General features: G+C 28.8%; 2 protein-coding genes across 2 annotated transcripts; both read right to left on the reverse strand.

Annotated features, from left to right (window-relative positions):
• Positions 1 to 10,119: 10,119 nt before the first annotated feature.
• On the reverse strand, positions 10,120 to 14,629 carry LOC124935747 (very-long-chain aldehyde decarbonylase CER3-like). Its single transcript, XM_047476167.1, has 11 exons — positions 14,477 to 14,629; positions 14,153 to 14,382; positions 13,825 to 14,066; positions 12,826 to 13,045; positions 12,575 to 12,702; positions 12,236 to 12,492; positions 12,018 to 12,125; positions 11,052 to 11,258; positions 10,854 to 10,964; positions 10,577 to 10,750; positions 10,120 to 10,486 (listed from the first exon to the last, which is right to left on the reverse strand). Exons 1-11 carry the CDS (start codon positions 14,510 to 14,512, stop codon positions 10,313 to 10,315), a joined length of 1,887 nt encoding a protein of 628 aa, XP_047332123.1. The 5' UTR covers positions 14,513 to 14,629; the 3' UTR covers positions 10,120 to 10,312.
• A 26,317-nt stretch (positions 14,630 to 40,946) lies between these two features.
• LOC124933489 (tetraspanin-8-like) lies at positions 40,947 to 43,024 on the reverse strand. The gene is made up of 2 exons (XM_047473897.1): positions 42,438 to 43,024; positions 40,947 to 41,429 (listed from the first exon to the last, which is right to left on the reverse strand). The coding sequence occupies exons 1-2, from the start codon at positions 42,942 to 42,944 to the stop codon at positions 41,124 to 41,126; spliced, it is 813 nt and encodes a 270-aa protein (XP_047329853.1). The 5' UTR covers positions 42,945 to 43,024; the 3' UTR covers positions 40,947 to 41,123.
• Positions 43,025 to 52,804: the final 9,780 nt, after the last annotated feature.

Below are 52,804 nucleotides of genomic sequence, written 5' to 3' on the forward strand. Positions count from 1 at the left end.
AATATATTTCTAGTTTCATTCTTGGTTGATCATTGCAATTTGCACCTTTGATCTAAAGAAATTCTCGTGAAAAAATGAATTTGCTTTGAGAGCATTGGGTGTTCAACAAAGAGATGAATATGCTCGCAGTGTTGTTGAAGATGCTTACGGGAAAAGGAGAAGAATTATATAATGACAAAGGCTCATTTGATGTTGATTACAGGTTTTGGAGATAAAATTTCAAGTTGGAATATGTAGTTTTTCACTTCACCAAAGGTTGTAACAAGTGGATTTTGTAGGATTGTAATAAGTCGATTCTTGTTTTCGAAGATCTTTTTATTCCTTTATAATGATAGTCCACCTAATAATAATTGGGATTGAGAGACACTTCTTATTGGTCTTAATGTGCTTACAAAATCCTCAATAACATGGTACACTCCACCTTTAATGTGTCCCATAAAATGTTTCAAATAGAGCCATCGATTTAATAATATTGTTGGAGATGATCATTTGATTCTCGTCCTTGCAACAAAAAGTGCCTACTAACCATATTGATTCCCTTTATGCAAAATCTTCTCTCCATTATGCCAACCAAATAAATACAGATATTTGATGGCGTATTAATATTTTTTGTTATAAAAAATCTAACATGGTTCCAAATTCTCATAGGATGAAAACACTATTTTCTTGAATTAATCACAATTAGCATTGTCTCACTAAATTGTCCTTGTTGTCACCACTATTTATGTTCAACATGCTATCCTAGTCTTGTGGTGTTGGTAATGATGTCAATTAAAATTCTTCCCTCCACTTTCAATTAATTGACCCGTTTGAGACTAGTTTTACCCCCGACTAGTTATACCGGGGTTGATCAGAAATGAGCTGAGAAATGTTTGTGTCTTTGTTCCGAACACTAATAAACACAATAATATATAATATTATTAATATATTTAATTATTTTATATATTTTATATAAATTTTAAGTTTATTTTTATAATAATATAATTTTTCACAAAAGACATTACCAAATTGACTAATATGAAATGGTGAGTTTTTTAAAATGTCAATGAATATTAAAATTAAAAAAAAAAATAGTTTAAGCACAACGACAAAGCATGACATGAAAAAAATATTACTCAATAGGTTATTGAGCTTGTAAGTCCTCAAGAATAACGATTAACTCTTTGAAGATTCTATTGGCTTTCCGGGATGAATCTTAGAAAGTGTTCGAATAATAACATTATGAATGATATATATCGGAAAACCACGCCTTAAAGTTCCTAATGGAAGTATCTTACGCCCTCTAAGAAAGAGTGTAAGATGCTTTCTTACCGAGCAAGTTCGTTTGCTGATGATAATAACCTTGACTTTGAAAAGATTTTCGGCTCATATCAACCGCATCAATTCAAACTTCTCAGCAACTATCCAAAAATTCGGACATCACCTAATGAATCTCAATAATACTCCAAAAAATACTCTAGATATTAATCACCCTTTGACAATGAAAAGTAAGTGAGTTGTCGATTCAACATTCTCGTGACACATACGACTAACCATAATACAAAATGTTTTCATGCACATATCATCTGTTAGAATTTCACCGTGAATAACGTTTCATCCAAAAGTGAGATCTTGAATGGAATCTTTAACTCCCAAAATTTTTCCTAACAAAAATGATATAGAATCATCTTAACAAATAAATTGTAACAATGCCCCAAATAAAAATTATTCATGTCTTGCTAATGCATAACGGCTTGTTCGGACAGATACGCTTGTTTGCATCCTACCAAAAATAAAACTCTATTATAAAACGAGCTCTCCATAATGTTTATTCTCATTATATATTTAATTCGGCTAGCGAAATCACTAGATCGATGATCAAATATATCCTTAACTGTGACATTTTTACATAGAACAATGGAAGCAAGCTCATGATACATCGTATCTAGATATTTGACACTACACCAAATATCATCCCAAAAACTGATCGAAAAATCATCCCCCACAATTAATCGAGATTGCTCACGAAAACTTTTCTACATAAAATAAATTACCCTCCAAATCCTATGCTCTGCTGGATAATAGACATTTTGGTGAACCAATCAGACCAATCATGACCATACTTACATATAATTATTAATGCCCAAATGATAAGTTTTTAACAACGTTATTTTTGGTGATTTAATTATTTGGCTAAAACAAAATTGGAGAACTTTCGACAACTATAGATGATCGATGAGGTACATTCACAATGTCATTATCATTAAGTTGTTTGAGGTGAGATTTGATAAGAATATACACTCGCGGATGATCTTATTTCTCTCTTTTTGTGCTCAGTAATTTTTAATGAATGTATTTTTTTTTTGTTAAATGTCTTGATTCATTCTTTTTTTCTATTTGTTTTTTTATTTTTCTTGTCATGCTATTGTGTTTATGTTTTAACCAAAATATTTTTTTCGTGTACTATTTTAGATAATATAATAATAAAAAAATCAATTTATTATAATATATTATATAAAAACATCATTTTATCATAGAAAAAAAATATTTTTAAAAGAAATATGATATGAAAAGTGGCTCGCGAAAATTTCCCGAAAACTAAACATGATGGGGATGGTAGTAATTTTTTTTTTGAAATAGAACAGGTGAGGTGCACTCACCGCCTCGGGTTTACCCCCATTATCGTCCCTAGTTTCAGTACGTCCTAGTTAAATAAACTGATTGTAAGAGTGTTGTAAAAGTAAGATCGATGTTCGGTTGAGAACACAATCTTACATTTACCTATTTATCTTTAAGTCTCACATTATTAATGTTTTGAGTGTAAGAGAATCCACTTGAAGGTTGTGATGTTCTTTTTAATTATTTTCATCACGCAGACAATGGTGTCTACAAATTAAAGAGTACATGCTGAAAGTTATACATGATCTTGAACTCCATGATCTTTTGACCGTTCAAACTAATCCGGCCCTTTAATGTTACCCATATTTTCTTTTTAGAATTGTTTGATCTTGAGTTTTTAAAGATTTTTATTTGATTTGTTTTACAAAAATATTTGATAAAAAGAAGTAGGTTATTTTATATTTTTTAAGAATAAATTATTAAAAATATATTTTTTAAATTAAATTTAATAGAATAAAATAAAAGTATTTTAATATTTTAAATATAGATATAATTGATTTACTGATTAAAATAATAATAGTATATATATATATATATTTAAAATTAAAAAAAAAAAAAAAAACTGAAAAAGGGAGAAAATGTCATCTTACCTCTCACGTCTTGAATCCTTACTTTGTGACGTAATGATGTACTTTATTTGTTATTTATTCAGTAATATATTGAATATTTCTATTTTAAATTTATTTTAAAATATTAAATATGTTTTAAATAATTAAAAAAGTTAGTTTGATCTTGGATTCCCTGTAAAAGGAAAAAATGATTTGACCCCATAAAATTATTTTATTTGGATAGAATGATTAAAATGTTTTTATTATTTAAATTTTATAAAAAAAATTATTAATCGTTTAATAAATTAATAGATAATTCAATTAATAAAATATATTTCAATGTTTTTATTTTCTAAAATAACTCAAAATTCCAAATAATACAAGATATTGCTGATCTATTTCGTTTTACATATCATTACAAGAAAAGACATTGATGACGATAAAAATGTAGAAAGACAATTTGTGATAGATCTATGGATATACTAATTTTCCACAACTAAAATGTATAAAGACAATCTGCGATAGATTTAGATTTAAGGATATTATAATTTGCTAAGACTTTTTTGTGCTACCTAGCTACATGTAAAAGATTAGCATGTTGAGCTAAATAACTTTGAAAGAACATGAAAATCAACATTTTTGGCCATTTTCATAAGTTATTATAGGATATTTGTCGTTTAATTGCGTGAGTTTAGTTTGTTTTTTGAATTCAATTATATAAAACGAGTAAGTTAGCATAAAATATATTTTGTGGAGATTGAAAGTTATATTGATTGTCATACATCTTTGTGGTGACGGTTGTGGATTACATTTTCATATAGTATTTATGTGTTAGTATTTCTCTTTTTAACATTGTAAAAGAAAACAAATGATTTCAAATTAAAATCATCCATTACAATTCACAAATGATAAAAAAAATGTTTCCTAAGCTTTGTCAATTGAAACATCAAATAGTAATGGAATGCAATTAACATTTTCTTTATTTTTATTTTTTTTTGCATTGTGAGTAAAAAATGAATAAATTTGTCCTGATATCCAACAATTATAAAATATATTTATAGCTTTCCAAATTTGATAGATATAATGGCTAAAAAAATATAAGTAAAATAAGAATTGTTGAATGTGGAGAGTTAAAAGACTTTTTTTAGTGAAGTCAAAATTATTTTAGAATAAAAAAGATGGTGATCCAAACCAGAATACTCTGTAAAATGAGCAATGAATGAAGGTATGGGTTTGTAATTTCTATTTATTTGAAAGAGTACTGATTTATGATTTGTAAATATTATTTTAATAAAAAAAAATAACTCGAGTTCAATTATTAAAATTATTTTCTTATATATAATTTAAATTTTATAAAAAATAAAATAAAAATAATTTAGTATTTTAATTAAAAAATAGTTGAGGATGAAAATTAGATTGTTTTAGATTAAATCAAACAAGGTGTTTGAGATTGTTTTAGATTAAACCAAACAAGCTCAAAATAATTAATTAATGATTGTATGATGATAATAGGGTTTTGATTAGATGATGATTTTGAAAAAGTTAATTTCGTTTATTAATATTTAATAGTAATTTGATTAATTATTTTTTAAAAATATTTAAAAAAGAAGGATATTTTAATGTAGAGTCAAAGCAATGACAGAAGAGAGATTAAAGAGAGTTTTGATTCCATAGTCTGACTCTGACACCATATAGGAATCAGTAAATAGGGTTGGAAGTAGAATAAATAAGGTCTTATTTGTTTTGGGTATTTGAAATAAATAACTTACACAATCTTTTTTAAAAACTTTTGTTTAAAATTATTAATAAAATTAGTTCTAACTTTATTATTTATATACTCCTAAAGTTTGTATTTTATTTTATTTAAATAACTCATTTTTTCATAACTCTAAATAAATATGATTATTTATTAACAAATAACTCATAAACAAACAAGGCCTAAACAGAGGGAATTGGAAAATGGTGCTATCATACGTCTCTCTCACATCTTTTACCTTCTCACTTACGTTAAACATAAAATTAGATATTGTTTTTTTTTATTAAATTTGTAAATATTAATGAAGAATATTTTAATTAATGTTTCAATATAAGGATAACATGAATGGGATACTCGTTTAAGTTTTAAAAATATATATATATATAAAATATATTATAATTAAATACATTTTACATGTAAATTTAATTTTTTTTTCCTATTTTCCTACTTAGCGTTTAATATTATAATTTCAATATTTTTCTTTTTTATTATTTATAAATATTTTTTTTATTATTCTCTTACATTTTTTTCATTTTTTAAATTATTTTACTCACTCTTTTATTTATTTATTTTCTTTTAATTATTTTATTTATTATCTCTCATCATTTCTTACTTTTTTGAGAATTGATACATTATTTGGGAGGAGTACACCAATTTCGAGAATTGATACATCGTTTCTATTTTATTTGTACAAAGTATTTTTTTATTTTTTAATAATATTTGTTTTGATGTAATATTTTTTTTCAGTTTATTGTAATTTTTGTTTATGTAATGATGTTTAATTTGTTTTTTATTATATATAAATTATTAATCTATAATTAATTTTATTATAATTTTTTTTAATTAAATAGAAAAAATGTTGAGATTTAATTTGTAAAATTTATAAATATGTTGATAGTATTGAAGATGTTAAAAAGTTGGTAAGAAAACAAATATTTTGAAAATATTCTTTTAAGTTTGAAAATGAGTTTTTCTGATTAAAGATAAATTATTATTTAATATTACGTTTACTGCATTTTGGATATGAGAATGAGATTAAGGGTCGGAAATAGCCTTAAAAGGGAGAAAATGCTGAAAAATGGATATTGAATTTGCATTGTTTGGTGAGCGATTGGAGCTGAAAACCAATTATTCGTGTTGGAATAGGTTAGTTTTGGAGATGGTCCTTGATAAAAGTAATTGATTCTAGTAATCAATCAGCTATTAATTAGACTAGATTTTAATTATATTTTTTTTATTAATTAGTTTTTAATTAACTATTAGTTAGGAATTCAGTTATCTTTTCATAAGTATAAGTATAAAACTGATGTTTGTAAATCAATAAAACGATCAACAAAATCAATAACAAATCATTCATCTTATAATTCTTCTTTCTATTAATATTAAGAACAATAATCAATTTGTTCTTCATATTTTTCAACTTGGTATTAGAGCAGGGGAAGACTCTAACTGTTACATTAACAATGGAAGGCAACAATCAAGTGCTTTCAAATATTTCAGTAAGTATAAAATTAGATATCAATAATTTTACTTACTGACAATCTCAAGTTATGGCAATCTTAGAGAGTTATGATTTTCTAGATCTGGTGGAAAGAACCCTAAAAGCCCCTCCTAAGTTTGTCAAATCAAAGAAGACTGAATTAGTGATAGTCAAAATCTTCAACACAAACTACAAATCATGGCGGATTAGAGATCAAAGAGAAATCGCTTGGCTCTTCACAACACTATAATGTTCAAGATGCACCTCTTCACAAGAACTCTGGATGAATCTGCAGAACACATACGCGACACAATCTAAAAGTATATTGTTACAATTGCGTAATCAGCTTCACAATGCTCATAAAGGCTCTCGTCCACTACACGACTTTATTCAAAAACTCAAAAATATAGTAGATTCACTAATGGCTATATGACAAGAAATATTAGATCAAGATCTACAACTACAACTCTTGAATGGACTTCCCGAAGAGTATGAATCGATGATATGCACTCACGTCGGTTAAAGATGTATCCTTTAGAATATGAACAGAGCACCTGCATCTAAATACCCGTAAATGATCATACAAAATATTTTTACGAGTCCATACCTTATTTGGAACTTCACCGTCCAAAGCTACTGTAGGACTCAAATTAATAACATGTACTACTGTGAGTAATGTTTCACCTCAAAACGTTTGAGATAACTTTACTTCTGAAAGTGAACATCTAATCCTCTCAACAATTATTTTGTTCATCCTTTCTACAAGGCCATTTAGTTGAGGAGTCTTTGGAGGTGTTTTCTGATGTTTGATCCATTTTTGTCTGTAGTATGTATCAAATGGACCACAATACTCACCATCATCATCACTACGAATGCACTTGATCTTCTTCACGGTCTCTCTTTCAACAAGAGCATGAAACTCTTTGAACTTGTCTAAAACCTAATCTTTACACTTCAAAACATATGCTCAAAACTTCTTAAAATGGACATCAATAAATGTTACAAATAAAGAGCACCACTAATAGTTCGTATCTTTAAAAGATCACAAACATCTAAATGCACCAACTCTAAGACTTTTGACTTTTTGAAAAAAGATTATGCTTGAATGATACTCTAGTTTATTTTTCAGCAACACAATGAGAATATTTCTCCAAATCGGTCTCACTCAAACCAGAAATATCATTTTTTTTAACCAACAAATTCAGGCCCTTTTTACTAATGTGACCAAGTCTTCGGTGCCATAACTTGGAAGCATCTTTACTCCATATAACATTCACACTATCCTTGCATATCGAAGTTTGCATTAAATATAAATTAGAATATTTCTCTCCTCGAGATATAATCAAGTTATCTTTAGAAAGTTTCCATTTCCCAAAACCAAAACAACTCGTGAAACCATCATCATCATCAAGTTTTCCAGTTTATATCAAATTCAACCTAATATCTGGAGCATGTCGAACATCCTTTAAGTAATAATTTTGACCAATTACCACAATCCAAGTAGACATTAGTAATATCAATAACCTTATTTAAGCTGTCATTACCCATCTTCAATACTCCAAAATCACCTGAAGTATAAGACGTAAAATATTATTTCCTTGGCGTAACATGCAAGGAAGCTCCGATGTTAAACACCCAACTCAACTCAACTCAACTCAACTCATTACGTACAAGGTTAATTATATCCTCAGCGTGGACAGCGAATAGATCATTTGAAGTCGCTATTGACACACGATCTTCACCAACATTTTTATTTTGATTAGATCCGCTCATTTCGAGTTTCAGCTTAAAATAATCTTTCTTAATGTGCCCCCTTTTACCGCAATGATAACATTCAACTGACTTGTACTTTGATCTGGACTTACTTCGACTCTTATGTCTCACATAATATTTTCCAGCCCTATTATTCTGTCTCCCCCTATTTTCTGTAACTAACACATTTGAATTTATCAAAGATCCTTGAGATTTTTTTCTCAATTCCTCATTCATGACGCTGCCTTTGGCCATATGTAGTGTTACTGCACAATTAGTAACATAATTACAAAGAGAAACCTTAAACGTTTCCCACTAATCGGGTAGAGTAGTCAATAACCAAAGTTCTTGAACATCATCTTCTAACTTAATTCTCATGTCTAACATTTGATCAAGAACACTCTGAAACTCATTTAAATGATCAACCATAGAAGTGCTATCATTATATATATCTTAAAAGAATTAATTTATAAAGCAAGAATAATTTATTACTTCAAATCTTTGATGCATATAAATTTTCAAGTTTATTCCTTAAAGATTGTGCATTAGTCTCATGTTGGATGTGGTTGTAAACATTCTCTTCAACAAACTGACGAATAAAACCACATGTTAATGTTCAAAATTCCATTCCTCATCAAATTTGAATACAGGTTTCTCATTATCAAAAACGGGTAAGTGTAAAGCCTTAACAAATAACAGATCCTTCATTTTTTCTTTCCAAATTTGATAATTTGAACCATTCAATAATATCATCCTACTTGTGTTTATCTCCATATTTCAATCAAGTCCAAAATAGCTAACCAAGTTATGATACCACTTATTAGGAAAAAAACGTGTATTCGATTACCTACTTGACTAAAAAATATAGGAGCAAATAAAACACAAGTAGAAATGGAAATAAATAACACAATGAACACACGATATTTTACGTGGAAAACTTTTCAAATCAAGGAATAAAAAACCACAGGACTTTACGTCCAACTCAAGCTTCACTATAATCAAAGTTGGGAATACAATCAAGGTATAACAACCTTTAAGTACCACATCTTTTTGGTCCCAAACAAGTCAAATAAAAAACTCAAATTAGGAAGAAACTTTAAGCTCCAAAAAATAAGATTTCGAGACATCCAAATCTTAATCCGACCGTTGAAAATGTAGAGGAATGAGTTACTAACATCTCGACAAAATCTCAGCGCAATCGGACTCCGTTTGAATCTCTGATTGTCAGTTTGATGAACCCTGCGCGGTTGTAAGCAAAAATCTGTTACAAAATTTTCTCTTTCTTCATCTCTATTAAATTTTGACTTCTTTTTCTTAATCACGGCTGCCGTTCTTTAAATACTATAGTTATTAGATATAACATAACTTTTAAAATACTATATTACTCTTAATGAATTAAAATGAACTCCAAATATTATTGGACATTTTTAATAGTTGATAGTTAAGAGCCCAAGCAAATCCCAACATTAAGTGTAAAGAGTTTTTAAGGCTAGGTTCTTAATAAGAAAAAATATGAGTTCAACATGTTACCTTACTCATAATAAGAATTATATCAATTAGCCAAGTTAATTTTATAAATTATAAAAACTAAAATAGTGATTCGACAAGTTAATTCCATAAATTCTAAAAAATATATACCAGTTAAATATTAACATACTCAATTAAAAAAATATCAATTCAACGAAATTTTAGTTTAATTATATTTCTTAATCTTAAATGTTCTACCCAATTTACAAATTACAATTACCCTAATTCTAGTTCCAATTTAAATTGGAACACTGTCAATAGTGTTCAATCTTTAATATCTTTTTGGGTCATCATCCTTTCTCTGTTTCTTTATAGTTAATTAAATCTTAGAAAATTCTTTAAATTATTTGAGACTATTTCTTAAATATTTTCATGTGCTATATAAGTATGTATGTAGATAAAGAAAAAAATATATTGAATTCCATTATGGTTTACTTGTCAAGACACTAACATTTGGAGTTACAAACAAATCAAACATTATATATATATATATATATATATATATATATATATATATATATATATATATTTAAAAAAACATGAGTATATATATTTATATTTATATTAGTCCATCGATCCATGTCACACCCACTAATGTTTCTTCAAACTAGAGACAGGCTTGAGCCCATGTTTCATCGCAGCGTTCCAAACAAGGTCAATACGGTCGACATCAATCGCCCCGACTTCATGGTGTGTCCAACCTTCCAAGAAATGAACCACACCACCAGCATGACAAGCGTGAACTACTCCTCTTTCAAGCTTATACTGCCAAAACAAATTAATACATTTTAATCCACTAAATAAAAGTGCAAATCCTGAGTTAAATTATGGGATATGATTTTGCATGTGAAGTACCTCACAGTAACCAAGTCCTTGTACGTCCTCAGGGAGCCTAATGGCCGCTAGGTCACCGTAAGTGCAGTCTCTTCTAAAGTGTAAGATCGGTGGGACGACAAACTGATGAAAATGAGCTCCAGATGGTGCCCAATTTTGTTCTCGTCGAGTGATCCATTTTCCAACTATCCATGTCTGGTAATAACAAGGGAAAATAAGTCATTTTACAAATTTTAATAATATATGAGTATTTTACATGTTGGGTTATTTTATTTAATACCAATTATATGTTATTTACCTTGCAATGACTTGCTGCTTGGTACTTTGTCACTTGGACTAAGTACTTTTGATATTCTTGGGGTGCCTCTTTTTGAATTTTTTGAAATCTCTCGGTAGATAAAGTCAACATCTGTGATATGTAACCATTCATTCTATCAATATGGAACAACTTTATTTATGGTAAGATGAAAATAGACAAGACAACACCACCACTTACCAGAACCTTGACTTGTCGTCTACATAGGTAAAGGGCTATGGCCCTTCCAAGTTTTGAGGTCGCACCCGTGAGGAACACTTCATCGACATCTTGAGGGAGCTCGTTTAAAATGACAGCCGCAGTTAGAGTGTTTCCATGGACAACTCGAACTTTAAGGTTTGGATATTTGTCCACAAAGAGTGTTCCACCTCCATTTAAAGCTTCATTCTATAAAATAAAATGTAAAAATAAATTAATTAGGGTTTTACTTAATAATATCTCTAAAAGAATTCCCAAGGCAGATCCTGTGTTGTTTACAATTAAGAAGTGATAAAATTTTGTTATTAAAATCGGGTTTGAAACCAAACTTGACACAAAAAATAAATGCTAATTGATTGATTTTTTTGTCATACTTTTTATGGATAAATATTAGAAACTATGGACATCCTTCTTTTTAAGTAATAAATTATCACTAATAATTATTTGAAATTAATAGTTATTTGGATTAAATCATATTGTCACTTCTAAACTTAAATGCCACATGCCATTGTTATATCTAACAATATATATATATGTGGATCCTATGTCAATTAATAAATGAGGCTACCTTAATTGGAGAGTTCAAAACCTACAAAAGCAGATAGGGATATTTTACAAATTGGTCTATTTATGTATATTAATTTCGATGTGAAAAACAGCTCATTGATCAAGTCATCAAGATGCAGATTTAAATATTATGGTGTTTGTTGCTAAGACGTGTTATCTAATGTACCTTTCGGTTCATTAAATGTACATAACAAAATCATATCTATCTTGTTTTTTTCTTCTTCTTCCAATATTGTGTATTCATTGATCACTTTGTCCTTTTGTACTATTTAACACTTAAAACCGATTCATTAATAGTGTAGGGTTTATTCGTAACCACGTTAATTTATTAGTCTAAACTACGGTTAAGCGCATAATATGATTTAATGTTCGAGGTTTCACCTTGTTGAGAGCAGCAAGGCTGATGACTTTGACACCTAATTTGTTGGCCCTAAGAATGGCCATCTCAATTTGTTTATTGATTCCATCTTGGGCAAATGGCAAGAAATACTGAAAAAAATAAAAAAAAAAATCAATTCATGATAGGAGAAGAGAAAATAACAAAACTAAACAAAGCAATTCAAGGATAATTTGTTGTTGACCGGATGATCAATATGTACCTGAAAACCGAAGCGAGGAACCCCCCACATCTGGTGAAGTCGGCCTCTAAGGTTGTAGAAGGTAGCAACGAAGGGCTTCGACTTGGCCCACATTATAAGCATTATTAAAAACCCTAGAGGCATTAAAGGCAACAAGAAGATCCTAAACTTGTATGGAATGGAGGCAAACGATCGGAACACAAAAGGCTGATGCATAGACGTCGATATGTCAACCGCGTGAGCTAAGAACACGAAATCTGGTATTATCAAATTCTCGGCTGCATGCATGCATGAACAAAAATTAATTCACAATATTGATATAGATTAAAATTAAAAGATTAAATTCCTAAAGATACATACCAGCATCCAAGTTAATCTTTTTATGGAGATTCCATGATTTATTGTTCATGGTATTTCCCAATGCATCATAGATGGGCATGAAGAGGCAATAATTGGTGCCCATTTCTGTGTGATGTAGGCTATGGTACCTGTCCCAACATATTAAATCCCATTAATTGAAAATAAACAATAAATATGATTTTTTTTTTCAAAATAAATAAAAAATGTGATCAATATTTAATTATATGTTACAATTTTCTAGGGTTACTCACGTGGGAGTGTAGACGATATATCTCAAGATCGGAAAGGCTTCAAAAAGGCGATGTGACACAATCTCAACGTTGCAATGACCTAAACTCCTTAGAAGGTCGAAAATTACTATATATCCGTATATCATCCCAATCGAGCCATACCCGATCAAACTAGTCCCAATTATAGGGACCCCTATAACTACACTCAAAAACAGGTGCTCCAAAAATGTGGCACTCCCAGCTGCAAATAATTCAATTATTGCATAAATGAGTTAAATTGACAGCACATGGTCATCTTAATTCTTAAGATATGTATTATATATGTGAAAGTTCCTTTACGAGGCCACAGTTGGTATATCACATTTATGCAGTGATATTGCAAGTCAATTTGTTTAAATAAAAGGAAAGGTAGGTGGGTATTTAATTCCCCCCATGATCATGCATGGCCGATAAGCTATCTTTATGACTTTTCATCATGGTCCATTTCGACTCTATTCTACGGTTGGAGATAGTTTAATTTCCTTGAAAAATCTTTGAAAATATCATATATCATGGTTATATGAAACTATAAATTAATCAATTATTATCCTCCTAATGATAATTGTTTGGGATAAGATATGTAACAACTGCTATTCTTTTCATTTTGGATGGAATATTGCAATGGATAGAGAATCTGATCAATTTGGAGCAAATTCTTCAAGTCTTTGCTAGAATTTAAATATCAGTCATAATTTTAGTTATAATTTATTTCTTTAAGAGAGTAATAGTACTATATTTAATTACTAACTTGGTCATAGTGTTAGATTTAGTTCTTAACTAAAAGTATGGTGTCTATGCCTACAAAATTGTTAAAATATGTTCAACTTTTTTTAGGCTAGTATTAATTATATCTTTATATTATTTTTCTTTTACTCTATTTTTTCACTCACTCATGTTAAGATCGTTCACAGATTGTTGTAACCTATTGTTCTCGAATTTGGATAGAAAACATGTTTCAACGAATTTTTCAATAAAAAATACCTGTTACGGGTTGTAACACCGCCGATGAATGATGAAACGAATGGTAAGGAGTGAAAAGATAACTTCCATGAAGAAGAAATCTATGCACACAATAGTACAACGGCTCCGAAACAAACACATGAAGCAACACAACGACGATTAAACCTCTCGTGTTCCACAACGGAAGATCAGTACTAATCACCGACGACAACATCCGACAGGCCATAACCCCAATATAAGCATGAAGAATAATGAAATTATCCCTACAATAAAACAACAACAAAATTGATCACCATACATAAAAAAATCTAAAAAAGAAACAAACTCGATAAATCAATCAATTACTTACCAATCCCATTCCTTGTCAATCTGACTAAATTCCACACCCTTTTGATTAATCCGACGTTTACGCGTGAGGAACAACATATTGCAATAAGAAGTAAAGAGATGGTATATTTCACATCTTAAGATGCATATGATAAGAAGATGAAGACACCAACTGTCCTTCCATATCATCCCTTCTTCTTGAATTCTCCAATTCCGTACAACATTAGCAACAAATGGCCCATACAACAAATACTATTACCAAAACAAAAACAGAACATCAACCTTAGCAAATCACAAGAACAAGATCTTCTACAACTAGTAAGATAAGTTAGAGATAACTTGTTACCTTGTAAGCTCCTAAGTTTTCCAAAACAGACGCCATTTGATTATATTGAAGATAGATTTGAAGAACTTGGTTTGTGTTTAAATGGGTTAGATTGTGATGATTATATAGTGGTGAGAAGTCAAGAAAAGAGAGATAGATAGAGAGAGAGAGAGAGTGAAGTAAGAGAAGTCAAGAGAGTTTCGTAGAAAGTCCAATGGCAGATGAGCCGCCGGTCTGAAATTGTCGGCGTACAGATGAGGAGTTAATTAAATTGTTCATATGCTTTGAACCAGTTTTTGTTAAAGAAAAGTCAGATTATGTGAGTAGAATTAGTATGATATGAACACGGTTTAATTGAATAATGAGTATGAATGTAACAGCTGTGAAGATGGCCTACAATAAGCCATCCAAATTAATGACCCTATAGTTGGGAAGATGGGCAGGTGGTGGTGAGATATAGGCTGAATGGTTAGCCATTTCTCTTGCTTAAGATAGGACCATTTCTTTTTGATATGACATCTTTTTTTATATAGATAATATTAAGAGTTTGCTAAGCTGGCGCAAAATTAATACAAGTTGAAAAAAATGAAAGATATCTAATCTAATCTTTCTTACACACATGTAGGTCATATATGAATATATATAAACTGTTTTTTTTATTTGTCTCTTTCCAAAAGAAGGGTTTACAACCAAATTTGAATTTGTGGTAGGATTTTTTTTGAAATAGTTAATGCAATAATATTATGAAATGTGTTTAAAACACAACAACAACCTAACAATTTTGGATAGAAATCAAAACAAACAAATAAAAATTAATGTGTGTGAAGATAGTACTCCAAAAGCACTACGAGACCTTCGATCGAATTTATCGATTTCTAATCTAGAACCTCATATAATGTAAAGATAATAACATTGTGAAGAATTCACAATAAACGTTTGAGATTGCTGAAAATTTTACGATTTTTCTCCAATCAAATTATCTACTAGAAAATAAGAGGAATATATCATCATTGTCTTATATTCACAAATCTAACCACCTAAATTCAGGTTTCCCAACACACCAATGGTTCCCAGCCTAACTCAATAAATATATACCAGTAGTGCTTCAGATAAGACTCCAAATACCAACAACATCCTAACAATGTAAAAGAATATATATATATATGAGGGAGTGTCTCCACCTCCCTAATACAAACGACATTGACTAGCCAAGATAAGTTTTTTTTTTGCGCATGCATCTACGATCAATTAGAATCCCAACACATAGATTGCACTCCAGCCGAAAAAATAGATTTTAGTGGAAACTCTAAACTTTCATAACTTCTTCTAACAGAACACAATCAGAGAAACTTTATCGAAAAGATAATAACAATGTCACACATTAAACTTATTCATACGAAAATTGAAACGAATTTATGTATATAAAACATTAAACATTGTATGTTGAAACTAGTTAAATTTCAATTAACAAATGCACTTAATTATTTAAGATTTAATTTGTGACTAATCATGTAATAAGGTCAGTGAAAGTAAGCTATAGAATTAGTTACTTTTGCTCATTGTTTTCCACCTTTATTTAGTTTAAGATTATCATTTCATTTTTTGCAGTGAAAACCTTTTTATTCTCTTTGCATTAGACACTTATTGCCTTTGCAGTCTATCATTAGTATCGCTAGGGCATTCCACTAATGCTCAAATTAGTGTTTATCCCTATTTTAATTAGTATGATTTTGGCTCATTTGAAAATTGGTTAATTCTCACATGCAAGTTATTTAATTGAATTTTCAATGAAATGAGCTCATCTAATTACACCATTGTAAAGTACTCCAAGGCACATTTGTCCTTAAATATATTAATGTAGTGAAGGGATAAATATATTGCTAACTCAATATTATAGTTATCTTATCCAAGATACTAAAACAACTTAAGTTCACACTTATTTAAAAATAGATTGCACAAATTTTTACTGATCTGATTAACTTTTTATATATATAAATGAAAAAAGTTCACACTTATTTAAAAATATATATATGAAGATATAGGTAATTATTTATACATGAATATAAATTGTTGATGTTTATGAAAGAAAATTAGACTTTGTTTGCCTAACTTTTTGAATAATTAGGTTTAGGAGAGGATAAATTGAAAAAGTTTATTCATGTATAATGTGATTCACATGGATATCCATTTATGTTTATACTGGATTAAGATTTTATTACATGAAATTATTTAATATTTTTAAATAATTTATATTGGGATATAAAGTTTAATATTTTTGTTACGTTAAAGTTGTTGAAAATAAAATTAATTAAAAAATTGAAGAGTCATAAATAGTAGATTTATTATATTTTTTTAAATAAGTTTCTAAATAAGCATTAATTCAAAAAAAATTAAGAGTTCATGAGTTTTATAAGTTTAAAATTTTTTGTGATATTATAAATATAATAGTTGTACGTGTATAAAGAAGATGAAAATAAAATAAACTTTTTTCCCCTTTTTTAATCTTATTATATATCTTAAGTTTGTAAGAGAATATGTCAATTGTCCACTAATGTTTTCAACAAAGTGGTATCAGAGTAAGGATGTCTTTAATGTTCCAATATCTGCGTCTTACAAATGACAATTATGATAGGTGGTCTATCCAAGTAAAGATGTTACTCGGTTTCAAGGTGCATGAGAAATCGTAAGCGTTGGGATTGTCGAACCTAATGAGGATGTGATATTGACCCTAATTTAAGCATTCGAGAAGAACAAAAAGAATGATCAGTTTGCCCTTTTTATCATCCACCAGTGTCTAGATGACGCTGCTTTGAGAAAGCAGTAATTGCCTCAATGTCGAATGGGGAATGAGAAATTCTAGAAAATTCTCACAAAGGAGTTGTTAAGGTAAAAAAGGCATGGCTTTAGATTTTATGGGGATAATTTGAAGATCTTAATTAGGAAATGTCGGAGTCTATTTCAGACTATTTCACGTGGATCATATCTATTGTCAACCAGATGAAGAAAAATGATAAAAGCATAGAAGTTGTTCAAGTAATCGAGAAAATTTTACACTCTTTACATCAAAGATTTGACCATGTAGTGGTTCCAATGATAGAGAACATAGATTTTGAGAAACTCTCAATCGACGAATTAAATGGATCGTTATGGGTGCACGATAAATGGATGAACAAACACAAGAAGAAGCATATGGAGCAAGTCGTTCTAGTTAAGAATTCGTTTGGCGAAAAGGGGAGTATAGTTCATCGAGCCCGGGGTCGAGGTTCGTCTCATGGTGGAGGTCGAGGATGTGGCATTAATCCTGACGATTAGAGTGAAAATGATGAAAAGCCTCGAGGAAATCCTAAAGGTAGTAGTAGAGAAAGCGAAAGAGGATGCAGACGAGAACAAGAAAGTGACGGATACGAGAAGGGATACAAAAAGTCGCGCATTTAGTGCTACAATTATCATAAATTTGGTCATTATGCTCGTAACTTCTAGTAGGCCGAGGATGCAAAAGTAGAAGTCAATCTAACATAAGAGAGAAACGAATGAGTCGGCGTTATTGTTGGCGCTAAATCAAGAAGTTATTGGAGGAGAAAGACAATAGTATCTTGATAACGGTGTGTGTAACCACATGTGTAGTGACAAGTCGAGATTTGTTGAAATTGAGAATAAGGTAACGCAAATATCACGTTTGAAGATGTTTCACAAATCCATATTGTAGGCAGATGTACCATTTTGATTTAGTTGAAGGATGATACACATAAGTTTATTTTTTATGTGTATTATGTCCCTAAATTAAAGAGTAATATTTTGAGTTTGGGACAACTCATGGAAAGAAGCTACCATATTTTAATGAAGGATCGTAATCTTTGGCTACGAGACAGAAGTGCTAACCTAATTGCGAATGTGACGATATCAAAGAATGTGATTTTTCGCTTCCTATTCAAACCGAATGGCCAATTTTCTTGCAAGTATCTGTGACGAATCCATTATGGTGTTGACACGTGAGGATGAGACATATCAATTTTAGTGGCCTAAAAATGATGTTCGGAAAGAAAATTTTGAAGTGATGCCTTCGATGAATCATCTGGATCAACTTTGTGAAGCGTGTCTTCTAGAAAAACACGCAAGAAAAATCTTTCCGAAGGAAACAACGTCAAGTGCACAAAACCGCTTAAATTAATTCATGCTAATGTTTGTGGACCGATCAAACTATCGTCTTATGGTAAAACTAATTATTTCTAACTTTTTATCGACGATTTTAGTCGGAAGACTCTTGTTAATTTCTTGAAAGAAAATTCTAAGTGTTTTGTTACTTTTAAGAATTTCAAAACTTTGGTGAAAAAAGTGTCTACTTAATGATTTGGGCGTTGAGAACCGATTGAGGATGAGACTTTACTTATGACGCTCTTAACCATTTTTGTGAAGAAAGTGACATTAGATGTTTCCTCACAACTCCAAGATCCCCACAAAAAAAATGGAGTGGCCGAAAGGAAGAACCAATACATCCTCAGCATGGCTCGGAGCATCATGAAACATAAGAATATTGCAAAAGAATTTTGGGCGAAGCAGTGGCTTGTGTAGTGTATCTCCTTAATTATTGTTCGACCAAAAACGTGAAAAAGTTTACATCAATTGAAACTTGGAGCAAAAAGAAGCCATATATATCTCACCTAAAGATTTTGGGAGTATTGCTTACAAGCATGTGCCGGACCAAGAGAGAACCAAACTTGATGATCAAGTTTGATGAAGATGCTCTACAATCCTGTCAACGGAAAGATTGTTGTGAGTTGTGATGTGAAGTTTGATGAAGATGCGTCTTGGAATTGGGAAGTTAATGAAGATTCTATCAACGAATTCTTTCCATTCTGCAATGAGGACGACCAGGAGATGAAACGTGATAGTCTACAGTTCCTACGACAATCTCGAACACATCTTCTAGTGCATCTTCATCAAGTGGAAGCCCTAATGAAGGATCACGAAGAATGAGAACTATCCAAGAATTTTATGAGAATACAAAGTGAATGATGACTATATGTTCTATCATTTGACCGAAACAACGTCTTTGAGTTTTGAAGAAGCTAGTAAGGAAAAGAAATGAAGACAAGCCATGGAAGAGGATATTCGATTCATTGAAAGAAACGATACATGTGAATTCACTTCTATTGGTGTCAAGTGAATATATTCAAAGATAAAATGAATACCAAATGTGTTGTGGAAAATATAAAGCGAGATTAGTCGTTAAAGGGTATGCACAACGACACATATTGTAATATGATGAAGTATTTCTCTTGTTGCTCGTCTAGAAACAATCAAATTTTTTATTTCACTATCAACCAAAAGAAACTGGAAAATGTTACAATTGGACGTGAAGTCAACATTTTTAACGATTTCCTTGAGGAGATTGTTTTTTTGGTGCAACCAAAAAGGCTACGTGATGAAAGAACATGAAGGAAATGTATTAAATTTGAAGAGGGCTTTGTACGGTCTCAAACAAGCACCTCGAACATGGTAAAGTTGGATTGATGCTTATTTTCGTGATAAAAGATTTGAAATATGCTTACATGAGTATGAACTTTATGTGAAAATGGATAAAAATGGAGTTTGTTTGTTTGTTTGCCTCTACGTGGATGATCTTATTTTAACAAGAAATAATCAGAGTCTTTTTACAGATTTCAAGAATGATATGGTCTTATAATTTGAGATGACAAATATTTGTTTAATGTCATTTTACCTCATATTAGAAGTGTATTAATCGGATGATGAAAATTTTGTTGGGCAACAAGCATATGTGAAGGAAGTTCTGGATATATTCAATATGTCAAATAATAAATCGGTGGTTACCCATATGGAGGTTGGAGTTAAATTGAGCAAGAACGAAAAGGGAGAAAATATGGATCCCACATTGTTCAAAAGTCTTGTTAGATGTCTAAGATATTTGACATGTACTCGGTCGAATATTCTTTTTAGTGTGAGAATTATTTATCGATTCATGGAGGTACCCACGACAAAGCACATGAAGACGGAAAAAAGGATTTTGAGATATTTGAAATGTACTATTGATTTTGGACTATTTTATTCATCGTTCAAGGAATTTAACTTGTTGGATATTTTGATAGTGATTTTACTGGAAATATAAATGATCAGAAGAGAACAACTAGATTTGTGTTTTTTATGAGGTCTAATGCAATTTCGTGGAGTTCAAAAAATAAGCGATAATCTCACTATTATCTTGTGAAGCTGAATATGTCTCAATAACAACATGCATTTGTCACGCAATTTGGCTAAGAAGATTGTTGAAGGAGATATGTTTGTTAGAGAATGAAGCGACCACAATATTTGTCAACAACAAGTGTGCTCAAGCTCTAGGAAGGAATCATATTTTTCATGATCGAAGTAAACAAATCGATACGCTCTATCACTTCATCCGAGAAAGTATTACGAAAAAAAGATCATATTTTATTATATATTAAATGTGTTGATGAAGTTGTAAATATTTTTGCGAAGCTTCTTTGAGTGAAGTTTTTTCAGCAGAATAAAGAGAATGTTTGGAATCGCGAAAATTAATTAATTTTACGAGGAGTGTTGAAAATAAAATTAGTTAAGAAATTGAAGAGTCCCTGAAAATTTAAAGGTTTATTTAATAGTAGAGTTATTATATTTATGTTTTATAGGTTTAATAAACATTAATTCTGAAAGTTTAAGACTCAAGAAAATTTTAAAGTTTAAGAGTTTTTGTCATATATAAATAGAATAGTTGTACGTGTAGAAAGAAGATGAGAATGAAATAAAATCTCTATTTCCAATTTTAATATTATTACCTCGAGTTTGTGAGAGAATACGTCGATTGGCCACTAACATTTTTAACAAAAGTATCGTTGGTGTAAAGACCGAACCCGTGACATCGCGCGCCGATCCGTCGACCGAATCGGCCCGCTAGCTGGCCGAAGGCTCGTTTGTCTTTCAAATTTGATAGTTTCTTTATTTTATCATTTAGAATATTTTTAATAATTTTTAAAAAAATAAAGAAAAATATAAAACACCAAAATATAATATTTTCAATAAAAACAAAAACAAAAAAACATTTGAATAATGGCCCATTATGATTTTATTTTATTTATTTTTTAGGCTAATATTATATTCTTTTTTATTTACCATTTTTTAGCATTCCTTCTTACTTAGAGTACTTTGATTTTTATCATTATATTCTAAGATATATGACAATAAGGTAGACACATGTTTTTAGGGACATATTGATATTAACCTAAATACATATTTGTTGGAATTAAGCTAATTCCATTAATGAATGGAAATAAAATTGTAAATAAATAAAATCAAATAAAATTCACACAAATTCAAATGTGAATTAACGGTGAACTTAATCTAAATTATAATTAAATATTAATTTTTTAATTAATATTTAATGCCTAATTAGAAAATTAAAGCATAATGTTAGGATAAACATTTAGCTTTAATTGGCCTATTGGCTAACGTATGGACTCTTCAATTAGCTAGCATTAGTATTGAATGTCTAACATTGCATTTCTGCAAATCAATGTATAGGCTGATTAACAAATGAATGAGCAATATTTATTGCTAATAAATGTTTGGATGGTTTTATTTACAGGTTTAATTCTCAGCAATATATACCCATTCATTATTCATTTTACACATACTTCATTTTCATCTTTCTCACTCTAGAATTCTAAAAGCCTTCTTCTTGTTTTGTGAGTATTCTTCGAGTTCTTCGCTCGATATTTTCCGTTGAAACTCGGTGATAGTTCAGGTACTTTATCAAGCTCGTTGTGTAGTGATTCCGGTGCTGAATCACTACTAGATTCGTTGTACCCTGGGAGACAGCCATCTGTGACAAGCTCTAGCACACGAGGAGACGGTGGAACTGTTTTAAGGGAAATGTGTTTAACACATGCCTCGAATCAACCATCAAATACGGTGATATTGTTCTTCGTATATCTTATTTTATTTTTATTTATTTGTAACATCGTATGTATATATATTTTCTGTTATTTTTCAAGACAATATTTAGGTTTGAATTCACCTTTAGACGAATGTATTAGAACGTAATAAATAAATAAATAAATAAAGTGTAAAACCATCATTTTAAAAATTGCCAAAAGTTTTATATAAAAAAAAACACCTTCGACGGGAACCAAAGACATAACAACGATGCATTTTCTCACATGCAACATAACACTAAACCAACACCAAAATACTTAATAAGAGTTATACACAAAATATTTTTCTTTCCTAATTTCTAGAGAAGTAAATTAGGTTGAGACTCTAAAAAGTCAAAATTAGTTCAAAACGAAACCCTTTATATGAGCTCTAATAATGTCGATCAATTTAGTTTCTCGTCTCATTCGAGACTTGAGAAAAATGTGAGTTATGAGGAGATGATTATCGAGACGAGACATAATCCTCCCAATGGACGAGATTTAAACGGTACAATTGTGAATTGTAGAAATTAAGCATTTGTGCCACCGATTTATGGCCTCTCTTGAAGAGATGAGTAACTCGTCATCCACATGCATACACCAATATCAATTTCAATTTTTAGTGTCGTCACCGATGTTGGTGCAACAAAAGATGTTGTTCAAAATCGTCGCCTGTTTCTGATCCATTCACAATAAGGTCCTCTACAATGGCGAATCAAGTCCAACATCAACCTCATAACCGATATGTCTTTATGAGTAACTTCTTGATACTCATTCTTCCTCGACAATATTTGAGGCATCGACTTCCACCGCACAAACCAATATCATAATGTAGTCAATTTAGCTTATTAAAGACAAATATGCCGCCATATGGGCAAGAAGTTATCATAAATTTCTTATCACTATTTAATCTCATGCATCAAGGAATGCAATAATCAGGGAGAAAACATATATTATAGCATCCATATCCATTTCCTCCACTAAAGATGATATAGTCATGCTTTATATAGGAATAGAAAATCAGATATAGGCATGAAAAAAATTGTTACCAATTCAAACGAAAATAAATCAAACACAGTCCAAAGGAGCACACTAAAAAAAACTCACAACATCGTTAAGATATAAATCATCAAAAGAGGTAAAATAAAAAAGTAACATTAATTCATAAGGTCGATGTTCTCATATGAACCTAGATCAATATAAATCTTAATCCCCTTGTTTTGTTTATGTTTCAAAATATCAAATATATATGTTTTTCCTCTTTTAATTTAGTTTCATGTTTTAGTTTAATGTTATTTATGACGAAGAATTTACATTGTTAACTAGTAGTCAACACCTATTGGACAAAACTCAACATGTAAATTTATTATCACTATTATTATTAATAATATTTTGTGTGTGAGTTGGAATCATATAATCATATATTTGAGCTAACACCAACTATCTAGAAACATCATATATATCATCATTATTGTCTAGCAATAAATATATATTAACAATATTATTAATTGCTTACTGCTTATATAATAACTAGATCGTAAAGGCCCTAATTAATATGATATGATACTTAACATGAAATTAATATTGTTATTTATATTTATAGAAATATTCACAAAATTTATTTGGACTTTTGATATATGTGTTCATTTTTACCTTTATATTTTTAACTTTACGAAAATATTATCTTAATTATTTCATGATAAGATAATACAAATTACTCATCCTGAAATAATGATAATAATGAATCCTCTATGAGAAGATTATGAAAAAAAATCTTCAAAGAAAAAAAAAAATTGTTAAATCTAAGCTTCGGAATAAGGCATAAGATTCACAATCATTTTTTTTTTATTCTGAACAATTTTGTGCCATGCTGATTTGCTTAATGGTTTTCTCTTAATTTGTTTTTGTAATAGTTGTGTGTCGTACTGATTTGTTTAATGGTTAAACTTAAACGACTCTTTATTATTAAACATGAATTGTTAAAGAAATAAAAAAATTCACCATAATATTTTTCTTCATATCAACAACAATGTCACATTTATTTGCTTTTAAAATAATTCTTTTGTTATTTTACTTGACCATTTTTTATTGTCTTACCAAATGGAGGTTAGTATAAAACATCATAATAACCCAGATCCATTCCACATCTATTTCCTAAAATAGAAAAATGCATTCTTACCCACTTTTCATTAGATTTAGATTCATTTTTAAGTGAATTTTTGCATTCCTCACTAAAGATGACATAGCACCAAAAATAAAAAGATCACCTCATCATAAAGGTCTAAAATCATAAAAAAGAGGTCATATGAGAAACATTGATTGATAAGGTCAGATCAATATGAATCTTAATTCCTTCATGTTTCAAACTATTAGCTCTATTATATGTGTTTTTTATTCTTTTGATTTAGTTTCATGTTTCAGTTTAATGTTATTTGTGATGAAGAATTTACATTGTTAACTAGTAGTCAACACCTATTGGACAAAACTCAACATGTATAAAAATTTGTATTAATCTTTTGTGTGTAAGTTGGAATCATGTCATCATATATTAATTTGAGCTAACACCAACTATCTAGAAACATCATATATATATATATATATATATATATATATATATATATATATATATATATATATATATATATATATATATATATATATATATATATATATATATATATCATTATTGCTTGCAGCTACAACTAGAATTTTATTTCAAAGGCCCTACTATGATATGATACTTGACATTATATATATATATATATATATATATATATATATTTTGAAAACGTTTAAAACCATTTCAATAAATTCTAAAAGTGGGAGGGTCAAAAATTAAAGCTAAACAAACCCTAGATATGATTAAGGATGACAATCAAAAGACTCTAAAAAAATTGATTAGTAACATTCATACATTTTAAAAAAAATATTACAAACGGAAAAGATTACATTCAAACATAACCATCCCAGCCTCTAATTTTCGCTTGTTATCCGTTTTCATTGAGAGACCTACTTCCCCTTCCTCTAACAATGAAAGAAGATTGTATTGAAGAGGATGATTAGTATTGTTATTTCTCATTTTGAATTCACTCTTTGTACGAACCTGTTCTGATTTGATAGAAAAAAGTTGTTTTTGTGAATTTTAGGGTTTTACCTTTGTTATCTTTAACTTGAAATTATGTGTTATTGTCTTCCTTATCTTCGGCTTCAGCTTCAGACTTCATATTGGTTTTGGAATCTTCTTTATCGGCATTAGAATTCTTTGTTTCAGCTTTGAAATTCTGGGTATCTTCCTCTTGAGTATCCTCAACAACAACTTTAGGTTATCTTACATTTCCTCATGTTCTTTCGCATTATAGTAAATTTTCTTTTCTCCTTCACATTGATTCCCTTTAATTTATTTCCTTCACTACTTTCATTTTTCCAGAATCCTTCTTACTTTCTTCTACAACTATTTGATCTTTGAGTTTAGCCTCCTCTGTTTCCTTCTTTTTCTTTTCTGCTTCTTGTCTTATCTGGTTTTTCTACTCTTTTCTTTAGTTTTATTACATTTATTGTGCACGAAAGTATTATAAAAAAAACTCATTTTTGGTTTCCATTAATAAGAGATATCAATGACATTGTGCTTTCCTTTTCTGTCAACAACTGTCATTTTCATTGGCAAAACACTCATATGATGCACTTCAATGTTAATTCTAGCAAAAGACAAGTGCTCTCCTCCTTCAGTTATTGGGTCCATATATAATGGTTTTCCAATTATACCTGCAAAATGACTAATTACTTCAGAATTGTACATGTGGGCTGAAATATCCTAGAGCTTGAACTAAATCTTGTTTGTTTCCTTTGGTCTACTTTGTAGATTCATCTCTTCTAACCACTTTTTCAACTTCATGCAGTTTGATCATATGTAAGTATGCCCTTTCTATAGAAATTTTAGATTTGGGTCATTTTTTAATTGTAGAAAGTAGAGGTCATATATGTTTGTAGAAACTTTTTCAAGCCCATTTTCCCTCATTATTTAATTAGAGTCTCTTTAGTAGTTAGGAATGATACTCTGTTTTTTCTAATTAAGTTTCCAACCACCACAAACTCCCAATCTTCAATACATTTCTCCTCTACTTTAGAAGGCAGATTGAATTCAAAAGAAGAGTTGAGTACCTCTACCTTTGTTTGGATATCCCCAAGTAAACTTTTTCTATGTAGGCATTGTCTTCAGATTTCTTTTCTACTTTATTCTTTCATACCTCGTTGACTTTCCATGTTGAATTACTCCTAATGTGTAGGTCTTATATTTGGGAGCCTTCATCAACTGACTATTTAACTATCTCCTCATATTCTACTTTCTTCTGTAAATTCACTCCTAGAAATAATTAACATTTAGTTGGACTATTATTTGTTGAGCTTTCTCTTAATTGATTGTGATTTCTCTCTTCTTAGCATGCTTCAAGAGTTTGATAATCTGGTTTTTAAGACCAAATAGATTGGTTCTTTCGCTATAACCAACCTTTTATATTCATTTTTATTCTCCTGTTTTCCTATTACATTTTCTTTAAATTTTTTATCAGCAATTGGTTCTTTACCTTTGTTGCATTCTTGTTTTTCTTGGATAATTTTCTTCAGCAATCCTATTAATTTTCTTTTTAGTTGTCTCCCTTAAACCTTCCATTACAAATTCTTTGACTTCCTTATACTTATTGATTTTCTTTCTTCCAATTTTAATGAAAAACATAACACAACAACAAATCAACAAAGAAAAGCAATTACAAAATTTGGTACACCAAAAACCCTAGCTATTACAGAACAAAGTAAACTAGAAATATTAACCTTCTAACCAAGCTTTGTAGATGAATGACCGACCTAGCTATTAGAGTCGATACCATGTCGTTTGTGTCATTCGCGCTGATCGTGCCGATTGTGCCCCGAATGTGTCGATCGTGCGCACATTAGACAGGCTATACTTTTATTATTTTTTAATAATTCATACAAAATAATATAAATAATAGTAGTTAAGTCTAATGATAAAAATATTATAAAAAAAAAAATTCATCAACACTGACGCACAAAAAGAAAAAATAAACTAAACACAACAAACTTTAACTACCACGGGAAGATACTCGAGAATGAATTAATTTGCCGACCTAATATAATAACCCATAGGAAAAATATAGCTCCTTTTTGTCCAAAATAATTGATGGTGAATCCTATGCCTTATTCTGAAGTTTAGATTTAACAAAGTTCTTTTCTTTTTTTTCTTTTATGATCTTTTTTCATAATTTTCTGACATTGATCGGGTTCATTATTGTTTAATATCTTGTCCCACTTTCAACTACCCTTTAATTCTCCATTAGATTCACCAATTATTAGCGTTCCACCATTTAGGCGAGGTGTTCATAATAAATCGACACCATTGGTACCTCTTTATAAACAATTGTTGTATAACTATTCAAAAACGTTGGATGATTTAAGATCCAGAATTTAGAGTTGCGGTGAACTTAAAAAATATTTGAATGAGTTAAAAAAATAACGAGAAAATTTTAAATAAAATCAGTAAATAAATATAAATTTTATCATTTTTTAATAATTAGATAAATATACATATAATTATATTAAAAATATTTAAGAAATTAAAGTGTGATATCACATTTTTACGGTTAAAAAAAATTCGGGGTGAACTAAATCCGTCGTTGGTGTGATAACCACGTATCAAGTTCAACATCACAAACTGGACTGCTTATTCGTGCTAGATAAATATCTGCATCCTCGTCAAGGTCATTATCATCAACATTGCAAAGTGGGCTGCCATGGTGTGGAGTTGGCTCCTCCATTCGTTCAACACTTTTTGTGATATTAATCTCCCCCAAACAAATTTTTCATCCCAAACATGATTTAGAGAAGAAACATCCTTTCAAATCACTATTGCTTTGTTATCATGAATCTCACAAATAGGGGTAGAATCCAGGACAATCACATCCATTTGTTCTCAATATAAACTTTCCAAATTTACAATATTTGAGTCTCATCAATCAAGAAAAATGTTTGATGCAATAAAGAGTGGATATTCTCGGTTTCTCTAGTGTTTCTGTACTCGTCCGACGACAAATTTATTAAGTAGGTGGACATGTTATGTGTTTAACATGTGAGGATTAGTCGTATTTCGAAAAAGATCCGTTCTCAATAATAATAATAATAATAATAATAATAATAATAATAATAATAATAATAATAAAAGAAAGACAAATGTTGAATGCACATCATCCACAACTTATGAATCCCACGTAATATTGGGACACGTTTATTCAAATAATTTAATCAAATTAAATATTATTTTATTTTTTTAATCTTATTATTATTTAATTCATTAATTAAAGTATTAAATTATTCTTTATTTTATATTATTATTTTTCTTTTATTGTATATAAATAAATCTCAATTTCTTCACCATAATCAACTATCATCATTTTTAATTTTAAGTAACCCAAATTAAAAAAATAAACCGAATTTGAGCGAGGCATAAAATAGGGATGGCATTCAACCTGACCATTCATATGCACATCAATTTTTTCTCTCCTCATCCAACCAAAAAAAATATATAAATTCCATCTATTTATTTATGTTCAATTTTCAGCCATTCACATCAATTTCAAAATTCCTATACAATTTCTGAAAATCTCAAGTATTCTTTGTTTTCATTTGATCGTTTTTACAAATGATTCCAAATTTTTTTGATAATTTTTTGTTGGGAGATTTTTTTTAAAAAAAAAATCACTATATATTGTTTAGCTAAATACTATTTTGTGCTTGATCCCAAATCATTTTATCCTAAAAAAATAATAATAATAATAATAAGTAATTAATAACTTCAACAAAATGTTAACCCATCAATAAAAAATATTATGGGTTTTGATTTGGCTTGCTAGATAGGAGTTGAGATTGTATGAATTTTTTTAATTCAGTTATTTTCTCCCTAATACTTTTAAGTTAATTATATAATTTTAAATAGAGAAAATTTGTGATAATATTCAATTTTATTTTATTACAAAAATATTAATAGTATTTGGTACTCTCTCTTTTAGATAGTTATGATATTACTTTGAAAAAACTTGAGACTGACCCTGACGGTTATTTAAAACATTGGCCCAACTTATGACTTAGTTGATCGAGTCTTTAACTAATTATATCGACATTGATAAAATTTTGGTCCAATGTTTGGTTTGAATTATTAATGTATGAATAAGTCTTATTGAAAACAATATTTATCTAGACACATGTCTTAATGGACATAGATTGATAGGCATAACTATTAAAATGGTTAAATAACTTATTTATAAAGTTTATGTACGATAAGGATGTCGAATCGACGACTCACCTACTTTTGCATTGTTAAGGTGACTTTTATCTAGAGTTTTTTTTTATGTAATATAAATGTGATTTAGGGGGTGATGTCTGAGTCATTAGGTAGTTGTTGAGAAGATTGGAATGAGACGGCTCATATAGTACTAGACCTACATATTTGAGTTATCATCTTGATTATTTTCTGATGCACTGTTTGGTTGGAGAGAAATCGTCGAACTTTTAATTATAATTGTAATTGTCCGATTCGTATAATTAATAATGATATTATTATGACGTTTTCTAATATTCGTTCCAAAAAACTGGTGGAGTCAATCGGATAATTAATTAATTTTCTTGAGGATTTACAAGTTTGATAATCGGTTGGGTAAAGTGAATGTATTATTTTCTTATTTTCATGTTTAATGATTTTTTATTTTATTTATTTTATCAAGAAATTCTTTGTTTAAACGATTTTTATTATTTTTAATAAATATACCCTGATTTAATTTTTGTTAAGTTTAAAAATATTTTTCAAATAACCCACATCAAATATACCATTTGATTATTTTATTTCTTTATTTAAAACAATTCATTGACTCCATTTTAATTTAAATTTGATCACATACTTCGGTTTTCAATCAAATAACTTAACAATGTGATCTTAAATTGATTTTAACCTTCAAAATAAATTTACAATCAATTTTGACCTTTAGATTAATATTATATACATATTATTATTTTAAGTAACTTTTTTGGTTAAAATTATAACTTAACAGTATGTTAAGTTATATAATTCACTTATATACTATATTTAAATAATAATATGAATATTTAAAGTCATCATAAATAATACACTCCTAATGAGCAACAAAAATAAAAAAGATCTCCACGCCATAGAGGTCTAAAATCATAAAACAAATAGCTAAATTACAAAGGCCCAACTATATGAAATGATACTTAACATGAGATTAACATTGTGCTTGCAAGTTATTTATATTTATAGAAATATTCACAAAATCTTTGAACTTTTGGTATATATATATATATATATATATATATATATATATATATATATATATATATATATATATAAGAGTTATTTTTTACCATAACTATTTTAGAAAATGAAAATATTATCTTCATTAGCTCACGATTAGATAATACAAATTACGATATTATAGCTAATTTATGACCTAATGAGATAATGTTAAAACTTTGGGAGGATAATTGTTTTTTATATAATTACTTTAATATTTTAAAATAAACTTTATTTTAATTAAAATATAACATTTTGACTAAAGCAGTTTATTAAAAAAAACGTTACTTTATTTATGCAATGTGATTTCTTATATCAAACGCAATTCATATAACTAGAATGGGTTACTAGGTTGAATAATAAGAAATAGATTTATCCAATGTATGTAAATAAAAATAATTTATAAACTTTTATTTTGTGACTTAATTAAAGCACAAAATTAATTATACATTTTATTTTAAAAGATAATATTTTGTACTGTTCACTTTGTTCCGGTGGATGGTAACTCTCTTTGTACCCTTAAAAACATATAGTTCCTTTTCGTCCCACAATAATTTATCTAGATGAGAATCTCATATGCCTCTTTCTCAAGCTTAGATTTAACGACGCTTTTTTTTTCTTCTATTTTTTTCTCATTTTGAATATTCTTTCATAATTTTCACACATATTTTAAGTTCATTTTTGTTTAACATCGATCTCGCACTTCCAAAGAACCTTTCATTCTTCATGCGATTCACCAATTATTCGTGTTCTTCCATTTAGGCAAGTTGTCAATAATAAATTGACGCCATTGAGACCTCATTATAAACGGCTTTGTAACTTTTTCAACGGTGACCTGTTCAATTCCGTTGTTTGATCAACAAAGCAATCAAGTTCAACATCATGAATTGGACTGGACAGCACATTGGTGCCAACAAATATTTGTAGAGTAATGATAACCCTAGAAAATTTTATAGGGATTTTTTTTTTTGTATGGAATAATGTGTCATTCCATGAGTGCAATGAAATTTTGAAAATTATCTCCTATTAGTTTTCATTACACTCATGGAATGACACACCATTCCACACAAAAAAAAATCCCATTAAATTCTTTAGGTCAATCATTACTTATATTTGTATCCTCGAGAAAGTCATTATCATCAACATTGCAAATTGGGGTGTCATGTTGTGAAATTGGCTCCTCCATAGGCCTTGTTCAACACCTTGGTGATAGGAATTACCCCAAAACAATTTTTGGTCTCAAGCATGATTTGGAGAAGGAACCTCCTTTCCAATCACTAATGCTTTGTTATCATGAATTTCACAAGTAGGGGCAGTTTACGGACAAACACATTCATCTCTTCAACATACCCTTCTCAAGTCTAATCAAACGATCAAAATGTTGAGTGCACATCATCCACAACTTGTGGCTTCGCCAAATTAGTCACGTCCATGCATGATCCCTATATAGACTAGGGATGACATTCAAAGAAGTTGTCGTGTCTTCCTCGTGGATTGACCAACCGGGGTTTGGAGTTGTGTTGCTCAAAACATTTGATACATGAATAAATAGCAAGGTTAAAAGTTTCTAAACTATGATCTGTTCTTCTTGGTGTTTTTCAGAGTTTTTTTGTCCTCTGTTTTTCTTCACTACGGCCAACAATCATATGTCCTCGTTCTTAGGAATCTTGATTCTCTTTACTAAACCTTAACCTAAGTTATCATATTAAAACATGTTTATTAAATTGTATCTTCAGTGTGATTATTAGATCAATTATTTCATTTTTGGTTAATGTTGCAAAAGAATATTAGTTGTTAACTTGTCAAGTAGTCTAATAACAATCCTATCGAAACCACAGAATATCCGAGTGAAAAAAGAATATTATTTAGTAGTTAACTAGAGCTCGATTTCAGCTACTATTTTGTGTTCTGTCCCAAATCATTTTATCACATAAATAAAATTAGGAGTAATTAATAACTTAAACAAAGTGTTAACCCATAAATCCAAAAATATTATGGGTTATGATTTGGCTTCCTAGGTAGGAGTTTAGATTTTTGAAACTTTTTTTAATTAAATTATTTTCTCCTTAATTCGTGTAAGCTAAATATTATTTTAAATCAAAAAATTGTGATAATATTTAAATTATTCATTTTTTTTCTTTCTGAAAATGAATAATTTAATATAAAAAATTGTTTAAAGATCTTCAAGAAAAGCAATAAGATCTCTATACGAATATAGAGGTTTTCGAATCTAATCTCTCACATCGTCATGATAATGGCATTCTGAATAATTTTTAACGGCACGAATATATAGGTTTTTCGAATCTAATCTCCGACATCGTCATGATAATGGCATTCTGAATAATCTTTAACTGTCTAACTTGGTTGTTAAATGTTCTCCGATTTCTTTCAAACCATATATTCCACCGAAAACTATAGGGATAAAGACCCATCTTCTAAGTCTCGCATTTTTAGTCGCCCCAATTAATGTCTCACAATAGCCACAAATGATTTTCGGCATAACCCATTGTATTCTGGTCAAATTCCACAAAAGACTCCATATATTTGTAATAACGTGATAATGTAAAAGTATATTAGAATCTATCTTAACCTCTTTGTAACACATACGACAACGACTCACAATAATCATGTTTTTTCTCATGCATCTATCGTCAGTGAGAATTTCGCTGTGAATAACACTCTAACCAAAAAAAGAATATCTTAGTGGGGCATCTTAGACTCCCATAAATTTTTCCAACAAAGATCAATTAGCTAACTTTATTGAACAAAGTGTAATAATGTCCCCCATGAAAGTTATTCAGATCATGTCATCGCATAAAATCCTGAGAAGACAGGTTTAATCCCTTATTTCTAACCATAAACAGAAGTCTATCATTAGACATGTTTTACTATATATTTAATCTTCTTCTATATTTAATACGGTTAACAAAACTATTAGACCGAATGTAAAACATATCTTTGACTGATACATCTCTATAAATAGAAATAAAAGAAAACTCGGGGAAAACTTTGTCAAACATTTACCACCACACCATGTGTTGTTCCAAAAAATAATCGAACTTCATCACCCACAATAAAAATCAAATGCTCTCGATAAACCTTCCACGTGGCATAAATACCACCCCAAATGTTGTATTCTACATGTCTATAAGAATTTTGGTGAACCAATTAAACTTATCTTGACCATATTTACATTTAATCATCTTAGCCCAAGTACTCTCTTTCTCATGTGCAAATCTATTACACCATTTCGATAATAAGACTTTATTAAAATAAACAAGATCGTGGATTCTCAGTTCCCCTACTCATTTATTAATTCAACCTTCTTCTAACTCACTAAATGAGAAAATGAAGAATTAGACGATCCCCATAAGAATTTATACATAAATCTCTCCATCTTCATTACCACACACTTTGGGAGGACAAATATCAACATCATATAAGTTGGCATTGAAGAAATAGCGCTATTGATGATGACTAAACGACCTCCCTTATAAATCATCTTACATTTCCAAATGGGAACCTTCCTCTCCATCTTACTAATGATCGGATCCCAAGAGGCTTTAGTGCTAGCTTTAACTCCTAAAGGGAGCCCGAGATACGTAGACGGAAAAACTCCAATTTTAAATCTCAAAATACATGTCAATCTAATCCTTCTTCTAAACGAAACTGAATTAGAGAAGAAGATATCAGACTTACTCAAATTAATATGCAATCCTGAACATGCTCCAAAAAGCTAAAGAATATCACGAAGGTGCTTGACATTTCTTTCAGTATCCTGAATCATGCAAAGAGTATCATTTGTAAACAATAAGTGATACATAAAGAACGGAGATTGTCTCACACCGCACTCCACCCTATGAAATAAACCCGCATTTTCGGCAAACGACGTCATTCTAGAAAAGACTTCCATAACAATAACAAATAAGAAAGGGGAAGGAGGGTCCCCTTGCCTATACCCCTTGAACTCTCGAAGAAATCTTGAGAGCTTTCATTCACGATAATAGAGAATTTTGATGTTGATATGCAAAATCTAATCCATTCGATCCATTTCTCCCCCATACCCATTCTACCCATAATATCAAAAATTAACTCCCAGTTAACATGATCATATGCTTTATCGATATCGAGTTTGACAAAAGAACATTTATCACCTTTAGAGTTAGCTGAATCAATATAATCATTGGCGATTAGTGTCGCGTCAAAAATTTGACGACCTTTGATGAAAGTTATCTGATTGCCAAAGATAACCGCACCCAAAACTCCACGCATTCTATTTGCAAAACATTTTGAGATAATCTTATAAAATGACGTAACAAAATTGATGGGTCAGAAATTTTTCGCGTCGATATTTTGGCTATCTTACGAATGAGGAAAATCAACGTAGAATTCTAAATTTTCTCAAAGGATGAAAATCGGTAGAAATGATTCATATCCGCCATAATATTAGCCTTATAAAACTCTCAAGCCTTTTAAAAAAACAAAGTAAAATCATCACTCCCGGGAACTTATCACAACACGGTCCATTATTGTCGCCTCCACCTCCTCGGTAAAGAAATGAGCTTCCAACATGTCATTTAGCTTTGGTCTAACCTGAAATAGTTCATTAAGAAAATCTTTGTAGAATTGAATAATACTTTTAAGATATAGTTGGTTCGTTCTCATGCACAACACCTGCATTGGATATCGAATTAATAACGTTATTTTTTGCTTGTACTTTAGAGAGGCCATGGAAATAATTGGTGTTTTTATCACCTTCTCACAACTAAATCGCTCTAATGCGTTGTCTTGCCCCAATTTCCTCCTCTTTACATAGTTCAAGCAACTCGCTCACTAGATGAATTAGTGTAGAAATTCCTTTAATAGAAAGAATATGAATTTCTTCCACACCATCAATTATTAAAATTTCACGACTTAAACCTCCATCATAGAGAAAAACAATGCACAATCCCCCACAAACCAGCTTTTTAACAACTTTATTGGATTTTTAAGCTTACTAAATAGCCTAGAGGATGGGGAGCCAAACACAACCTCACTTTCCCACCACCCTTCCACCTTCGAGTTAAAATCATCTCTAGTCAACCACTTGTTCTCGAATTTGAAATGTCGACTAGTTCTAACCACGGAAAATCGAGTTACTCATAAGAAATCTATCAATACGTGATTGTACACTCCTATCATGTTCGTTACCTCTTCTAAATGTGAATTGCCTCCTTTCAAAGGCAAGTCAACGAGCTACAGATTTTTGATTGTCTCGAAAAACTTACACATATTCCTTATGAGTCTACATGCCCTTTTTTCCGATAGAAACCTAACTTCATTCATATCCCTCACAAAAGGTAAATACCAAATACGTGTCACCTCCACAAGTTCATTGAAAAAATTAAACTTAAGGTTAAAAAGCACATGCTCGTATAACGTAGAAATCACCCAACGAAAATTATCTCCGTCTTTACGAAACTAATTACTAACAAAAAAATCAACATATATTAATGTCAATTTTATCAAATAAATCCTCATTCCAAGTTTTCAGAATCCCACATGATGCCCTATAAAATTAAGAACCTCCCAATCACACAATCTCCAATTACAAAGATCACAAGATATATATTGATTCATATGTTGCATTTTATTCTCGCTAAAACAACAAATATTACAACTCATAGTGCTAACCAAAGACTTTATCAATTTGCGTTTTACACTATCATTAATCCCGCAAACGTTTCACGCCATAAATTTTTTAGTCATTAAGATAAACTAATTAGAGTATGCCCCATTAGGCGTTGAAACACGTTTTCCATCAATAATATTACCATTAGGCAAAACAATCTTCTTCATTTCAATTCGAACAATATGGAAGTGGGGGAATCTCACGAATATCCAGCCAAACCTTAGTCTTGGACCTCAAACCTTCTTGCATCGGAGATCTATTCTCATTCATAATAATATTATGAGTCGAGAACTCTGAGAAAACCTCCTCCTCGGCATCGTACTTAGGATCAGACTCAACAAATTCCTCCTCATAAACCTCATTAATGACCATAGTCTACTCACCAATGGGATAAAGAGATTTGTTTGGGTAACATAAGTCGCACTAGAAAAGGGGACCAAATTATCATCAACCCTTCCAACACGTTCCAAATCATCAATTAAATCTGAGATTGGATGTGAGACCGGGGCACCCTAACTTGGTATGAGGCCAAGTATAAATCATTTCTCATAGGGGGTCAATGGGATAAACATGATGAATAGTCTCGGGCACGTGTAAGAGAGGAAAAAAATGTTCAATATTCGCCTCAATCGTGTGCATGTCAGGCAAATACTTTATAACCTTGACATGACCCTTATTTGAGGTGGGGCACTCATGAGAAAGATGATTCGAATATAGTAGGGGAATAACCTCAGACACAACCTCATGACTCACATTTTCTCCTAAAAACACTATGATATCCGCGACATACAATACATTAAGACTCAATACCCGCATATTATCCTCCACAATTGTTAACCATTCAACATTAGTGAGTTCATCCAGAAAATTATAATCCACATAAAAGGAGTCACAATTAATACCTTAACACGTGCTCTTAATGTCATCGGACTTGTAGGTTGAGTTGTCGATAAGGTTCAATAAGAATATCATTGTTAGGACCAGAACAAGAACTAGTATCTAGTAGAACGTTTTGGCCAAACTATAACCATACAATAATGGGTTTCGTTATCCAAGAGAATGATTTCTGAATATCTGACGTTTGACTCAAGAGGGGCCCCACGAGAATTCAGACTCATCATTTATCGTTTCCGCATTGATAACTCTCATCACACTCAATGAACCCACCAAGATCATCCCTACTCTACAAAGAAGATTAGAGTTCCATAACAACGTAGAAATTTTAATCAAACGAATTTAGATATCATTTTGAGTTGAACATGGATTAGAGTGACATGATATGTTTCATATGTTTATCCATCCACATCCACAACATTAGAAATGTCACTCTTAACCTACAGCTTCTCCATTACGATTGATCGACTATTAACAAGTCGACGGAATCCAACATCCACCAATATAATTAAATAATTTGCAATCGGCATTATAAATGATGTTTTGAACTTATACCATAAGTAATGTACCTTACAGTTATAGCCCGACCAAAATTCTCCATTATTTGGACCGGAACCAAGTCGCTCCTTCTTCCATGATGAGCGAAGATATTTATGGTTCAACTTCAAGTGATTCTCATTCACTTTGATCAATCTCCTCTTATCAATCTTACATTGTGAAATAACTACAATTTCAGGACGATCTAATAAAGTTTGAAATTCAAAACAATTATGACTTACGACTAATTTTTTTTGTCCAGTCCAACCATACAACGCGCCTTCCTAAGCTAGTCTACAATGCATATGATGGTGCGTTGATAGTACAAGAATTTGGCTGCGTGCAGCTAGGAACTACGTTGGTGCAAATCAGTATCTTCTCTGTCCAGTAATTTCGGATTGGATGGGTTGGATGACCCTCGAATTATTGACTCCTTCCATTCTAACTAAAAATATTTCTGGTTCTAAATTTCTACATATTCGCTCCAAAACCAGACAAGATAGGTGCCCTAAGAGGTAGACGAGACAGTGGCTAAAGACTGCAGGTTTACGAGACCCTTTGACTCCTCATGGCCCTTTTGACAATTCATTCTTCCTCCGGTCACCTAAGAGAACCTGAGGTCGGTCGTCTACTAAACGGACAACGCGTCCCCTACCAACCAAATACCAGTCATCCTCTTGAATAGTATTGTCGATGCAGACTTCGCCAAAAAATGATGAATTAACGTCACCACTATTTCTCATAACCAAAGCAGATTTATAAGAACTATATATAATAGAATAGACACAATTGAAAACTAACCTTACAAGAAAAGTTAGAATATAGTCTTATAACATAATAATAACTAAGATAATGAAACGAAACTAGAAATGTATGAGAATTATTAGTTCATATCATTATAAGTAAAAAAACCTTATACCAAAAAATTATAATATGATCTTACAAAGATAGTACTAATAAATAATGAACTAACTGAAACTAGAACTATAGAAATAACAATAATTCACATCATCCTGAACCAAAACAAAGAATCTAAAAAAACATCAACAATTGCATTGTCTCTTCAGCTCTCACTTTCTCTCTCGATAATTTATTTTATTATTAAAATATTATTTTATTTTATAAAAAAAATACAAATATGATATAAATGAAATTCGTTAAGTCTAACGACAAATAAATATAAAATACGATATGAATATCTATTATAGCACCAAACACATTCAAAATACAACGAGATTAACCCATTTAAAAATTAATAATATAAACATGAGTAAAAAAGGTTGACCACCAACAAAAAAAAAATAAAAAAATTAATAAAATAAATAAATAAAAATAAAAAAATACTTATGAGTTAGTTGGTCGAGTCTTTATGAAGCTATATGAGTGGTTTGAATTATCAATGTATGAATAGGTCCTATTGAAAACAATATTTATCTAGACACATGGCTTAATGGACATGGACTGAATCAGCCTAGGTTGTACAAATATAAAAATGGTTAAATATCATATTTATAACTTTCGAGATGTTTAACAAATAACCCAAACTTTATTAAAATTAAATCATTGACTCCACTTTAAGTTAAATTTGATCACATACCTCGTTTTCAATCAATAACCTATCTTAACAGAATGTTCTTTTAAATTGTTTTTAATCTTAAAACTGTTTTTTCCATCAATTTTGACCCATAGTTTGATCTTAAATTAATATATATATATAACTAATATTTTTTTATAAGTTTTACATTGAAATATTTATAACTAATTCCAAATTTTAGTTAAGTGTTTAATAAACTGATATATGTTTCAAAGTTAAAATAATTAAATAAAAAAATAAAGAAATATATATTTAAGTGTAGAACTAAGTTTTTTATAATAATAAAACTATTAAAGTTATGTTTCAAATAATATTGTAGGTTTTTATATATTTTTGTTTTTTTAACAATAACAAATAACAAATATTGGCTAGTGTCAAGAAGACTTGTTGACACCATGTTTTTTTCTCTTAAATTAAGACCGTGTTATTTTAACCATTAATAAGATTCACTTTTTTATATAAGAAAAAAACAACTTCATTTAATACTCCCTAGGTTAACATATTAATCATTTGTTCCTTCTCTTTTTATTTTCTAGAAAATGATCAATATTATTGTTTATTTTATTGTTAACAATTTTTTTTATTAAAACATATAAGATACATTATGCATTTATGTATGGTTACATGAATTTTAATCGATAACATCTCAGGATTGTTCAAGTTTAAAAAAATCGTGCATAAGAGATTAAAAGTCGAAGGGATTCAACTCTTAAAAAAATTAAATTAAAATGAGATTATGACTATGAAGAGTCGTGATAACTTTTTCTAAATTAAAGAACACAAAAATATAAATAAACAACTATAATTAAAAAAAATGTATGGAATAAATTCAAAATTTTAGTGTTATTATAGATAAATGTATATTTCATGACTCAATGATTATACAAGTGATGACAAGCTTGCAAATATCTTGTAATGTGTGATTAAGAAACATGTAATATTATTTAAATAATTAGATAATTATATAATTAATATTAACTAAAATATTGTTTTGACTTCAAATTTAAACAACATGTTTTAATAATATATAATCAAATTATTTATTATTGCAATGAATCATTTAAAATCAAACTTTTTTAACAAAATAATAAAACTATAAAAACTAAAATCAAATCAAACTAATGAATCTATTTTGAAAATCATATAAAAATACATATTCATATATAATAAAATTGAGTTTAAATAATAATAAAACATATTAAAAAGTTACTTTGTTCTTGATAAATTAAACTTTTATCTTAAAAAAATTATTGTATTTAATTTGTTAAGTAAAATGTCAAAAAAAAAATCAAGCTATTCTTCTCAAACATAAAGAGTGATTTAAGATTGAGGGGGCCTGACAAAAGGATAAGAAGCTACTTGTCATTTGCAAGCTGTCAAGACAACATAAGAAGCCAATCTCTGTCTCCTTATCTAATAGCTTTTATGTAGTGTATTTCATTCTTAACTATCATTGTCAATCTCCTACTTGCTTATGATGAAGAGAAGATCACAATTCATACACAATATAATAATATGATGAATTACATCTATTTCAATCTACACACATAAATCCAGTAATGAAAATGGTCACAGATAAAGTAGACAACTAAAAATCAAAAGCAACAACACATAATCAGTGCATAAACCAACTACTAAACTCCTCACATGTATTGACACTACTACTAGTAAGGGTTATTCATATGTCCTTCCTTCCTGTTGTTCCTGAAAGCACAGCAGCCAATCGAGTACACGATAATAAGAAAAATGAGGAAGATGATGTTCACAACCGCCACCTTCTTCCAGTCACGCTTAAGATTGTCTAGCAGCCCCGCCTTACAAGATTGACAGCGATAGCAGAGTAAACTCTGATCATTACTCCACAAGTTGCAATCAGGATTAGCATCCAATGTGGAAGTGGCTGAAGTATTCCATATTGTTGGCCCAAAATACTCCAATTTGCAGTCATTTGAAGGTTTGCAGCAACCCGACTGTACCATATTAACACACACAAGAAAGAAAAGAACTTCATTAGCATGGATAATTGATTAGTTTAAGTAAATGGTTTGTCTCATTATTGGAACAAAACAACTTATATTAACTGGATTGAATTATTTCTACATGGAAAACTAAGCTTAAAGTGTAGAAGAACAACAACACCAACATATTTACTTAGAAAACCTTCTCCTAGTTCAACTATGTTATTTGATTACTCATGTAAATGAAAAAAATATTTTTTTCAATTTTGTAGATTTCAAATAATAAAATTGTTGATAAAATATACTATTAATTATTTAAAACTAATCCCATATCACAAAATGATAAAAGCATTAAAGATATTTATCATATTAAAAAGAGTAGTTGGTTACAAGCCAATACTGACCACATTTGTCATATAGATGTGATTATTAGACTTTTCAATAAGTGTAATAATTGATCATCACATTATGAACATTATTATTATATATATATATTCAACCATCAAAATTGAATGTCTATTAAAATACTAATTTTAATTAAAAATAACAAATAAAACATAAACATATTTTAATAATTTAATAAACAAGATTTTAAATTCATAATCCCAATTTTTTTTCAAATAATCAAGACCAACTAGCAGTTATTATTTCTGACAAACATGCATCTTGAAACAATAAATTAATTGTTAAAAAATTAAGAGTGGTTGGTTACCAATGTTAAGAGTGATCACACTTTCTCATAGGCATAATCATTTCCAATAAGATCTTTAAGAAATTCAAACTAAAGTTGAAATATTCCAAATACCACCCAAAAAAACTATTTCCATCATGGGTTGTTTGAGATTTCATTCAAGATGAATTGGGTTTTCAAATAATGAAAAACCCAAAAACCCAAATGTTCCAAGATCAATATTTTGTTAACCAATCTATCAGATTCAAGAAAACAAACCCACAAATCAGATATAAGAGATCAATAATGTTCATCATCAAGATCAAGTCATCATGAGAAAGAACTAATACCTGAATAGACGAAAGATGTTCAAGAAAGAACTGATCAGAAGTAGTATTAGATCCATCATCAATCAAGCTCTGACAAACCTTACTATCCTGTAAACAACTTCTAATCTTTTCCCAATTCTTACCATTATTAACTCTTTTCTGCAACCAATTAGAATAATCCCCAAGTCGATACTCCTTATATCCTTTACCAGATAAAGACTCACCGGCGCCCTTGTTAGTGACGGCGAAAGCAAAGATTGTGAAACAGAAAAGAATCACAATAAGTAGAAACATTACTAGAAGGTATACCCATAGTAGCCATGTGATCCGGCAACACGCACCGATGAGACCGGCTAAGGAGACTACCATTAGGAAAACTCCGATTGCTATTACGGGTTTGTCGAGGAAACGCTCGCACTCTGACGTACCCTGACGGCTTAGCCATACTCCGACCCAGAGGATTGGGATTGAGAGAAGGAAGGTTATGAAGTTTAAGATCCCAACAAGGTTATTGCTCACGCGAAACATATTTTTTTTCAAATAATCAGAATCTGTCAAACCCTACACAAGAGAAATGAATGAAGATGAAGAAGAAGAAGGAAGAAATGATATTTCAACTAATAGAGCAAAACTAGAAAGAAGATTCAGGGATAGGGCTTGTTTGATTAGGTTTATATGCTTTAATAAGTTGCTAGTATAATAACCATAAATAGTTGAGACCATCACCATTGAAAAAAGAAAAAAAATTATTAGTTTTGGAAAAGAAAAATACTTTCCCTTTTCAATTTGTGAATTTTTTTTTTTTCTACATTTTACACGGAGTAACTTTAGTGGATTTGAAAAAAATAAATATATTATAAATTTGTGTATTTAATTTTGAGTAATAATAAAAAGCACGAATTTGATATCATGGTGTCGAAAATAATGTGTGGAACACTTGATTGGATTTAAATCTAATAAGAGATAAAATTTTATTTTTCAAGTTTAATCACATGTTGTCACATTAATTTCGACACCATTCATAATATCAAATTTTCTTCTATATCATTACTCTATATTTTTTAAATTAAAATATATTAGAGATTTTTCTTTGAATTTTTTTTATAGATTTTTCAGCTTTATAATAAATTAAAATTATTTTGTTTATATAAGAATTATTAAAAATTTATAAAGTTTAGAATTTACTAACATTTATATATTTTTTTAATTTTAAAAAATAAATTCATTATTCTCATTACCCACCTTTTAACATAATTGATTTGAATGAAAAATGAATTTTATAATAATATTGACATTTAAATTATTTTAATTTTAATAGGTTAGAATTTGTTGACATAATTTTAAATATGTAAACCAAACAAGTCTTCAAATATTTGTAAACTGTCAGGGTGTCATTTGGAACGGTTACCACTTCCTTTACAGCCTGTCAAGTCATTATGAGTCGTTTTAAAACCTCTCCTCAATGTCATTGGCTAAAATACCGGTGCTGCAGTCCGCAACCGTTGATTTAAGTATCTATGGACCCAACGGTTGAAATTTCAAAAGTAAACCAACTTTATAAAAAAATTATAATAAAAAAATAACTGACTAAATTAATTTATTATTAATTTTAATATATATCTTTATGTTATTTTTAAAATAATATTATAAAAAATGAAAAATAAAATATTCACGTTGATGTCAATTTTCGTGACGGCCCGACCGGAATAATGGACGGGTGAGTTTGATTATTTAAAAAAACAAATATATTAAAATAAAAGTAAATCATTTATTTATTTGATGGATTAATTTGAAATCTAATATGATCCAAATCTGAAATATTAATTCGGATGGGATATTTTAGATTGAGTTCGGATCGAATTAAATTCGGATTAGGTTATGATTATCCAAACTATCTAAACAAAAATATATTTTTAAATAATATATTTTTTATTTTTTTCAGATTCAAATTATAAATAAACAAAATTAATTGTAACATTACAAATTTAATAATATAATTTTATAATTAAATATATTAAACATTAAAATAAATTTAGGAATTAGATTTTCTTAATCCAAAATGTGAGCATTTGACGGATTAATCCGAACGAATCCGAATTACAAAAGGATCAACTATTTCGGTTTAAATTAAATTTGGATTGAGTGTAGTTCGATTTGATTTGAATAATTCAATTATTTAAAATTATTGAATAATTTTAAGTTGACATTTATAAATATATAAATATTTTTTAATTTGGATTGTCTAAACCATATTTAATCCAATTCATATCCGATCTGTATTAATTAATAAATATTTTGAATTATAAATTTAATAAATTTAGTTTATATTTAATATAGATTTTACAAAATAAATTAATTTCTAATTGTTTAGACATATTTACTAGAAAGGAAGTCATCACAATCCTCTGTTATAAAGTGACTTGATAAATGGATGTAAAAGGAATATTATTTTTTAATGTGTTATTGAACCGAAGAAAACTTCATATTGTTATTGACAAATATATAATATTATTATGTCATTGAATTTGCACGAGAGTATTAATATGGGTTATCTAAATAGGTGGGGGAGATTGATAAAAATATGAAAGATGCTAAATGTGATGTTAGTAGCGTTTAATAAGTTTGATTATAGCCTAATGAGTTGTTGGGATCTATGATTTTAAATTAAGCAATTGCAATTGTTCGTAGTAGAGACTATTCTAAGCAAAGTTGGTTTCTTACATATATATTGGTAATGGCTCATGAGATCATAATTGAATTTGGACTAACTATAAGACATGTCTATTAGGTTACATCGATACCAAAACAATAATGAAGTTGTCCAAAACATTTGAATAGAAACACATTATTTTTTAATACAAAAAACACTTTACTTGATTTAAAGAAAATAGATATAATGAAATTTTGACGAACTTTGAAAAAAAATAATGTCATGAACATGTAAAGGTGGATTTATGTAGGGACTCGAGTAAGACTTTACGATAAAATTGTGACATTATCCTTACTTTCTTAAAAAAATAATATAAAAAATGGTCAAACTTATCTTTATTCAAAATTTTCTAAGTATTTTTAAGTTTACTCCAAATTTATTTCAAGTTCATTCATACTCTGAATTTTAAATCAGTCCATGTGAGCATAGATATAGGGAGAGAGATATGAGTACCATGATAGATAAAATGTTAGGATTAAGAATTAAATTAAAAAAAAATTTAAAAAAAAAAGTGTTGAATGTCAAGGACAAGATGATTATTTTAGGCCATAAATAGTTATATATTTTAAAAACATGTTTAGGAAATTCAAGAAAATTAAATTGTAGCTTGTTCCATATGAATTATTTTCTGAGTAACAATAAAAAAAAATAAGCTTGAAAATAAGAGAGAAATAAATGTTTATGATGTGATTGCATAAAACATAATATTTTGTATTGCAAGTATATTTCACATTGAAATCAAATATATCTTGACAAAAAATTCTAGGTTAATGAAAACACTTAAATTTTGTCAAATTTGTAACAATTAATTGAGCCATTACCTCCATTTTAATCTTAACTTCTTATTTTAGATAATAAACTAAAATAAATTCGATAAGAATGTTTAACTAGAATTTTGAATTAAATGACAATGACAAATTAGAAAAATATAAGTGAGAAATCATTTTTTATAATGAAATTTGTTTATGTGGTTGTCAATTCCATCAATTATTAAAAAAAAAAAGAAGCTAATTTTATTTATTATTTTAGTTTAGTTAAGTTTACGTGCAATTTGCTATTTTTCTTCTGTATTAATATATATATTAATATATATATTAATATATATATTAATATATATATAATATTTTAATGTTATTTATTTAAGTAGGGTCAAAATTTATGGGAAAAAATAATTTGTAAAGCAAAATTAATTTAAAATATGTCCTTGGTTCAATTTGATTTCAGACTGAAGTGTACGTGTTCATATTTAATGCAAGATGAAGTCTGATGAGTTATTATTTTAAAATAAATTAAGAAGTTAAGAAATAAAAAATAAAATAATAAAAGCTAATTTCTTAGTTTATATTAAAAAAATTACAAGCATATAAAAATAATTAAAATATATGATTAATTTATATGTATGCAAATAAAACTAATAACATATTTAAAATAATTTTAGTTAGATTAAAAAGATTAAGACCCAGAGCTACCGTCTAGCTAGTACTTATAAATCATATAGGAAAATAATATACACATTATTTTAATTTTGGTTGAATGAAGAGGAACTGAATGAATGACACCTTCACAGTTATGATAATCAATTTTTATTTAAACAGTTAATTAATATATTTTTTTTAATTTTGTTTCAAATTTTCTATTTAAGATATATAATGACTCATTTTATTTTATGTATTAATAAATAAATTTAAAATATATCACTATTAACTTATAAAACTAAAACATAGTTAAATTTATTTTTATTTTTCTTAATTTAAATATCTTATTATTATTTTATTTGCATCTTTATAGTTTTTAATAACCTTTTAATTATTTATTTTTTATTTAAACATTATTATTTAATAATATATTTTTTAAATAATATAATAATAATAATAATAACAATTTTTTTTATTAAACAATAACATTAATTATTATTTATTTTACAATAATACAACTACACTAAAACTATGAATTAAAATAATAAATATTTATTAATTAATAAACTATAGTACACAATACATTAATTATTTTTATATTGATATTTGAGTGTTATATTTTATAAATTATTTAGATATATATATAAATAATTAATAATTTTATATATTCAGTATATTTTGTAGATTTAATTATATATATATATTTATAGAATAATTAAATAAAATTCACATTTTTAAATATATTAATCTTTTATTTAAATATTTGTTATTTGAATTAAAATATAATTATACATTTTAAATTTTTATTATAAAATATATTATTATGTTAAAAAATAATAATTAAAAATTAAATAAAAAATAGTTAAATAATTATTTAAAAAATAATTAATTTAATATAAAGTAACAAAATAATTATATTATTAAAGAAAATATATTACTAAATAAAAGAATTGAAATAATAAAAAGTTTAATATAAATAAATTGTTCATAAAGTTCAAAATATTTTTTTAATTTAATTTTTACAATTAAAAATAAATTGTATTTAAAACTTATTTATTATTATTATAAGGAATAAAATTATAAAATATATAACTTAAGGAGTAATTTAAGAAACAAAATTGAATAAAAAAATATCAAATAGGTTTTACGATATCCATATATCTTTTGTCCTTATGTAGGAATAATTTTAAATCCAACTGCAAAAACAATTAATTGATATTTGACTTTTGATTAATGTCATAATCCTGAATTAATTGTTAATTAGGTACTCCGATTTCAACGGATCACTCACTCTTACCAAGAGCATAAATAAAATTAAATGTTAAAGAAATAATTGAATAATCTAAAATAAATAAAATTATTAATCTAGTGCGATTAAATTTATAGAATAGACTTAACATTAACTATTTGAATACTGTTAAACATATATGAATAGTTGCAACTCCAACTATCATGATAGCACTGTGATTGAGAAAATTTAACTTTAATTTATATCATTTCCTTTAATTGTTTCAATTTTGTGAACCTAGTCTAAAAACAAAGACGAGTTAATCGATGTTGGTTGATTATCGTCGCCGATTAATGAATTCGAGTCAAAGAAAAATCACAAAGCTCTGACATGACAATTCCATTGGGCGGTGGTGATGGACCTAATATTTTTAATTGGATATCAAAGGCTGAAGAGGAATATTGTTGGAGAATATTAATGTACATTCAAGATAAGAATCATGCACATGTTTGACATACAATGGGATTTGTATTACACTGTAGGCAAATGTTAAATGTATATTACAATATCTTAATTACATTGTGTGACGTAAATCCTAGTGTAATTTGATACATAATAGGCACTTAATTTTCGTGATGATAGACACTCAATAACATGTTAATGTATTTTTCTTGATAAAATTTAAATATTGTTCTAGCACAAAATTAAAATATTATGCAACTCATGAAAATGATCAAACTAGATAATCTTCCATGAGAATTGGCATTGAATTACAATTCAATTCATATGTTTAGAAAAATTATAAAATTATAATTCAATTCCAATTCCTATGTTTGAAAAAATGATAGAATCCTATCTTTGTAAATAAAATATCGGTTCAAAATATTAACTTTTTAAATATGTTCTCACGTTTAATACGTTTTTGACATGTTTAACACATTTTTACACGTTTTTGGCACGTTCAAACACGTTTTTGACATGTTTAACACATTTTCACACTTAAAACACATTTTCACACGTTTAACATGTTTTTCACGTTTTTGGTATTCTTAACACGTTTTTGACATTTTTAATATGTTTAACATGTTTTTCACACGTTTTAATAAGTTTAACACGTTTTTCATGTTTTGGCACGTTTTTAACATAATTAATACGTTTTTCACACGTTTAACATGTTTTTCACGTTTTCACACGTTTAACACGTTTTTGGCATGTCTAACACGTTTTACACATTTTTGACATGTTTAACACGTTCGTTTTTCACACATATACACACGTTTTTCACATTTAACACGTTTTTCACACGATAAACATGTTTTTCACGTTTTCACACGTTTTTCACATTTTACACACGTTTTAACACATTTTCACATTTTTAACACGTTTTTCACGTTTTCACACGTTTTTCATACGTTTTAACACGTTTTTCACGTTTTCACACGTTTTTCACACGTTTTAACAAGTTTAACATGTTTTTCACATTTTCACATTTTTCACACGTTTTAACAAGTTTAACACGTTTTCACGTTTTTCACACGTTTTTCACGTTCCTCACACAATTAAACATGTTTAACATGTTTTTCACGTTTTGGCACGTTTTTAACATGTTTAATACGTTTTTCACACGTTTAACATGTTTTTCACGTTTTTCACACATTAAACACGTTTTTGGCATGTCTAACACGTTTTATACATTTTTGACACTTTTAACACGTTTTTTCATGTTTTGGCACATTTAACACGTTTTTCACACGTTTTTCACATTTAACACGTTTTTCACACGTTTAACATATTTTTCATGTTTTGACAAGTTTAACATGTTTTCACATGTTTTCACACGTTTTTCACATTTTTCATACATTAATCACGTTTTTAACGCGTTTTTCATGTTTTTGGCATATTTGACACATTTTTGACATTTTTAATACGTTTAACATGTTTTTCACACGCTTTGATAGGTTTAAAACGTGTTAAATATGTCAAAACGTGAAAACATTTTAAACATATCAAAAATGTGTTAAACGTGCTAAATAAGTGAAAAACTTGTTAAACGTGCCACAATGTGAAAAACGTGTTAAAAACGTGTTAAATGTGTTTAAAATGTGTTAAATATTTCAAAAGCGTAAAAAACATATGAAACGTGTCAACAACGTGTTAAATGTGTTAAAAACGTTTTAAACGTGTTAAAAACATGAAAACGTGTCAAAAACGTGTTAAACGTTCCAAACATGTGAAAAACTTATTAAACGTGCCAAAACGTGTCAAAAATGAGGTAAATGTGTCAAAAACATAAAAAAATGTGTTAAAAGTGTCAAAAACGTGAAAATGTGTTAAATGTGTCAAAAATGTAAAAAAAATGTATTTAATGGTCATAAACGTGAAAATGTGTTAAATGTGTCAAAATGAAGTAAATGTGTCAGAATCGTAAAAAAAATGTGTTAAATGTGTTAAAAACATAAAAAAACGTGTTAAATATGTCAAAAACGTGTCAAAAACGTGTAAAAATGTGAAAAACTTGTTAAACATGCCAAAATATGCCGAAATGTAAAAAACATGAAAATGTGTTAAACGTTCCAAATATGTGAAAAACTTGTTGAACGTGAAAAACGTGTTATACGTGTCAAAAACGTGTTAAATGTGTCAAAAACGTGAAAACTTGTCAAAAACATGTTAAATATGTGAAAAACTTGTTAAACGTACAAAAACGTGCAAAATGTGCCAAAATGTGCCAAAATGTAAAAAACGTGTTAAACGTGTCAAAAACGTATTAAATGTGAAAATCATGTTAAACGTGTCAAAAACGTGTTAAACGTGTCAAGGACATGTTAAACATGTCAAGGACGTGAAAAACGTGTTAAATGTGTCAAAAACGTGTTAAAAATGTCAAGGACGTGAAAAACGTGTTATATGTGTAAAAACGTGTTAAATGTGTCAAAACGTGTTAAACGTGCCAAAAACGTGTTAAACCTATCAAAAACGTGTTAAACATGTTAAACACCAGAAAATCATGTTAAACGTGTCAAGAACGTGAAAAACGTGTTAAACGTGTCGAAAACGTGTTAAACGTGTCAAGGACGTGAAAAACGTGTTAAATGTGTCAAAACGTGTTAAATGTGTCAAAAATGTGTTAAACGTGCCAAAAACGTGTTAAACATGTCGAAAATGTGTTAAACGTGTTAAAAATATGAAAATAATGTTAAACGTGTCAAAAACGTGTTAAACGTGTCAAGGACGTGTTAAACATGTGAAAGACGTGTTAAACGTGTCAAGGACGTGAAAAACTTGTTAAATGTGTCAAAAACGTGTTAAACGTGTCAAGAGCGTAAAAAACGTGTTAAAAGTGTCAAAACGTGTTAAATATGCCAAAACGTGTTAAACGTGCCAAAAACATGTTAAACGTGTCAAAAACGTGTTAAAAACGTGAAAATCATGTTAAACCTGTTAAACGTGTCAATGACGTGTTAAACGTGTCAAGGACGTGAAAAACGTGTTAAATGTGTCAAAACGTGTTAAACGTGTCAAAAACGTGTTAAACGTGCCAAAAACGTATTAAACGTGTCAAAAACGTGTTAAAAATGTGAAAATCATGTTAAACGTGTCAAGGATGTGAAAAACGTGTTACTTGTGTCAAAAACATGTTAAACGTGTCAAGGACGTAAAAAACGTGTTAAATGTGTCAAAACGTGTTAAACGTGTCAAAAACGTGTTAAACGTGCCAAAAACGTGTTAAAAACATGAAAATCGTGTTAAACGTGTCAAAAACGTGTTAAACGTGTCAATGACGTAAAAAACGTGTTAAATGTGTCAAATACGTGTTAAACGTGCCAAAATATAAAAATATGTTAAACATGTGAAAAACGTGTTAAACGTATTTAATGTGTGAAAACGTGTTAAACATATCAAAAACATAAAAAACGTGTTAATTTGGAATTACAATTCCAACCTAAAAAGATTGGAATTCAAAACTATCAAATTACACTTATTGAATTCCATTGGAATTTTAATTAAAATTCCAATTCTTAATATTAGAGTGTCTAACAAACATAAGAATTGGAATTGAACCCTCCAATTCCAATGCCAATTTGAAGGTTATCAAACACGTCTTAATGTTTTATTATTGATAACTTTCTTTCAAATATTATAATATAATAGTGTTAAGTGTCAACAAGATAATAATATATATTATTCACTATTATTTAGTAATTTTACTAAATAAATGTAACATTTAATAAATTAAAAATGAAAGGTTTTTAATCACCTTATCAATTCTTTCTTAATTAAAACTCACGTGATATTATTATTAATTTTGTTTTTTAGCAAAATCACACATATGTCTTTTGTTCTTAAGAAAATTCCCACGCCCAATCAATTTTTTTTTATTTGTTCTTTTCAATCAACTAAAAGTGCATAAAATCTCAAAATTCATTATCTTGATTTCTTCCTCTCTCTATATGAGATTACTTAGTTGCAATAAATTATCTCAGAAAAAGATATGTATAATTTCATATTCTTCTTAATACAATTGCATTTGGGATCAAATTTTTTTCTTTAAAAATGTTCAAATTTCATTCACTCATATAGTGACAGATAAACTTATTGCGACGGTTCAGACACCTGATCTAACTATCAACGTCTCCGTCTCCGTCTCCGTCTTTGAATAAGGCAATTGCCTAAGTTCGAGCTAGTCCACTCTTACAGAACTTCTTCACAACTAAAGAGAATCCAACTCTCACTTATCTTGGAGAATGTGATGTTAATCTTTTGACACCGAATCCCTCTCTTATTCAATCTTTAATAATGTGGTCATCGTCAAGCTCTCACCGTCTTCATTACTTTCATTGGGTTGACTAAGACTCACCCTTATCATCACAAATAGGTAACAATTAAAGTATAATATGGAAGATATTGTGGTTTAGGAGTTATATTTGTTATTTTCTTTAAAATTGTGTTATTTATTTATTTCGTTTGGTTATTAGAAAGAAAATAGAAAAATTACAAGTCTCACTCCCTTTGATCTCGCCCAATTCAATTTTGT

Source organism: Impatiens glandulifera, chromosome 4, assembly GCF_907164915.1.
Source record: "Impatiens glandulifera chromosome 4, dImpGla2.1, whole genome shotgun sequence".
NCBI classification, from domain to species: domain Eukaryota; kingdom Viridiplantae; phylum Streptophyta; class Magnoliopsida; order Ericales; family Balsaminaceae; genus Impatiens; species Impatiens glandulifera.

Excerpts from the sequence above, each read along its gene's own strand:
- LOC124935747 (XM_047476167.1), bottom strand. The coding sequence starts at position 14,512 with ATGGCGTCTGTTTTGGAAAACTTAGGAGCTTACAAG. Across the intron at positions 10,751-10,853 it reads AAGCAGCAAGTCATTGCAAG|ACATGGATAGTTGGAAAATG; the intron begins GTAAATAACATA and ends TGTTATTACCAG. Across the intron at positions 10,487-10,576 it reads AAGGACTTGGTTACTGTGAG|TATAAGCTTGAAAGAGGAGT; the intron begins GTACTTCACATG and ends TTGTTTTGGCAG.
- LOC124933489 (XM_047473897.1), bottom strand. The coding sequence starts at position 42,944 with ATGTTTCGCGTGAGCAATAACCTTGTTGGGATCTTAAACTTCATAACC. Across the intron at positions 41,430-42,437 it reads AACATCTTTCGTCTATTCAG|TCGGGTTGCTGCAAACCTTC; the intron begins GTATTAGTTCTT and ends AATATGGTACAG.